This window comes from Oreochromis aureus, linkage group 23, assembly GCF_013358895.1.
Source record: "Oreochromis aureus strain Israel breed Guangdong linkage group 23, ZZ_aureus, whole genome shotgun sequence".
In the NCBI taxonomy this organism is placed as follows: Eukaryota; Metazoa; Chordata; class Actinopteri; order Cichliformes; family Cichlidae; genus Oreochromis; species Oreochromis aureus.
The window spans coordinates 13,939,924-14,012,012 of NC_052963.1; the positions used below are offsets into that span (position 1 = coordinate 13,939,924).

The window sequence follows — 72,089 nt, forward strand, 5'->3', positions numbered from 1 at the left end:
AAGTTACCCAAGAAATTGCATTGAATTGCTGTGTAAATCCTAATTATTTCACCTGCCTGGTTTCCCCTCAGATATTCTGCTTTTTCCTTTTGGTAGATCAAACCAACTTGTGCCGCTTCGCGACATGTCTGTTTACCGCAACAATCAATACACTGATTAAGAACTTTGAAAGATGTATTGTTGTTTGGAGATGTGTATTATTAGTTATTACTATTAGTGCATGCTAGGGATTGTTATTGAAAATTGTTCAGTTCTGTTTTCTAGTTTGATGACCACCTTTACCCCAAGATATCATTTTAAAAAGTTTTGTCTTCAGATCCTTAAAGTCTATAAAATGCCTGTTTATTTTTCAATCAAATCAGCTTACCATGGTTGATTCTGTTCATCTGGACGTAGCGTTTTCAGTGGGAGAAATGTTTCATCACTCATCCAAGTGACTTCTTCAGACTCAGCTGACTGCAGGTTTCCCCAATCTTATGAACTGTACATTTGCACAGTGACTGAAACTATAGCACCACTGACAAACAATGGCCTGTGAGGTCAGTTTCTTGATCATTAATATGTCTCCATGGTTACATCATATTGTACATTATTCGCTTTGTAAACAGCTTCCAAAGATACCGCCGTAGAATAGAACAGAATTCAACTTTATTGTCATTGCACATGTCACAAACACAAGGCAATGAAATGCAGTTTGCATCCATCCAGAACTGCTTTAGCTCTCTGCAGCCTGCAGGTCTTTTATAGCTGTTGATCACAAACACACACGTATAAAGCACTTGCCTCACCATTGAAATGCAACTTTGCTTAAACCTTTATAGTATTTGATAGAAAATAGAAAATAAAGCAATCAGAGGTTTAATGATGAAAACTCGGGGAGGGGGGGGATCAGGTGGGTGATGTGTGTGTGAATGTGTGTGTGAATGGGTGGATGACTGAATGTGTAAAGCGCTTTGGGGTCCTTAGGGACTAGTAAAGCACTATACAAATGCAGGCCATTTACCATGATACAGTCAAAGATAGACTTAAATATACACAGCCATCTTTTCATTTTCACACAATAATCCTAGTAAACCAACTGAAAGGCACACATGGAGAGCAAAGTGCTTAAAAGCAGTGTAAAAGACGTGGTCTGAGTCTGTGTGAGTGGCCTTAGTGGCTCAGATTGGTGAGGTGGGTAGGTAGGGGTGGGGTGTGGGGGGATAGTGTTTGTTAACAGTCCAAATGACCCAGGGGAAAAAACTGTTAGTAAGTCTTGAGGTGTGGGACCTTATCGACCTGAGGGAGTGAGTGAGGGCAGCGGGTCAAACAAGTGGTGGGTGGGTTTCAAAGGTGTTACCTGTGATGGCCCTGGTTTTCCTGAGACAGGAGGATCTGGCAGTGGTGATCATCTCCAGGGTCGGCAGAGGGCAGCCAATGATGTTTTGGGTGCACAGCCTTCCTGTTCTCAGTAGTGGCCCTTGCCTACCAAACACCCAGGAAGTAGGAGAGCACGTTCTCCACTGAGGAGAGAAGGCCAGCAGCAGCTTCTGGTCCAGGTTATTCTTCCTCAGGATAAGTGCAGCTGCTGCTGGGCCTTTTTTTTACTAGGGTGTTGGTGTTGTGGGTCCTGGTGAAATTGCAGAGATGTGGGTACCCAAAAGAGAGACTGATTATAAATGGAGAATGTGCGGAATCTGAGGGAATAAGAGGCGAGTCGACTGTCTGTCCCTCCTGAAGCTCATTATGAGTTCTTTTGTTTTAAGAACGTTCAGTTTCAGATTCTCTAGCTCTGTCCTGTACGCTGTTGTTGAGAGTAATAGACTGCTTGGCATACATCAGAGTTAAAGAGAATATGGGATTGCTTGCAATATTACAATATGACGGTTAATGGGTGTAAGAATACCTGGAATGGGAACAAAGAACTGGGGGTGCAAGGCAGGAGGACAACCAACCCCCACCCCCGGGTGTTTTAGTGTACAGTCATTGGTGTACAGTAGGGGGCTGAGAATGCAGCCCCAGCCCTGCTGGGGAGATGTGGGACCCAAGTCAAACTGATTGAGGCCGGTTTGTGAGGACATCCAGGCAGAGCAAGTGGCAGGGGGGATCTGAAAGTGGTCCAGTTTGGTGGTGAGGATGTCTGGTATAATGGTGTTTAACGCTGAGCTGTCCACGAAGAGCATCCTCACCTAGCTCGTCTTCTTGGTAAAGGAGCAGCCAAAAGTAGTTTATTTAGTACTTATGTACTATGTGTATTATAAAGGAATTGTTTTGATTCAATCACAATAATGTATTAATAGTTGTGACTGTAGGTAGGCTACAGCTACATGGACTACAGCTGTGTGTTAAAATAATGTGAAAGGTGATGTATGATGAATGTTAGATCCAGCTTGCTTGTAATATGCTAGCTAAAATGATTTATCATCTGATAAATGAGAGTAAATGTATGAACATCTGGAATCACAGGACTCTTAAAGGTCTCAGAAATCTGCTGTGTTCTGGGAATCTGGGAAATAATACTGATAGTAAGGCACACAGACTCGTTGCTGGTGAGGCAGTAACATAACTGTATAAGAAATTTTTTTTATTTATATATTATTGACATTATTTTATTGCATAATGCTGGTTTTTAGCATATCTGCCTCATACCCTATTCCAGAGGTTCCCAAAGTGGGGGGCACAGGGCCATTGCAGGGGCGGCGCGGTATGAATGTAAAAAACCCCCAAAAAGAACGCTTGGACACTGCTAAAATAATTGACAGGTTTTTGACGGGGCTCCCACACAAGCGCAAAGCAGGAGATGAAGCATCGCCAAATATGCTTCCAAACCAACTTCCTCCTAAGCCAAAGATGAGAAAGTATGATGAAGCATGCCTTGCCTTTGGCTTCACCTGCACAAGTGCTGAGGAAGGTCTCCCCGACAGAATTTGTTTCGTGCTGGGCTCTCCAAATCACGGACACACTACCCGACCTTCTTGATTTTTAGTTCACAAACACTTCTTGTAATGACTAAGTACTCCTGACATGTTGGAGATGTTAGCTCTTTATACAGTAAAGTTACAGTGGGATACAAATAATATCAGGCTGATCCTGCCACGATTTATTCCCCCTATCCAAATCATGATAAACAGTATCACACAGTTGTTTATGTTTTTGAACCCATTTTGCACAGAGAGACATTTTTTGAAAACTGTATTGATAGCAATGTTGAATATTATTACACAGGAGAAAAACAACTACACATAAAATAATTACACCGTGACGCCTCTGCCTTTCTAAATGGAGGGACAGTAACTGCGTGTGTATATGTAAGCGTGTAAAAACTGCAGATAGACAGTTTAACAGTAACAGTATTTTGTCTCTATCCGCCATTGTAGAAATGCATCTCATGTAAACAATAACGTGGTGCACAGCATGATGTGGAAAAAGCCACATACCTACGTGTTCCTCATCCACACGTAAATGCAAAAATGGAGTTTTAAAAAAATCTCTGTTTCGTGTGGACGAAAGGTCCAAACGCATAGAAAAAGCTGCGTTTGGGTGTGGTTGTGTTTGTGCGGGGGGGGGGGGGTTAGGGTTTCCATTAGCACTTAACTCCTCGACACGTCAAATGCTCAACAGACTGGAAATTCAGCAGTGCCCTATTCAAGCAGTTCAAGCAGTTAGACAGATGGTGGGGGTCTGGTAAGGAAATGGGGAAACTCACACAGGAAACCTGGCATCAGTGAAGACTCCACACATTAGTCTAATGTTCTTCTCTTCACTAAGAGGTAACAAGGGAGTGTGAACTCTTTCCTTGGGAAGACCAAAGGTGTGAAAACAGCTGTGTACTTTTGTTTCTGTAGAAAGTATTTACAGCCAGAGCTCTGCCGGTCATTTGCCGCACGATGGCTGCTCTCACCAAGGTTTTGCTGTTTTTTATTAAAGGATGTTAGCCACCTCTCACTGGTTGTCTGCAGGCTTTATTCAATGAAAACTTCCACAACAATAAGAAATCAGTTATAATAATTTATTCAACAAAAGTCAGTAACTTAAAAGGCTGGAGTTGTTAAGAAAAACAGAGATAAACCCAAACAAAACCCTGGAATTCCAAAAAATTAAAAAGTTTTTATTATTTATACAAAAAAACAAAACAAACATATGTAGTTTACTAATAATGTGGTTGTTTTCACTCCCTTCTTGAATTTCTATGAATTGCAGACTTTAAGACTTTCTGTCAATTAATCTTATAGTTTCTGAAATTCCTAATTATAAAATTCTGAATACTGCTAAGGAAGCTTAAGAAAATATATGTGTGGCACAGGCAAGACAAAAAGCATTATTTACAAGAGTCTTTGTGACTTTTCTCTTCACATTTCAACACCAGATAAAAAATAGTGACAAATAAAGAGACGATTTTCTGCAGCATTAAATTGGATGAAAGAATTTTATTTTGCTTTATTTCATGTGATCATCTCAAATCCTTAGAATTCCTCTTCATGTTTGTGAGAAGACAGTCACATGATTATCAACACATTTTAAGAAATTCTTTTGAACATGTAGTTAAGACAACCCAGCAGCTTTAAACTGGAATCAACTGCTGAGTCTTCTCCTAAACGATACCAGCCTCAAGGTGTACAGGTAGAATCTTATTCTTGGATTTGTCTTTTTCACATTTTATCATCTTTTTCTCATTAGGTTTTTCTTTTGTGTATGAACAAGGTTTCTTTATATCTTTTATCACACAGTCAAAACAATTATATGGTAAGTTAACAAATTTCTTGTCAGAATTAGCTTTACACATGTCCTGAATTTTTTGCTCGTCACTTTCGTTAATAAAAGTATTCTTTTCCTTGCACTTTCCTGGAGTGTTCTTTTTTGAATTTTCCAGTGCATTGACAGCTCTCATCAAAGTAGCACAACCTTTGTTATTCTTTGCCTTCACAAGCGTGTGTTTCACTATGAAGTCGTCGTAAGTTTGTGAGAACACAGCAGTGGAGAGCAGCAGCAGCAGCAAACAGGTGCACTGAACCATCATGACTCCCTGGTGAAGAAAAGCAGAACATTTAAATTAGTCTGATTTTTTTTTTATGTGCATTTTTAGTACACAAATCTAGTACAATAGCATCTAAATTGTGTGAAACCTATAACTGGTCATAAAATGAGATCAGATCTTCATCTGACACCTTAAGTTCTTAAGCAAATTACCCTTTAAAATTGTAAATCAGTTACATAAATGCAGTGTTTCAGTGTTTTCAGGAAACAAATTGACTATGAAGCTGTCCTGAGAGAAGGTTGAACTAGATGCCAGTGTAATTAAATGAATGAAAGACCCAGGAATTTAAAGCATTTTTAATTTGCAGTCATATAAGTTACAGTTTTGCTATTATGTAAATAGACCTCACCAAATGTTTGTTCATATACAAATTCCTGCATAGTGTTCATTTTTCCTTCATTCAAATCAGTGAAGAGAGGCATACATCCTTGAGAACCATGTCCTTAATCACACTGTGCTGCTAATGTTATATTAGAATTGAAATGATACGGCATCTCCAAATGTTCTTCTCTTTGCCTTCATGGTGAGTCTAGGAGACTGAATATAAAACATATTATACTTGCTATGGAGTGACAGATAATCTTTATCATTACGTAATATATTTTTGTGTTGTTCCACAGGACTTGTAGAGCTCAGTCTCACAGCTGTATATCTGATCAACATCTGGATTGCAGAACTGAACTACAATTCAGTTTTTTATTCAATATAAACACCAAATATGTTACACAACTATACAGCAGAACCTGTCATGTTTCTTATTTCAAACCCTTTGTATAACTCAATTCAACCATAGTGCAAAAAGACCAGTACAGACACTTACTCTAGCCTGTTTGTAATGTAACATAAATCTGCTTAAAGAGAGAGGAGACGCAGGCTGCAGAGACCTGGTAAATTGAGTCTGTTTTTTTCTAATTTCTAATTTTAGCATAGACGACTTTGACTCATTGACATCAGTTCACAGTCAGTTTGTCAGGTCATTCTGAAACAACAAAAGGTTTTATATAAAATTTTCACACATTCTATTTTGGTTTCAGTTTATTTATTTAATCAGTTATTCATTTATTTTACAAAGCAGCCATCTTGGTCATATGACATGGTAATATCAAAGAATTTAACCCACAAGCTAGCAAGAATGAGTAAAAAACCAAACATCTTTGGATGTTTTGGTCCAATGAGGAGACAGAAAAAGAGAGTTTGACTTCCAAGACAAAGAAAGCTGCATTTAATAGACAATATCAGCGTTTGTTCTTAAAATACAGGTTTATCGCTACAGGTGATTCTCATGCACCAAGCCTGCTCTGCATAATATGTGGTGACAGTTTAGTAAATGAGGCTATGAAGCCTTCAAAACTGCTTCTGCATATGGAGACCAAGCACCCTGCAGTAAAGGCAAGACTTTGGAGTTTTTTGAAAGGAGAAAACAGGAACAAGATGGACAGAAACAATTGCTAATGGCCACCGCTTCAACAAATGTCATCATACCTAGTGGCTAACTGCATTGCTAAGGCAAAGAAACCTTTTACTGTTTCTGATTCTGCCACTAAGGACATTTCCATGAACTTCTAGGAGAGGCTACTGTTAAAAAGATAGCACATGTTCCTCTTTTGGCTAGCACCGTCTCTAGGCAAATTGGGGATATAGCAGACAACAATGAGACAGTTGTTGAAGTGGATTAATAAGTCACCGTGGTATACAATTCAAATAGATGAGTCTATTGATCCTGACAACACCACTGGCGCAAAACTATTAAAATCTCTGAATGATTACATGTCAGGAAAACTGAATTAGTCCTTTTGTGTCAACATATGCATGGATGGAGCTGCTGTCGTGACTGGAGGGATTTCTGGTTTAATTGCTCAGGTTAAGGAGGTTGCACCTGAATGTGAGCCTATGCACTGTGTCATTCACTGGGAAATGTTAGCTAGCTGAAAACTTTAGCTGAACTTAACAACATATTGAACAATGTCATTAAAGTAATTAATTACATCAAAGCAAATGCCCTAAACTTGCTCTGTTCGAGCAGCTTTGTGATATCATGAATGCAGAGCACAAACGCCTTCTCTTACACACAAGTAAGATGGCTATATAAAAGGAGATTGTTCACCAGAGTTTTTGAGTTACGAGAGCTGCTGTGGAGACTTCTTTCAGGTAAAAAAAGCTACAACTGGCAGCACATTTCAGTGATATGGACTGGGTTGCAAAGCTCGCTTACTTGTGCAACATATTCAATCAGTTGGCATATAAAGTAGCTACATTCAAAGCTGAGCTTGAATTATGGGGACACAGGGTGTAAAAAAGGGATGCTTGACACGTTTCAAGCATTAGCAGGAGTTTGAGGGAGTCAAAAGTTCAGTCAAAACTGTTCAGTTTCATTGTGAAAAAAAATTGAAGATCACTGCAATCTTTGTGTTAAATTAGCAATAACTTTTTATGACTGACACAGCTTTTGAAATGCAAAAGCTTCCAAATTACCTTGATTTGTAACTTGACTGATGAGTGATTGGTTGTCTAATTTGCAGAGGTTCAGCCACAAGTTGGTCGTTTGCAATACCAGTCGGTGATGGTGTCTTCAGCAAGTGAAATTCTCTAAAGCTGGAGAATGGTGAGAGTAAATTCATTATGTAGTATCAAGATAACAGTCTTTTCAGTTTTAATGAAAATAGTAATAAGTTCTTCTCAGCAGAAACCCATGAAGACAGTGTTGTATGAGATGCATGTAGCTGATGCAAGATTTGAATACTCGCAGACTCCACTTCATGCTATACATACAATACCTCAATATTATTTGAACTTATAACACCAGTATGAACTGGCTAACTTACTGCAAACAATACACCTGATTTCTTTTCTTTAGTGCACATCTACTTTGCAATATTCTGGTCAAATGTACTCTAATGCACTATGTTGGACTGGTGGAGGGCAGCTGTGGTGTTCATGGTCAATGTAACAGGGTAACAAACAGTTTAAATTTAAGCAGAAGAGTGACTTACTAAGCCTTTGCAGTAGCTTTATGCTGTCTAAGGTTAGCTCATGTAACATCTGCTTGTATCTTGTTAAATCCAGCTAAATAAATCCATAAAGAGCAGTGAATCTTAAAGCTGATCATGGCTTGTGCACGAAGAAATCTACTGGAGTTCACAATAGAAATTCTTTCCAAGTGATTCTTTTCCCAACCCTGCACCACCACAACCCATCTTTGGATTGAAATAATTTGCAGTCAGTGCTTGTGTGTTTTATTACACACAAGGAAAACATTATACAAAAGCAAATAGTTGTAGAGTAAAAACGTTAAAATATAACAAGTCTAAAGACTGACCTGTCTGCAGCTGAGAATCACCAACAAGTCCAAAAAGAAAAGGACAACAAAGCAAAGGCACAAAAGTGAAAAAGAACACAGATTTCTGTCAGTCAGCCCTTTTTATACTAAACTCTTTGTACTGCCTTAGTCATAAATAGCTTTGGTGCACATAGCAACAGCTTAGCAACTACATTTCCTGCCCGCTTCATGTGTTTGAGCCCATATAAGGGGAAAAAAACAACAACATACAGTGTTACAGAGACATGAATGTAAACACAGGCAGTACACTTAATTCCTCAAAGTACTTCCTGACACAAACAAATATGTTCACACAACATTCTGTCTACAGCTTTACAAACATTTGGTTTAATACTTAATAGCAAAAAAGTCATAACTTACTGTGCAACATGTTCACATATGAACTGATAGATTACAAACAACAAAGAAAAAACAAATCTTACATGAACTTGATAACTTAAAAATATGCTTTGTAAGTAAATTATTTAAAATTCTATTGTAAGGTTTTTTTGTTCATTTGTTTAAGAAGTGCATTTAAAAAAGTTTGGAGTCATTGAAGATTATTATTTTTTGACTTTTTTACTGTACATCCACTTGTTTATGTTTTTATAACATTAATTGTTGCAGCCAGCGTTTGAATAGTACTGATAATGAAACTATAATATGCTCTTGTGGACTTCGAATATGCCCACCTTCCACAGGAGGCGCCATAAAGGTTGGGCACAATGTGAAGCAGTCAGGAAGGGAGGCCCTGGTAGACCTATTCCAAGTTATCTAGGCTGGCCATCGTGACATGGTGGTGGTCCACAAAACCCTGGTTCATCTGGGTTTGTTGAAGGCATTAGGTTAGGCAATTAGGTGTGTGCATGGAGAGGTTCACAAATATCCGATAGTGCAAGAGGAAATAAAATATAAGGGAAAAACACATCGAGTTAAGGCTGCAGTGACTTCCTGCTTAGTAGATGCCTCAATTCTTGCGACAAATTGGTCCATGTTTAATAATTTGGTAGGAGAATGTTTGGGAATGCTTTCATGACAGATGGAGACATTTAGTGCCTGTGCTGTGCTCAGTGGTGGTGGTGGTGGTCATCAGACGTTGCTTCTGGGGAGGACAAATCAGTGACCCCGCTGGTCCCAGTCATTCCCACCATGGAAGATTTACCACAGCAACACTCTCATGACAACACTCTGGAATAGATAATGGCCTGATTCAACTGACTGGGTATCCAAGAGGATCTGTGGTGGTACTGTGAATTCTGCTCGGAGTGCCAGTTAATATAGCAGCTGGATATTTCAAAGCGTGTTCATCCCATTATTTTTAATTGAGGTTCTGTTTGAGCGCATCAGCATGGGCCATTTCACTAGAGTGCATGGGATATCGCTTTGTTTTATTTCTGGTGGATTATTCAATTCATTTTACTGAAACAATGCCACCATGCAGCATTTCTTCAAAAAATGTGCTGTTTCAGGTCATCTGCTGATCCTGAAAGAGATATTGACTGGCCCGGGCACCTCATGCATGTCTCGCACATTAAAAGAGCTATACAAATTATTGGGCCTTTAGTCGGTTTGGACCAGCATCTATCACTAAAGCTAATAATGGCCTGGTGTATTTAGTTGTCCTGTGGTCATGTGAGTCAGCAGCACTAAACAGAGCTTTGTAGGGTGCAGAAAGTGAGAAAGTGGAGGCAGAGGTACCTTACAGCTATAAATGAAAAAAACATGACTATATATTAAAAACTAAAGAAAAAAGAAAACGATTACAGGGGAACTAAAACCTGAATCCCATAAAAGTTGGAATGTTCTTTAAATTTGAACAAAATTAAAGTTAAAAGACTTTCAAATCACACAAGTCAATATTTTCAAAACAGAACACAAATAAAATCACAAATGTTGAAACTGGGAAATCGTACACCTTCATCCACTAAACAAGTTCATTTCAAATTTGATGCCTGCTACAGTTCCCAAAAAAGTTGGAATGGGGGCAACAAATGGCTGAAAAAGCAAGAAAGTTTAAAAAGATTCAGCTGGGAGAACTTCTAGCAAGTAATTAATATCAAGTCTGCAACATGATTAGGCCAATTCAGGACCCGGAGAAGAGTCTGGTTGCTAAATTGGCCTGTCTGCAGTCCAGATCTTTCACCTACAGAGAACATTTGGCACATCAAACTACTTCAAAGACAATCATGAACTCTTCAGCAGCTGGAAAGGTATATCTCCAAAACTCTAGAAACTCATAACTTGGATGCCCAGATGTCTTTGAACTGTTTTGAAAAGATGAGGAGATGCTACACCATTGCAAACATGCCCCTGTGCTAGCTGTTTTGGACCTGTAGCAAACATCACATTTGAAATGAGCTGAGCTGGTGAATAAAATTGTAAAACCAACTTTTTCTATCCATGAAGCCAGATAACAAATACCAATTAGTTAACACACACTAATGTCTAAAAGACTTGGATGATGTGTAATTTTCAGCTTCAAAATTCAGATAAAACTGAGGTTATTGTACTCGGCCCTGAAAATCTTAGAAATATGGTATCTAACCAGATTCTTACTCTGGATGGCATTACCTTGGCCTCCAGTAACACTGTGACGAACCTTGGAGTCATTTTTGACCAGGACATGTCCTTCAATGCACATATTAAACAAATATGTGGGACTGCTTTCTTCCATTTGCGCAACATCTCTAAAGTTAGAAAAATTCTGTCTTTGAGTGATGCTGAAAAACTAGTTCATGTATTTATTACTTCTAAGCTGAACTCATTTAATCTGTTTTTATCAGGGTGTTATTATCAGGATGGCCAAAACCTCCCTGAAAAGCTTTAAGTTAATCCAAAATGCAGCAGCAAGAGTACTGAGAGGGACTAGAAAGAGCATATTTCTCCTATATTGGAACTGAATTTAAAGTTCTGTTCCTGACATACAAGGTCTTGAATAATCAGACCCCATCTAAACCTTATACTATCAACCCATTAGTACATTTTGCTCTCAGACTGTGGGCTTACTTGTGGAGTATTTAGAAGTAGAATGGGAGGCAGAGCCTTCAGTTTTCAGGAACCTCTTCTATGGAAGCAGCTTCCAGTTTGGATTTGGGAGACAGACACTATCTCTGCTTTTGAGAATAGATTTAAAACCTTCCTATTTGCTAAATCGTATAGTTAGGGCTGGATCAGGTGACCCTGAATCCTCCCTTAGTTATGGTTCATATGATTGTTGGAGTTCTCTGTTTTCTTCGTATCATTGTAGGGTCTTTACCCAACAATATGAAACGCCTTGCGGCAACTGTTGTCGGTGCTATATAAATAAAACCGAATTAATCATAGTTTAGTATCAAGTCAGTTAAATCTGGGATATTGATCTGATCAGTTAAGTAACAGAAGGGGTTGTTCATCAGTTTCAGCTGCTTTGGTGTTAATGACATTAACAGGTGCACTAGAGGGGAAACAATTGGACGGCCCCCAAAACAGAAAATAATTTTACAGGTGGAGCCAAAAGACATTTTTCCCTTCTCATCTTTTCTGAATGTTTTTTTTTAACCTATCCTTTCTGGCTGTTGTAGCAAGCAGAGTCATGGTCTGAAAGCTTTGTTGTGCCAAACACACTTGCTTTGCCAAGAGGAGCACTATAGAGCGTCTGTAGGCTCATCTTGTTAATCTTTTTGATTTGTTTATGAATTTTACATAATTCTATTTTATTAGTCTACCTTTTATTAGATTATTTAAATTGGCCTACCTTAGTTGACATAACCCAACACTGACCATAAGGATCAGTATAATGCAGGGCTTTACAATAAATTCACCACAATACTGCAAGCTAACCTCTTATCCCACAAACTACAGAGTATTTTCATGTAACATTTAAATAACACAAAGTTAGTGTACTTTGTTTTAACCTCTCTTCTTCCTTTCCTGTCCTGTCTTTCTTATCTTGCTCCAACTCTCAGTGAAGTTGGCTCACTTTCTTTTCTCTCCCTTTTAAATACAGCAGCTGATCCTTTAGCTAGCAACACACTGTGAGACAAACTGCACACAAACAGTTTGTGTTTGTTGATGCTTGTTGAGCTGCATTTGAAATTACCTGACAGTGAAAAAATGTTACTTCCTTTAAAGTTGCTCCTGTTCTGTAACACTAGATAAATATTTTAAAGTACCAAGGCCACAACTTACGGACTGCACTCATTCCAGCCGACTTTGAACCAAAAGCAATGAGCCTGTTTTTAAAAGGTAAGGTGTATAAAGTACAGATATTTGTGCTAAAATGTAGGATGTAAAAGTAAAAAGTTGTCAGAAAAATAAATATTCAAGTTAAGTACAGATACCTGAAAATTCTACTTAAGTAGAGTAACGAAGTATTTAGCTGTTGACCCACATGAAGAAAGGCATGGGTCATTACCACCAGAGGTTTTGGGTGACAGAAACTACTGTCTATTATCTCTACTATTACTACTGTCACACTATGTCATAGGTCATATTGACGTCATCTGATGCAAGACGTGCCTGAGAACGATCTCAAAACTGGATTGTAGATGGCAGACAGTTGGTGTCATAAGCTGCCATCTCTGTTCAAAGATGGTTGTTCACAGTGGACATAGATGGCCTCTTTCACTCCTCTTTTAAAACATCTTTTTGGTCCAAAATTGATCTTCTTGAAAGAGTGACCTTTCACCTTTTGTATAGCTGAGTCATGCCCTGTCGAGGGGGCTCTTCAATGTTTTTCAATGTCTTTTATGAAGTAATTGTTTAGTTTCTGCACTTCTACAGTGGGTAAACCAGACAACCTGCCTGTAATGAGGAACACCTTTTTTCTCTAACATGTTTACTGTAAGAATGTAAGAATAGACAGTTTGGGTCACTTCCACCAACTAATAGACTTTTCCTTTCAGCTGTTGAACAAGATTATGAATGTGGTCGTTTTTAAAGGTTTACCTTATCTATACCAGGCCTCTGCAGTCAGTTCCTCTACTCTGTTTGAAGCCTACATCTCAGTCAGGATTTGAATACAAAGGAACAGTGGTCATCCGTCATAAAGCTGAAAGGTTCAGAAGTCTCTCACTCCCATCCAGCTGGTGCAACATCAGATTCACACCAGCATCATCTTTCTTGGTGAAGGCCTGTGTGTGTGTTAAAAAATCAGGACACAGAGAGTCGATATCCTGTATCACACTATGTGATCACGACAACCTTAAGCAAGGATGTTTTTTAAATATAAAATCAGAATATATGAAGTCTTAAAAGTTACGTTGTTATTTCACATCCTAGTTACATGCATTCATACATTACTGTTGGGTTGGTGTTGATTTATAAATGTAGACAAACACCACAAATGTAATTCTTCAGTAAAGATATTTGATAGCCACACTGAATCTGCATCTCAGACCCTGCACACTTGCAAATCTTGTTAAAACAAACTCATCATAACTAATTTCTGCTTAGTGAGCGCTATCCATTTTACACATCCACATTATGTTAGCTATATAAAATTATGAGTTTGATTACTTCATTACTTATGAAGTTTGTTAATGATGGACTAAAACCAAAGCTGCGCTGATGTGATGTACTGATGTTAAATCCTTTAGAGATTAAAATCCTAATCCCAAACTTTCAAAGATAACTTTTGTCTTTACTCGCATTGTTTCTTAATAATAATTTAATAATTTAATTCATTTCCTTCCCATCCAGTTAGGATATGCAAATACAACATTGTATAGAGATCTGGAGTTTCATAAAACGGGGAACAACCACTCTGGTCCAAGAAAGGTGGTGTGCTCAAACTTCAGGGGGATCCCACTCCTCAGCCTCCACAGGAAGTTCTATGACAGCGTACTGGAGAGGAGAGTCCATCTGTTAGTTTGACCTCAGATCTAGGATGTGCATCACTAAAACAGAACTACAATTATCATCCAAAATTATAGCTACAAACTCTATATACACCCACTTTATTTCTATTTTAAAAATACTTTAAAGAAACTGTTAAAAGTTTGAGCTGAAATATGCTGGAACACCTTTTTTACTGTAAAACCTGCTATGAAAAACAAACTGCATCTACATGCTGTTGTGGTCGTTTCTCGTCATATTTACACATTTATGTTTTCTAATCACAAACAGAGAAGTGGTAGGCTACAGTTTCTTAGAACTGGTGCACAAGTGACTCACAGCTAACCGCCCAAATTATTCATGCCCCCTTCCTGTTTGTATGTTTTCTAGAACAGTATCCACCCTTAACCTAATCTTTCTGCTCAAAAGTGATGCAAACAGTTGAGGCCAAAGTTATTAGCCCCACAGGAATTATGGAACATTTTGCTAAACTTCTTCCCAATGTTTGAAGCTTGATATAATCAAACATTCACCAGTGGTATTTAGTAGCTTTTTGTACATTTTGTAATATAAAATACATTTTTAGGCTTGCTTTATATCAAATATAACAAAAAATGGGGCGGTCAAAAATATTAACCCAATGTGAATGTTTGCTTTCAAAACACCTAGAGTGATTAACCAATCAGCTTTGAAACCACGCCTGTGCAGTCAATTGTCTTCCTAACAACATTCAGTCAGCATAAAAAGATTCCAAGGAACAGGGCACTTGAACACATGAGAGGAACTACTGTTACTGACCATGCCAAAGACAAAGGAAATCAATCTGGAGCTCAGAAAGAAGATAGTAGAGGCTCATGAGAAGGGGGGAAGTAAGAAATAAGCGCAAGATTTAAGTTAGCAGGGCATGATTGTGGATGGCGTGCAGGTGCGTCCGCCTTCCCTGAACGGCACCCAGGCCACACCCTGCCAAAGGGGCTAATATAATATATATATATATATATATATATATATATATATATATATATATATATATATATATATATATATATATATATATATATATATATATATATATTTATATACAGTGGCTTGCAAAAGTATTCGCCCCCTTGAACTTTCCCACATTTTGTCACATTACAGCCACAAACATGAATCAATTTTATTGGAATTCCACGTGGAGGACCAACACAAAGTGGTGTACACGTGAGAAGTGGAACGAAAATCATACATGATTCCAAACATTTTTTACAAATAAATAACTGAAAAGTGGGGTGTGCGTAATTATTCAGCCCCCTTTGGTCTGAGTGCAGTCAGTTGCCCATAGACATTGCCTGATGAGTGCTAATGACTAAATAGAGTGCACCTGTGTGTAATCTAATGTCAGTACAAATACAGCTGCTCTGTGACGGTCTAAGAGGTTGTCTAAGAGAATGTTGGGAGCAACAACACAATGAAGTCCAAAGAACACACCAGACAGGTCAGGGATAAAGTTATTGAGAAATTTAAAGCAGGCTTAGGCTACAAAAAGATTTCCCAAGCCTTGAACATCCCACGAAGGACTGTTCAGGCGATCATTCAGAAATGGAAGGAGTATGGCACAACTGTAAACCTACCAAGACAAGGCCGTCCACCTAAACTCACAGGCCGAACAAGGAGAGTACTGATCAGAAATGCAGCCAAGAGGCCCATGGTGACTCTGGACGAGCTGCAGAGATCTACAGCTCAGGTGGGGGAATCTGTCCATAGGACAACTATTAGTCGTGCACTGCACAAAGTTGGCCTTTATGGAAGAGTGGCAAGAAGAAAGCCATTGTTAACAGAAAACCATAAGAAGTCCCATTTGCAGTTTGCCACAAGCCATGTGGGGGACACAGCAAACATGTGGAAGAAGGTGCTCTGGTCAGATGAGACCAAAAAGGAACTTTTTGGCCAAAATGCAAAACGCTATGTGTGGCGGAAAACTAACACTGCACATCACTCTGAACACACCATCCCCACTGTCAAATATGGTGGTGGCAGCATCATGCTCTGGGGTGCTTCTCTTCAGCAGGGACAGGAAGCTGGTCAGAGTTGATGGCAAGATGGATGGAGCCAAATACAGGGCAATCTTGGAAGAAAACCTCTTGGAGTCTGCAAAAGACTTGAGACTGGGGTGGAGGTTCACCTTCCAGCAGGACAACGACCCTAAACATAAAGCCAGGGCAACAATGGAATGGTTTAAAACAAAACATATCCATGTGTTAGAATGGCCCAGTCAAAGTCCAGATCTAAATCCAATCGAGAATCTGTGGCAAGATCTGAAAACTGCTGTTCACAAACGCTGTCCATCTAATCTGACTGAGCTGGAGCTGTTTTGCAAAGAAGAATGGGCAAGGATTTCAGTCTGTAGATGTGCAAAGCTGGTAGAGACATACCCTAAAAGACTGGCAGCTGTAATTGCAGCAAAAGGTGGTTCTACAAAGTATTGACTCAGGGGGCTGAATACTTACGCACACCCCACTTTTCAGTTATTTATTTGTAAAAAATGTTTGGAATCACGTATGATTTTCATTCCACTTCTCACGTGTACACCACTTTGTATTGGTCTTTCACGTGGAATTCCAATAAAATTGATTCATGCTTGTAGCTGTAATGTGACAAAATGTGGGAAAGTTCAAGGGGGCCAAATACTTTTGCAAGCCACTGTATATGTATATATATATGAATACCAAGGAGATGCTCTGTCCCCACTGCTGTTCTGCATAGGCAGTCATAGTCTTGTCATTGACAAGACTGGCTACAGATACCGACTACGGAATGGAGCAGTTGTCAGCCACCTCCTGTACATGGATGACATCAAGCTGTATGCCAAGAGTGAGCGAGACATCGATTCACTGATCCACACTACCAGGATATACAGCAATGACATCGCAATGTCATTCGGACTGGAGAAGTGTAGTCGGATAATAACAAAGAGAGGGAAGGTAGTCAGAACTGAGGGGATCGAACTACCAGAAGGCAACATTGCAGACATAGAGGACAGCTACAAGTTCCTGGGGATCCCGCAGGCGAATGGGAACCATGAAGAGGCCGCTAGGAAAGCTGCAACCACCAAATACCTGCAGAGGGTCAGACAAGTCCTGAGGAGTCAGCTGAAGTGTAGAACAAGATCTGGGCCATCAACACCTACGCCCTGCCCGTGATCAGGTACCCTGCTGGGGTAATAGGCTGGCCAAAGGAGGAGATAGAAGCCACTGACATAAAGACAAGAAAGCTCCTTACCATGCATGGAGGGTTTCACCCCAAGTCCAGCACCTTGAGGCTGTACGCTAAGCGGAAGGAAGGAGGCCGGGGACTGGTGAGTGTCAGCACCACAGTCCAGGATGAGACAACGAACATCCAAGAATACACTGGGAAGATGGCCCCAACTGACAGCGTGCTCAGTGAATACCTCAGGCAGCAGAAACCCAAGAAAGAGGAGGAAGGCGAGGAACCATCATGGAAGGACAGGCCCCTGCACGGTATGTACCACCGGCAGATAGAGGAGGTGGCTGATATCCAGAAATCCTACCAGTGGCTGGACAAAGCTGGACTGAAAGACAGCACAGAGGCACTAATCATGGCAGCACAGGAACAAGCTCTGAGTACAAGATCCATAGAGGCTGGGGTCTATCACACCAGGCAAGACCCCAGGTGCAAGATGTGTAAAGATGCCCCTGAGACAATCCAACACATAACAGCAGGGTGCAAGATGCTAGCAGGCAAGGCATACATGGAACGCCATAACCAAGTGGCCGGCATAGTGTACAGGAACATCTGTGCCGAGTATAACCTGGAAGTCCCGAGGTCAAAATGGGAGATGCCCCCAAGGGTGATGGAGAATGACCGAGCTAAGATCCTGTGGGACTTCCAGATACAGACGGACAAAATGGTGGTGGCTAACCAACCGGACATAGTGGTGGTAGACAAACACAAGAAGACAGTTGTAGTGATCGATGTAGCGGTCCCGAATGACAGCAACATCAGGAAGAAGGAACACGAGAAGCTCGACAAATACCAAGGGCTCAGAGAAGAGCTCAAGAAGATGTGGAGGGTGAAGGTGACGGTGGTCCCCGTGGTAATCGGAGCACTAGGTGCAGTGACCCCCAAGCTAGTGGGTGGCTCCAGCGGATCCCGGAAACAACATTGGAGATCTCTGTCCAGAAAAGCGCAGTCCTGGGAACAGCTAAGATACTGCGCAGGACCCTCAAACTCCCAGGCCTCTGGTAGAGGACCCGAGCTTGAAGGATTGACCGCCCGCAGGGGTGAGTGGGGAAATTTATTTTTATATACATATACAGTGGCTTGCAAAAGTATTCGGCCCCCTTGAACTTTTCCACATTTTGTCACATTACAGCCACAAACATGAATCAATTTTATTGGAATTCCACGTGAAAGACCAATACAAAGTGGTGTACACATGAGAAGTGGAACAAAAATCATACATGATTCCAAACATTTTTTACAAATAAATAACTGAAAAGTGGGGTGTGCATAAGTATTCAGCCCCCTGAGTCAATACTTTGTAGAACCACCTTTTGCTGCAATTACAGCTGCCAGTCTTTTAAACTCACAGGCTGAACAAGGAGAGCGCTGATCAGAAATGCAGCCAAGAGGCCCATGGTGACTCTGGACGAGCTGCAGAGATCTACAGCTCAGGTGGGGGAATCTGTCCACAGGACAACTATTAGTCGTGCACTGCACAAAGTTGGCCTTTATGGAAGAGTGGCAAGAAGAAAGCCATTGTTAACAGAAAACCATAAGAAGTCCCGTTTGCAGTTTGCCACAAGCCATGTGGGGGACACAGCAAACATGTGGAAGAAGGTGCTCTGGTCAGATGAGACCAAAATGGAACTTTTTGGCCAAAATGCAAAACGCTATGTGTGGCGGAAAACTAACACTGCACATCACTCTGAACACACCATCCCCACTGTCAAATATGGTGGTGGCAGCATCATGCTCTGGGGGTCATCAACTCTGGTCAGAGTTGATGGGAAGATGGATGGAGCCAAATACAGGGCAATCTTGGAAGAAAACCTCTTGGAGTCTGCAAAAGACTTGAGACTGGGGTGGAGGTTCACCTTCCAGCAGGACAACGACCCTAAACATAAAGCCAGGGCAACAATGGAATGGTTTAAAACAAAACATATCCATGTGTTAGAATGGCCCAGTCAAAGTCCAGATCTAAATCCAATCGAGAATCTGTGGCAAGATCTGAAAACTGCTGTTCACAAACGCTGTCCATCTAATCTGACTGAGCTGGAGCTGTTTTGCAAAGAAGAATGGGCAAGGATTTCAGTCTGTAGATGTGCAAAGCTGGTAGAGACATACCCTAAAAGACTGGCAGCTGTAACTGCAGCAAAAGGTGGTTCTACAAAGTATTGACTCAGGGGGCTGAATAATTACGCACACCCCACTTTTCAGTTATTTATTTGTAAAAAATGTTTGGAATCATGTATGATTTTCATTCCACTTCTCACGTGTACACCACTTTGTATTGGTCTTTCACGTGGAATTCCAATAAAATTGATTCATGCTTGTAGCTGTAATGTGACAAAATGTGGGAAAGTTCAAGGGGGCCAAATACTTTTGCAAGCCACTGTATATATATACATGTAAATATATGTATATTTATATATATATATATATACATATTTCTTATTGATATATAGCCATTCTAATTAAAAGATGCTCAAGTGTGCACCAATGCACTCAAATGCAGGCTTTTGAACCGTATGTTAATAAGTACATGAAGTGTGCTGAAAAAACTCTATCCAGAATTTGTGGATCTACTGATTTGTTTTTCATGTGGCACCTTTTCTTTCACGAACTGCAGATGATAAAATCCTCTTTATTTGAGAAAGTATCCTTAAACTATTGTTGTTCATACTTACTGATTTCCCTTTCTACTTCTTTACTATTTGAACAAGAAAAGTATTGTAGATTTAAAGACACATCTTAATTGAAGCAAAGGTGAAAATTTGGGATGAATTTTATGTGACTGTTCATATTAAATCCAACAAAGAGTGAAAATCCAAAAGCTGCTGCAATCCTTTGTATTAATGATCTCTGTGTGTGTGTGTGTGTGTGTGCATGCTCGCAGAAGGAAGGTCATGACAGGAGCTTTTTTGAATGCATTTCCAATTAGCTTTTTTACAAGAAGTGTAGTTCATACGTTGGAATAAATGTCTTCTTCTTGATACTTTATAAATATGAAACTCAAAAGATTTTGAGTTCATGCATATTGTGAAACAAGAATCTAAATCTTTGTGTCACAATGATTTCTATAAAAACATGTTGTTTATGGGGATAATGTGACAAATCTTTTGTGGTCCCTATTAATGATCAATGATAATTGAAGAGGAAGCTTGAACCCTGGCTCTGGAGATTTTCATGACAAGTGACAGCACAGACTATAAGAGAGCACGTTTTTTCATCATAAAGATTGTGATGTGAAGCATCAGCAGTACGTTAAAGTGTCACTTCAGTAATGCTGCTGGGAGAAAAAAGTGTTGACTCGTGTTTTTTAATAGATGACTTAAAGCCCTGATGTCAGGGCTTTATTTCAAGTTTAAAGAATATAACAACTGGTAAGATAATGAGTTTTACTTCTCACTGCCCATGTTATGTTGTAGTATCCATTTATCATGTATGCTACTTTGCTCTGTGGGTTGTAAAATGTTTCATTGTAATCATGAAATAAACCAGACTTTCACTGTCTACATCTTTTACTGTTTTTCTGCTTTGTTCACTCCAAGTTGGACAAAATCCACCGAGACCTGGAGTTAACTCACTAACAACGTGGATTTAGCTGCTTTTTTCCCTAAACACAATCAGTTGACTGAGAGGAATGCCTGTAGTCCTCCACTTTGGTCATTGTGAACGTTGAAGGAGATTTGTTCCATAGACACCTTATACTTGTGTTTCCTTCACTTACATCCAACACTACTATGTTCTATTTAAATCCAGCTTCCTTTTATAGTTTGCAGTGTAATTTGTTAAACCGTTGCTCAACGAGCCAGAAGTGCAAGTCACTCTTTACTGACACATTGTAGATGAGTTTACTGCTGAACGACACAGCTAACAGTCTCACACATTCTTCAGATTTTGAAGTTTTGTGTGTAATGGTTTAGTCTCTCACACCTTCAAATCAAATCAAATCAAAATTTATTTATATAGCACATATTAAAAACAACAAAGTTGACCATAGTGCTTCACAGTCAGTAAAAGCATGAGACAATTAAAACAAAACAATAAGAAAACAGGGCAGGAAACAAAAGGTGACAACACAACAAGCCAGATAACAGCCAACTAGTTAGAATCGAAAGCCAAAGTAAAAAGAGAGGTTTTAAGACGTGATTTGAAAGACTGGATAGACTCAGTGGTACGAATATGAACAGGGAGGTTATTCCAGAGTCTAGGTGCTACGCTGCAAAGGCCCGGTCACCTCTCGACTTCAGTCGAGACCTAGGTTGTGCTAGGAGCATGTGATTGGACGATCTAAGTGCTCTACTGGGCTTGTACAAGTGGAGGAGTTCGGAAAGATAGCTGGGCACTAAATTATTTAAAACTTTTAAAAGTGAACAAAAGAATTTTAAAATCTATACGATATTTAACAGGGAGCCAATGTAAGTTGGCTAAAATTGGAGTGATATGTTCATAGATTCTAGCACCTGTTAAGAGACGCGCAGCTGCATTCTGAACTAACTGAAGCCGGTAAACAGAAGAGTGCTGGAGGCCCAAGTAGAGGGAGTTACAGTAGTCCAGTCTTGATGTGATAAATGTGTGTATAAGCTTTTCAAGGTCCTTTAGAGGAAGGAACGACTTTGCTTTGGATATCTGACATAACTGGTAAAAGCTGTTTTTTACCAGTGGAGACCTGTTTCTCAAGTTTAAAAGAGCTATCCAGGAACACTCCGAGGTTTCTTACAGTGAGCGAGAGATGGCTAGCAAGAGGACCTAGGGCATCAGCTAACTGGTCTGGCAGAATGTGACTATCAAAAACTATGATTTCGGTCTTATTCTCGTTCAGTGTAAGAAAATAATGTGATAACCAAATTTTAACTTCATGCAGACAGTTGAGCAGAGGTTGCAAAGAAGCAGACACATTGGATTTCAAAAGTGAGTAAATCTGGATATCATCGGCATAACAGTGAAAGGAGATGTTATATTTTTTTAAACATGAATCCCAACGGCATCACACTGAAAAAAAGGGATTGGCCAACTCTTGGATTTACGTAAGCATCTTGCGTGTATTTAACATAAGTGCCTCATGCTTTAAAGTTAAGTGTAACTATATAGTGTAGAAACTACATGATATGCAGAGAGGCTAGATTAAATTGTTCATATCATGTTCGAGTGAAGTAAGTCAATAACTTTCAGTCTCGTGCGCTTTGGATCGTGGTTTCAGGAAGGCATCCATCTCAGTCAAATCGAGCAGCCGCTTCTACTTTTTTTTGGTATACCAAAAAAAGTAAATTGGGTGGTTGTTACATTAAAAAAGTCTAACTTGTAATTTAAACACAATAATTTCATGTTTCTATGAATGTAATTAAATCATGAAGGATCTGTACAAAATTCAACAACTTAATTTGTCCTTTTGAGATGACATGATACAATCTAGTAAGAGTGGTTAGTTGCTGAACTCATGAAATTCACAAGATCGCACGAGATGTCAAACTGCAGGAAAATCACTGGAGTTATAAGAGGCAGACAACTACACACACACCACGTGTATGCTGTTGCTATTTATTGTGGTTTAACCTGTCAAGGACAAAAACGTACAAAAAAATTCTGCATCAAGCCTTGAAATCATAGCTTTCCTACTTTTGTTAAGTCTGGGTTGGTGGCATGGTGGTTAGTGCTGTTGCTTCACAGTAAGAAGATCCTGGGTTCAAATACACAATCTGGCTAGTTTGCACTGGTTTCTCTCTGGGTATTCTGGTTTCCTCCCACAGTTAAAAGTCATACAGTTGTTGGAGTCAGGTTAATTGGTGATTCTAAATTACCTGTCAATGTAAGTGCAAATGGTTGTTTGTGATAGACTGTGAGCTGTCCAGGGTGTACCCTGCTGTGTAACCTATCACTTCAGGGTTATTTCCCCCCTACAACCAGGAGGATGGTAGTTGTTTAGATCCATTCAATTTTCATGGTAACCAGACTCCAGACTTTGTTGAACATTATGTAATATGAAGACAACATGTAGTATTTAAGTGACCAAGTAGTATTGGGGTAAAAGTTATTGAATAGTGTTGAAATAAAATGACAAAATTGTGAAGGATTAAAATATTCCAAGAGCTCAACTTACTTCATCTAAACATGTTTCAATTGCGTTTTATGAACACAAAATGCACATGTTTATTGAATATGAAAAAGTTGTGTTGATTGAACTCAATTGTTTAAGTTTCTACCAAAGCAAAACATTTGTGTGCAACCAATGTCCACTATTGAATCAAGTAAATCCAACATGGCCTTTTTTTCAGTGCATGTACAAAGAGAAAAGAGCAGGACCAAGCACGGACCTTTGAGGCACACCACAATAAATAGGGGCAGAGGCCGAGGAGTGTTGCCCCATAGCAACAGAGAACGACCTCTCTGAGAGGTAAGATTTAAACCAGGATAAAACCGTACCTTTGAGACCAACAACATGTTCCAATCTTGATAGAAGAATGTTGTGGTTAACCGTGTCAAAAGCAGCAGTCAAGTCTAGTAAAACTAAAACCACGGAATAGCCAGAGTCAATGGTTAAAAGAAGATCATTAAAAACTCTAAGTAAGGCTGTCTCTGTGCTGTGGCGAGGTTTAAAACCAGACTGAAACTTTTCGTTAATACCATTTGCATCTAAAAAGGTCTGAAGTTGTTTTAGAACTACCTTTTCCAATATTTTGGATATAAAAGGGAGTTTGGAGATCGGCCTGTAGTTAGTGAGAGCATTAGGGTCAAGGTTTTTATTTTTCATAATAGGTTGCACAACAGCATGCTTAAAGACAGACGGTACACAACCTGATGACAATGATGCATTCAGTAGAAGTAAGATACAAGGATCTATAGTATGTAAAGCTTCCTTAAAGAAACGAGAAGGAAGAATATCGTGCGGGGAACGAGAGATTTTAAGATGATCAATTATATCTTTTAAAGCAGAATAAGACACTGGCTCAAACTGTTGAAAGACAGTCAAGCATTCAGAGACTGGAACTGGGTCTAAAACTGATGATGAATGAGATGGATGAGAAGCCCATAAAGCTGAGATTTTTTCAGAGAAATACTTTAAGAATTTATCACAAAAAGCAGGGGAGGGATCCCTACAAGTGATAGTGCAAGGGTTTATCACAGAGTTAAAAATATTAAAAAGGGCTCGAGGGTTGTGGGTATTAGTCATAATAACACCTTACCCTTTTCTCCCCAGTATCACAACAGTATGATTCCCAAAGTACGGCTCAATAAACAAACAAAGACTCTAAAGTCAGAACAGAAAGATACAGTTGGAATATTAAAGATTCATTATTGTGTTTTTATGATGCGTAGTAAACTACCCCCTCTTCTTCTTCTCTGTCTTGTTGCTGTTGTTGTGTTGTGTGTGTCTGTGTCTGTGTGTGTCTTAGAAGTAAAATTATACATTAACCATACTTACAAAAAACATTTTGAATTTCATTTAGAACTGAGATTCTAAGTTATAAGCAGAAATCTTATGCTCAGCCAGAAGCATGTTTCCCCACTTTCACAATGCTAAGGTGTCAAATCCACGACCTCAACAGATGGTTTGTTACACAGGGGTCAGAAGGGCAAGTCTCCCTTTACTGACACAGCCTCGTGCACTCTAAGATTTTTGAAGTTTTTGTGTACAATGGTTTACCCACAGACGTAACTTCCCTTTTTTGATATAGATCACTCCATCTGCATATTTCTTAAGAAATTAAGCATGCTGCATCTTTATTAAGCTTTTATTTATAAATGCCTACACAATGATAGACACTATGTGCTCTGTGACATTATGGTCTTCTACTTCTGCTTCCATTGGTTTGCATTTTAAACGCTCAACCTTTTAGGTTGTTATGAACGGCTTATATTTCTAACATTTTTTTTGTAATTTTCTGTATGATAGAATGACTTAAGATACGAGATATTTAAACAGTTATAAAGGACAGTTTGATGACCCATACTACTTTATGTGGCTCAAATATTTTAAGGATAATGTTTCTTAATGTAAAAGTGCAAAGAACTTTTGCAGAGGATACAACATTTTGGATACAGTTACCCCAGAACTTGTTGAACCTCCTCAGATCCTGTACTGTTATATCTATGAATGTAAGGTAAAACTTTCCACAGTACTCCCACTTAAGTAAGTAACCAAACACATAAATTCGCCCTTGCCAATAATCGACTGTTCCTTGAAAAAAGTAGCACAAACAGACGACTGACTCAGCAATGACCCAAGGCCGATATTCAAGCAGAAAAAAGTATTTTTTTTGTGCCTTTACAGATTAAAAAAAAAATATGTTCAATAATTCAACAAGACCCGCGCCTTCAACGCACATTCAAATTTTGGAACAGCCTCAACCATTGTTACCATTGTTTAATGGTTTCTAGCTGCTCTCAAAAGTCATTCCTGCTCTTTAATCATTTGCTGTTTTAGCTTTTTGGTAGTCGTTGAAATGGTTTTATGAGCTTTTAGTTGAGATTATCACATTTCTGTGGAAACCACACATGTCTATATTTAAATTACAGATCTGGAGGTACATGCCCCAGTACCAGTGGCATTGGGGTTCAATCAATCGAAACGCATTGTGGGAGATGTAGCTTACAGTCAACATGCGCTTTTAAGCAGCATACAGTGAACTTATTTTAAAACAATCTGGCACAATCTGGGGCCACAAAATGATATGGCAGGCCACATTATGTTTTTATTGACATATTACTTTGTAAAAAGCGTGTTGCTGCAGAATGTAGCTGTATAATCATAAATTAATGTTTTTATCTATAACATATCAAATTAATGTTAAAAAGTGTAGCTGGTCATTTACTGCAGGACACTATTATGGAGTGTGACAGAGAACAGTCGACTAAGACCATGATGAATGTTTCTACATCATCTGTAAAAGGCCTTTTATGCAGCACGTGTCTTGCTTACGGCCATACCATCCTGAACACGCCTGATTTTGTCTAATATCGGAAGCTAAGCAGGGTTGGGCCTGGGCAGTATTTGGATGGGAGACTGCCTGGGAATACCAAGTGCTCTAACTTTCTTTTTGAACTTCTACACACAAACTGCAGAGGACGCTGCTGCTCACTCATGGAAAACAGCATTAAATATATGTATACATATATATATATATATTAGGGATGGGTATGGAAACCCGGTTCTTGTTGAGAACCGGTTCCCACTGTTGCAATTCCTTGGAATTGTTTGCCATTTTTGCAAACGATTCCCTTATCGAGTTCAGTCGCCCCGAATGACGTCACCACGTTGCGGAGCATCATTTACCTGGCAGGGCGCCTAAGCGGCTCAAACGCTCAAAAGTTTGGTTATACTTTACGAGAACGGATGACAACAGGGCAACTTCCAATACTTGCAAAGTAGATATTTCATTTAAAGGAGGAAACACTACGAATATGCAAAAGCATTTGCTCACAAAACACACGATAGCCTTAAATGAATGTCGTGTTTTTAATTCCGCTCCGGACTCGTGAATCTCAACCCAGCAGCAGCGGTAACGTTTGCGCGTCCTCTCCCGTTAATGCGGCAGGTAAATAATCAACTAAGAGTGCATATTATGTTAGCGCGATCTGCCTTATTACAAAACCTGCCATTACTGTGCGTTTAGGTGACCATGATGAGACAGACAGAGTCTGGCTGGCTCAGATGCTGGCAGTTCTCGCTGCAGTCTACCGTTAGCGTCTCCTTTCAGGCCAGGATAGACGAATGTCACCGAGCAGTGACTAAGTTTGTGGTAAAAGGCTTGCACCGATTTTCGGTAAGTGAATGTGTTTAATTGTAGGCAGGGACATTACTGGATATTCTTGTGTAATTGCTACAGAATAATTTATGTTATACTTTGTTATTGCTACAGAAGAATATTTATTTTATTATTTTACATTTACAATTTTTTTTCCTGGGTACCCTGTGACACCCCATTGAAGAGCCGTAGGCTGTGGATCTCTTAAGAGCTCACTGTTGGGTTTGTAAGGCCATGTTACTCCTAAATTTCTATCTTGAGCAGACATGTCTGTGTGAGAGTTATTCAGGTTCAGTAAGAAGGTAATATGTCTGCAGAGTTTGTAATTCTTGTGAAGATATTGCTTGTACAATAATGAAAATCCTTCTTCTTCAGGAGAGTGTCTTTATATATTTGGTCATTTTGGGGCGATCCTTTATTTAGTAGTAAACCTAGTCGGGGATATATATCAGTTTACTTTCAGATATCAGCATTGTGATACCTGTGGATGAATGAATTTTTTTTTTGAAAGACTGGCTCATGTAAAATATCTGAAAGTATGACAAAGCTCTCCTGCCACACTTTATGTACACCTGAGCTTCACCATGAAGGCCTGTCTTTATTCACTTTATTCACCGAAATCCAGTTTTATAATGAATTCACAGTAATCACTGACACCTTCAGAGCATTACATTAATTAAAGACATCTTCTACACCTTCTCTTCCAGATGACCAACACATACTTCAACCACTGCAGGTTAACCAGCCACTCATCAGTAAAGCAAAAACTAAATTCACATGACTATAATTTTAAGAAGTATTAAATTATTCCAAGATTATTAAACAGTGAATCCAAACAACATCAAGTTAGTGTCGCTTTTATTAACGATCCTTCTTCATGAACACAAAGCTCCTCTGAGCAGATCCAAACAAGGCAAGAAAACTGTATGTTTCTTAGGCTATGTTCACACTGCAGGTCTTAATGCTCAATTCTGATTTTTTGATTAAATCTGATTTTTTTGTCTGCTTGTTCACACTAAAAATAAAATTTGACAGCAAACACGCAAAAGAAGATGTCACACACAACGCGCTCTGTTTAGACCCAGACCAAACAGTATTGTTTGACTGTTTCGGACTTTACGTTTCCCAATTTTGCTTTAAGTTGCAAAGTTATTTTGTTATTTACATATGGCCTAATAATTATCCTTATTGCTGTTTTAGAGAGGAGCGGTGTTTCAAAGGATAGTTGCAGGGTTTTGTCAGAATCTGCAGATTATCCAACGTTGTCTTCCAAGGAGTTTCACTAACATCTACACTGGATGGCCAGGAAGCGTTCATGATGTCTTCTCGGGCGCTTTTCCGGCGCTGATAATTGGCGTCTGTCTTGTGTCAGTGACGTAAAAGATGGATTTAATGCGACATGACCATTCAAACAGCAGTCGCTTTCTAAAACATCAGATGTGTATCGGATTCAGTTCCACATACGAAAGTGACCCAGATCGGATTTGAAAATATCGGATTTGTGCTGTTCACACTGTCATACCATGATTGGATATGGGTCGCATAGCGTCAAAAAAGTCGGATTTGATGCGCTTTCGCCTGCAGTGTGAAAGTAGCCTTAGACCAGGGGTGGCCAACCCGCGGCTTTCGAGCCGCATGCGGCTCTTTGCCTGGTTTCATGCGGCTCTTACGTTCATATCAAAGTTTGTGTTTGTGTTTTGGGGTTTTTTGTGTTGTTGTTTTAAAATGTGCGCGTTCGCTTCGCTTGAGTTCAATACGGTATTTTCATCAAATGTGCATGTGTGTGAGATGAAAATACCGCAAAGTTTCCCAGTAGGAGCAAGTTCGCCCTCAAAATGGCAGGGAAAAAATGCACAGCAAAAAGAAAATGTGAAGATGAACACAGGACGTTTTTAACAGAGTGGGAGAGTTTATATTTTTTTGTTGAACGCAATGGCAAGCCATTCTGCCTTATATGTCAGACGTCATTAGCGCATTTCAAAGCTTCAAATCTTCAGCGCCACTTCAGCTCACTCCATGCTAACATCGACCAGGAATTTCCAAAAGGGACTGAACTTTGCAAGCATGAGTTGGCCACTTTGAAAAGTCAGGCAGAAAAGCAGATACAGTTTTTCCAAAAATTTACGAAGCGGTCAGAGACCATAACGCTCGCATCCTATCAGCTGGCTTGGAACATTGCACGGGCTAAAAAGCCATACAATGAAGGGGAGTTTGTTAAAAAATGAAAACGACAAACTAAAACGCATGGTATCAGACGTCCAACTGTCCCGCCACACTGTTGAACACAGAATATCGGACATTAACACGGCTATTGAATCACAATTGCACTCTGACCTTCAAGCATGTGAGTATTTTAGTGTCGCATTGGATGAGAGTTGTGATATACAAGACAAGCCTCAGTTGGCAATATTTGCACGGTCTGTGTCAAACGATTGTGTGATCAAAGAAGAACTCCTGGATATTGTGCCATTAAAAGACAGAACCCGTGGCATAGATGTGAAAGAAACCATGATGGCTGCATTTGTTATATGGCTGCCGTGAAACTGTTTATGGAAGAGAAGGACAAGGACTATCCCGAGCTCTCGGACATCAAGTGGATTATGGATCTGGCCTTTTTGGTCGACATGCTGTGTCACTTGGACAGACTGAACCTGACCCTGCAGGGTAAGTTAAAAATGCTTCCTGACCTGGTGCAAAGTGTGTTTGCGTTTGTCAACAAACTGAAGCTGTTCAAGACACATATTCAAAAGGGAGATTTAACGCATTTTCCCACTCTGCTAAAAGCCAGCGGGCAAGTCGCCAGCGCTACCCTGAGTAAGCAAAGAGCCAGATATGCAACGCTGATTGAAAACTTGCACGAAAGCTTTGTGACCCGGTTCCATGACCTACAATTGAAAAGGCCACAGATTACGTTCCTCGTCGACCCATTTAATGCAGAGACCGGCTGTTTGAAAGTCCCGCTAGTCACAGATGAAGCTGCGGCTGAGTTGGAGATGATCGATCTTTGTGAGGAGGACCAATTGAAACCTGCTTTAAGGGAAGGGACCATTGAGTTCTGGAAAAGTGTGCCAATGAAAAAATACCCCAATGTCAAACGGGCTGCGCTTAAGATACTGACAATGTTTGGGTCAACATACGTCTGCAAGTCTGTGTTTTCTACCCTAAAACGTGAGAAATCAAAGCATCGATCTGTTCTGACTGACACTCATGTGAAAGAATTGCTTCGAGTGGCAACAACGGAATACAAGCCAGATTTGAAGAGGATTGTTCAAGGCAAGGAATGCCAGAAGTCCCACTAAACAACATGCATTGTAAAAGAAAAATGCTATTGTAGATTATTATATTTTTCTTTGTGGACTTGGTTGAACTGAGAGTTTGTGTGTGTGAGACAGTGCACACAATGTTCATTGTTGAAAATGACTGGCCTGTGGTTTTAGTACTGTAGGAGTCCATTTCTGTCATTATCATGTTGGTGTGTGACATTTACAATAAATCTGGCTGAGCAGAGATGTGTGTATTTTTTGTGCGTGTGTGTGTGAGAGAGAGAGGGAGGAAAGGATGGGTGATGTTCATGTGTGCCCATGCCTATAGATGTGGCTCTTTGCGGTAACACAGTAAAAAAAAGTGGCTCTTGGTCTCTGACTGGTTGGCCACCCCTGCCTTAGACACTGTGTCTGTTCATCTCTCTCCTCAGATTTTAAAACTGTGTTTGTCTGTCACAAAGCAATAAGTCACTGGTGCAACATCTAAGAAGCCTGGATATTACTGTGTCATATGAGGTCATTCAAAAAATCAAATCACTCCAATCAAACCAGTAAAAGTAATTATTTAGCCATGAGAGTTTTCTGCAGAAAAAGCTGCTTGCATAAACTCATTGTACTTTGGCAATATTTGTCTAATAATATAAATATTAGTGCTAACACTATGGAGGACCATAAGAGCCACGCGCATCGAAATAAAGAATTCTGTGCTTAAATAATGAATTGTAGAATAAATTCTGCATTTGTAAATTCATTTTTGAATTCCAATTTAATAAACTGATTTTTAAAATGCTTTTTAAAAACTTCATTTCAAAACCCTTTTTCAAATTGCACTTTAATAAAGTGATTTTCAAAATGCTTTTTAAAATGGTGATTCTACTTCTCATTTCAAAATCCATTTCCCTTTCCTGTTCGCTCAGGGATTAATTTTTGGACTTCATTTTAAAAATCCTGCTGCTATTGAAATTAGCCACACCGTGGGAATGTATGGGGCTCTCTGATTGGTTGGACAGACACAGGCCGTCTGCTTGGATTTTTCTAGCTCATAGCTTTGCCCTGCTAAGAAGCGTGTGTGCTTGTACAAAGGCCGTTCAGCCTCGGGATTTAGGATTTTAAATTCTGTGATATATACAGTAAATGATTTTCACAGCGGTCTTAAAGTAGTTAAATCACTGCTGATAGTCTGGTTGTTTATATTTTCACGTTTTTGTGTCTGTAGGGCTGTTTGATGACGATTTGGACTCCTCTGGGAGATGAGGACACACCCACATCTGTTCAATACTGCAGCCATGGATGGTGTTACGGCTCTGAGTCAGCTTTGGGCATCAGACGCACACACTGGAAAACCAGCACCTGGACTTCATGCAGGAGAGACGGCCTCAGTGATGATGGACTCTGCATCCTCTACTTTACCTCCTAATCTCTTTCTCCTTTAACACACAATTAAAATCATTCCAAAAGCGTGTAAACTTACTGAGGAAGTCTCTAACTTGTATACATTTGTACTTTTACTTGCTTTAGGAGTTATATTTAAGAAGAGTAAAGTTATTCACAAAAAGTCTTTATTCTTCTGTATTTATTCTTTTGTATTATGTACCACAGTCATACTGAACTTTACAGACCTGGTGAATTGGAAAAAAATCATCTATCTATCTATATATGTATGTATATGTATATATGTGCATATGTATATATGTGTATGTGTATATATATATGTATGTATATGTTTATATATATATGAATGAATCATTCAGCTTCAGCAGTATTTCTATTCATCTTATGAATTCCAGTTGTATAAAAGGCTCTGAGATTTTATGGCTATGTTCCACAATATTGTGTGGGGTGGAGTCGCAGGAAATTACGTAGGCAGAAGTTTGGGGTACAGCGCTGCTACTCCAGAAGGGGAGAGTGTCTTTCCGTTTTAGTTCTGTTTTACCTCGTCACGTAAGCTGTGTTCCTGGTTGCCATCCTTTCTGCCCTTTCTGTGTTAGGAGCCAGAGATGTAACATTGGTATTATTCGAGTCATATGTTATGTTATGTATATATTCAGATGGATGTGTTGGTTTATTTCATTTAATATTTTATGTTTATCTTAGTGGAGCTGTTGCTGTAAATATTTATATACTCATGGCAATTTGTTTGTTACTATAGACTGCTGTCAACACTGAGCATCTAGGTGGCAATAAAACAGCTGGCGGTGAAAATCCAGCAAAGTGGAAGCCTCTTGTCCTCCTTCCTGTATCCTGACCAATACACCATCTTGTTAGCTGCTGAACCTAAAAGAACTAGCCCTCACCGAATACTCCTAAACACCAGTCTAAAGTCAATTCACTGTTTGAGTTTTGGTCTTAAACTCCAGAGAATACCACCTGGTTCAACAATCTTTTATCTGATGATTGGCAAAACAGTTTTCTTCTGAGAGATGCTCCTGAGGCTGAAATTGAGCCCAAGAAGAAACAACAAAAGTTTAGTTCCTCTGGATTCTCCATGGAAAATTGTTTTATCACTCACTCAGGTGACTTCTCCAGTGTCACAGATGAGTGATGAATGTATCTCCCACTGGAAACCATTGTGTCCAGTTAAAGTCAATCAACTTTTTTAAGGAGAGTTGTTAGATGCTGTGCTCATGAGGACAATGGGTTTTAACTTGCAGCACAACACAAAGCTGCCATACTGGATCAATGATCAAAACACTTAATTGAGCAGAATTAAGTCAAAATGTAATATCCTCATATGACACATCACACATGACCCAGCATTGTTCTAAGAATGCAAACTTTCTTATTGGACGTTTCCACAGCTGCCAGAAAGGGACAGATTTCTGGCTGGTCTTAATGAGTGGTCGTTGCTCTCTCGTTTTCTCTGGAATTGCTGCACAGAGGATGTAACACCCATGATAAGCGCTGAGGTGTGTGTCCTTGTCAGGAATTAGCCATCCTCAGCTTTCAGGTTAGGAAAAGTGGAACCAGAAGATATTCAAATGCATCTCCTCACAGCTGCTGATGAATTCTACAAAAAACGAAGTTTGTTAAAAACATCTGCAGGTGAATCACCACTGATTTATCAGTGCCATCCATTTACTCAAAAATTACTGACAAGTGGACAACTAGAATATATAGTTTATAGTTTCAACAATGTACTGTAAGAAATGGAACTATATATGACAAATGTGGTGTGATGCTTGTGGAATTTTTAACAAGGACCCTACAAAACTTTACAGTACTCATGCTGCCCAACTTTTGACAGCTAGGTTTGCAGTTCCTGCTTTAAATGCATTCACTGTTAAGATTAAGAAATCTAAGTGATAAGAGGCCAGAAATGTTTGAACTAGCTTATGAACCTACATCACTGAGGCCGTCTCTCCTGCATGAAGTCCAGGTGCTGGTTTTCCAGTGTGTGCGTCTGATGGCACAAAGCTGACTCAGAGCCGTAACACCATCAATGGCTGCAGTATGGAACAGATGTGGGTGTGTCCTCATCTCTCAGAGGAGTCCAAATCATCATCAAACAGCCCTACAGACAGAAAAACATGAAAATATAAACAACCAGACTATCAGCAGTGATTTAACTACTTTACGTCCTCTGTGAAAATCATTTACAGTGTATATCACAGAATTTAAGGTCCGTAAAATCACAGCGCATACAGAGAAAAGTATTAAACTGAATCAATTTCAGCTTTTGTTTTTCATGATGTATATTGTATTAATAATTAAATTTCCCTTCTGTTTTTCTTTTCCTTCCTCTCTTTCTTTCTCCCTTTCCTATCCCCCAGTCATGTCTGTCCCATCTGTAACAACTGAAAATAAAGTAAATAATAACAACAAAGTTTGATCAAATGGACCAATACGGCAATGCCATGATGATCCATTTGGCAAAATAAATCCATTTGGTATCCTTGTTGGTCTTCAGACAACAATTCTGACGGCTAAAGAACCAAATGGGACAGGCAAAAAAAAAAAAAAAAAAAAATTAAATTTCATTATCTGTGTCTTTACCACACAGGTGTAGATACTGTAGGTTCAGTGACTGCTTAAATTGCACTGATTAGAATATACTGGACATTCAAAGCTAAGATTCAGCGCACTGTGTTAGAGGCTGGGATTTGATGAATTCATCATATATACAACCTTTGATCATCATTTATGTCCAGTTGAGAATGAATCTGTGCTCTCACATATTAAATGAACTGAATGAGAGAACTGACAGCTGTTATTTTAATCAGCCTGTCTCAGTTGTTTTAACTCTAAGTATCACAAAGTAATGTGGTAACATCTGGCCTGATGAGTTTACTGTCAGCATTTTAATCGCTAGTTTAAAGGCTGTAGGTTGCAGCCATTGCTCTAACACTATAAATGTAACAGGGCTCAGTGCTGGTTCTAACAGTCTGAGCTGCTTCCAGCTTTATTTGTGAAGAGCACAGCAGCTTACAAAACACGTAGCAAGCTCGTACAGCTGCGACGTAAAATTTTCATAAGCTAACATGACCTTAAAATAACAGGGTGCGGTGATGCTAGTGTTAGCCAGGTTAGCACGTTACCTTCAACAGGTGGTCAGACTGAGTAAACAGGCACTCAGTCAGAGGTTGGGCTCTCCGTTTCGCTGCAGGGTCCCTTCATTCTTCACATATCTGTGTTGAGCCGAGTGTAAATCCCGACGCTGAACGGCCTTTGTACAAGCACACACGCTTCTTAGTAGGGTGAAGCTATGAGCTAGTAAAATCCAGGCAGACAGCTTATGTGTGTCCAACCAATCAGAGAGCTCCTTACATCGCACGGTGTGGCTAATTTGAATAGCAGCAGGATTTTTAAAATGAAGTTGTTAATCCAACAACTAATCCAGCAGCTAATCCAAAAATTAATCCCTGAGCGAACAGGCAAGGGAAATGGATTTTGAAATGAGGAGTGGAATCGCCATTTTAAAAAGCATTTTGAAAATCACTTTATTAAAGTGCAATTCGAAAAAGGATTTGAAATGAAGGTTATTAAATTGGAATTCAAAAAAGGTTTTTGAAATGAAGTTTTTAAAAAGCATTTTAAAAATCAGTTTATTAAATTGGAATTCAAAAATGAATTTACAAATGGAGAATTTATTCTACAATTCATTATTTTAAGCACAGAATTCTTTATTCCGATGCGTATGGCTCTTGTGGTCCTCCATATAACACAGCTTTAAGTTTAAGTTTGAACCTGTTTTGCTTCAAAGAGCTGGCTAAATGATAAGGCACCTCTCTATAGATGAAGTTTAACAGCCTTGCAAACAGCTACACAAAGTGAATTTCCATATAAGACAGGAAAGAAAGAATAGGGTGTTACATGGATGGTGCACTCTGACAAACAAATTACTGCTTTTATTAAATTACAAATCTCGCAGTCTTGTTCACGAGTGACGTGAGAAGGGAAACGGGAGTTCACAGATGGATTGATGCTGCGGGTGCAGACGCAGACTGGAGACACTGTATAGATCTGTCGTGGTGAAGAGAGAGCTGAAAGTAAAAGAGAAGCTCTCGCTTTAACAGTCGATCTACGTCCTTACCTTCAGCCATGGTAACAAGGCTTGGGTAGTGACCTCTCTGTCAGAGGGAGGTGTGGCCTTCTCTGCTTAGGCTGCTGCCCCAGTGACCTGGCCACGGATAAGCGAAAGAAAATGGATGGAAGAATTAAATTACAAAACGAATTATTCTGAGTAATTCTTTTCCCCTCGTTGCACCACTTTCACTTACACTTCTCCTACCTGCCAAATGCCACTTTAACCTTTTGGATGTATTTGATATTCACTCCAATACTATAGCTTTAACTGCACTTAATTCTTATTCCACAATGCGTTTATGTTTCCCATTTTCAGTCACCACTCGAGTTTCAAAGCAGGAGAATCTTCAATAAAACCAAGACTGAAAAAATGTGAAAAAAAGCTTTTGTGAAACTTCTGAAGATGACATACATGTCAAGATTACTGAAAGGAAGTGTAATGCAGAAATGTCATGGAAGAAAATCTATAATGTTATAAGAATATCAATATATCCGTATATACTGAAGACTTCATAATCTACCAGATATGGACAACATTACATGACTTGATCTTGATTTTGTTATCTTTAAAATTATGGATATTTTACATATTAACTTGCATAGTGCAAGCTTTAATCGATTTCTGCTTAGATATAAATTCATTCAAACTGGTCAGATATGAAGATGCTGACCTTTCCTCTGGCAAATATATGAACTCACTGCAAACAATCTGACTTTTCAGAGAGTTTCCTACATTGAAGATCTTCCTCATTCAACCAACTCCTGCCAACAACTGTGGGTGTTCAAGGCAACCAATCACTCTTTGGCTAACTGAAAAAAAGAAGACGAGGTGAGACATCTTTGCTAGTTATTGTCTGGAGCAAAAGTATCATCTAATTTGTAGTTTTAAATATCTATTGTATTTTTTACTTTAATAGTTAAGCATGATTAACATTTAGGAAACACAAATAAACAAGTTAATAAATTAAATGAAATAATATCGCCAAAAATTGATTCTGTTCATTCGGACGTAGAGTTTACAGTGGGAGAAACGTTTTGCCACTCATTTAAGTGACTTCTTCAGTCTCAGCTGACTGCAGGTTTCCCCAATCTTATAAACAGTACATTTGCATAATGACTGAAAGCAGCCCACTGAAGGAACAATGGGCTGGGAGGTCAGTTCCTTCATCATGATTCTGCTAATTCTCATGACCATTGATTAATAACCACTGATCAATGGTCATGAGTACCATTCACAGAGAGTTGGGGAATGGCTGCAATCACAGCATTGTAAGATGGTAAAAGATGTACCCTTAGGCCCCCTCCTCGATTCAGAGATGGTCTTTCCCTTTTCACGTAAATGGCCTCCTTGACTCCGCGCTCAAACCAGCGTTCCTCCCTGTCCAGGATGTGTATATCCTCATCGTTGAAAGAGTGTCCACTGGCCTGTAGGTGTGACTAGACTGCAGAGTCCTGGCCTGACGAGGTGGCTCTTCTAGGTTGTGCCATCCTCTTCGCCAGAGGTCGTTTGGTTTCCCCAATGTATAAAACCTGGCAATCCTCCTGGCACTTAACAGCGTACACTATGCTACTCTGTTTGTGTCGGGGGACCCGATCCATGGGGTGGACCAATTTTTGGCGTGTTTTGGGGTTTAACAGCCACAGAGACCCGGTGTCACGGTTCTGGGTCCGTTGGACCCAGTATTTTGAGTTTGTTATATTTTGGTTTACTTTTGCATTATGGATTGTTTCTTATGTTTCTCTGACACTTTGTGTTTCAGTTATCTTGGTGTTTTGGATTTTCTCATTTTGTGGTGATGGTGGTGATGATGATTATTGTTATTGAGTTCCATGTTTCTGTTTATTGGTATTTAGGATTTGTGTTCTCATGTTTTGTGTGGGTTTAGTTCCATGTGTCATTTTCTGTCTGTCTCTCAGTGTCAGGTCTGCGTCTTGGTGTTGTGTTCTCATTTCCTGTTTTATTGTGAAGGTCCGCGTCTCATGTGAGTGTGTTCAGTTTTACCCCTGTCTCGTCTTGTTGATTATTCCCAGCTGTGTTCCCCACCTGTGTGTAATCTCCTTGTGTTTCTCTGTGTGTATTTAAGTCGCGTCTTCTGTGTTTGTAGTTGCTGGTCCGTCTGTGTATCCACCCTGCGTCATCTGTGTGTCTCCCTGCTGTCTCCCTGCTGTCTCCCTGCTGTCTCCCTGCTGTCTCCCTGCTGTCTCCCTGCTGTCTACCTGCTGTCTACCGTCATCCACCTCTGCTCGCCGTCTTTCATGTTCATGTTCAGGTTCCTCCTCCGTAGTTTAGTTGTTTCCAGTATAGTTTAGTTTGTCTCCGTTTGCCATGTTTTCCCCGTGCCGTGTATTCCAATAAACCACCTTCTCACCTTTACAAAGTGCCTGCATTTGGATCCTACTTCGTTATCTCTACACGGCTCATCTCACTCGCCGTGACAGTACGGACCAGCCAGCCATGGATCCAGCGGCATTCACCCCACCCACGGAGCTTCGAGGGCTTATAACGGACTCAGCTACAAAATTAATCAATCTGTGGCTAAAGCATGAGGGAGAAGCGTTTCTCTATGCTGTGGAGGACAAGCTACAACAGCTTATTTCCGGTTACCCCTGGTTATTGGACTCACTGCACCCGCTCGTACAGGATTTTCTTCGTCACGAGCTTCACCTTCACTCTCCCGCCGCTACCGCTCGCCCACTCGCTTCAATGGAGGACGTGCCGTCCGACCCGCCGGACGAGGAGTTTCCCGGCCCGTCGGAGCGGTCTCCAAGGAGGAAGCGACGTTCGCGCCGCCGGCGCGGCACTCCACAGCCGGATGTCGGGACATGTAAGCAGCCGGCTGTGGTGAGTAAAAGGGACACTTTTTCTGCTGCGTCACACTCTGTGACTGTTGTTTCTGGGGCAATTTTTTGTGTTTCGACTGAGGATAACAATGATTGCTCAATCTCACCTATGGCCGCAGTTTCTAAGACTGCCTGTTCTGAACCCTCGTTCCGAGTTTATGACCGTGTCCGCTCCGTTGTCCCATCCTCACTTCCATCCCAGTTAAATGCCCGGCCTGTAACACTGCCCGCAGTTCAGTCAGCAGCCCAGCTGCCCGCAGTTCAGTCAGCAGCCCAGCTGCCCGCAGTTCAGTCAGCAGCCCAGCTGCCCGCAGTTCAGTCAGCAGCCCAGCTGCCCGCAGTTCAGTCAGCAGCCCAGCTGCCCGCAGTTCAGTCAGCAGCCCAGCTGCCCGCAGTTCAGTCAGCAGCCCAGCTGCCCGCAGTTCAGTCAGCAGCCCAGCTGCCCGCAGTTCAGTCAGCAGCCCAGCTGCCCGCAGTTCAGTTAGCCATTCCATCACCTGTTACGCCTCCACTCCGATCATCTCCGTCCCCTGTAGGTCAATCCTTGGCCTCGCTACCTGCTGTCCAGTGGCCGCTAGCTCAGCTGTCTGCCCACTCATTCATTCAGCCGCCATCCTCACTGTTTTATTCCGAGCAGGGAACACACTTCACCACAACATCTGCTGGTTCTCTTAAGCTGGCCACCTCAGAGACGGTTACTTCCTCTAGGGCCTCCCCAGAGGCTGGGTGTCGCTCACCAGCTGACTCTGGACCCCTAGAGGTCAAGACGCCAGCGCCAGCAGTTTCACCGGGGAACTCACCAGAGCAGTCTCGGCTCTCAGCACCCCCTGAGAGCTCAAGTGAGTTCACCCGTCCGCCTCCGTCCTCTGCTGAGTGTATTGGGGAACACTTTCAGCCCTCTGAGGACTGCATCCCACTGTTGCTGCCTGAGTCTAGCCGCTGTGCTGCTCAGTTCCAGCCAGTGTCCACGTCGGCAGAGGTCTGCGTACCTGCTGCCTCAGTGTCTGTTTCCACTGGAGGGCCCGAGGAGCCCGTCCAGTCTCAAGCCACGTTAGCTGGGGGTTCAGGTGAACCCAGCCAGCATCCTGCCTCGTCAGCTGGAGGGCCTGAGGAGCCCAGCCAGCTTCAAGTGTCGTCAGCTGGGGGTTCGGGAGAACCCAGCCAGCTTCAAGTGTCGTCAGCTGGGGGTTCGGGAGAACCCAGCCAGCTTCAAGTGTCGTCAGCTGGGGGTTCAGGTGAACCCAGCCAGCCTCAAGTCACGTCTGCTGGAGGGCCCGAGTCGCCCGTCCGGCCTCAAGTCACGTCTGCTGGAGGGTCCGAGTCGCCCGTCCGGCTTCAAGTCACATCAGCTGGAGGGTCCGAGTCGCCCGTCCAGCCCCATGATTCGTCAGCTGGAGGTTCAGGAGAACCTAGCCAGTTTCCGGCCTCGTCGGCTGGAGGGCCCGAGGAGCCCGTCCAGCCAGCCGCAGCGTCATCCACGCCTGGTCCGGCCCCCGTGTCTTCATCCACGCCCGCAGCCGCAGCTTCATCCACGCCTGCAGCCGCAGCTTCATCATCGCCTGCAGCATCATCGCCTGCAGCCGTCTCGCTGCCGTCAGGTTCCGCAGCCGTCTCGCTGCCGTCAGGTTCCGCTTCTGCTCTGCCTTCGCCTGGTCCTGCCTCGTCAGACTCGTCCATTATCACCTCCGGAACTGTTTGCCCGTCGCCGCCGCTGCCGTGTGCACGGTCGGCCTCCGGAACTGTTTGTCCGTCGCCGCCGTTGCCGTGTGCATGGCCGGCCCCCTGACCTGTTTTGGCCTCTGTATGGCCGACCTCCGGGTCGACCCCCTGAACTGTTCATGGACTCTTGTTGAGCTCTAGTTTGGTTTTGGTTTTGATTTGTTTTCCTGTGTTCTTGAACTGTTTTCGTGTTTTTGGACTGCTTTGGATTCTTGTGCTCCTTGTTTTTTGTTTCGGACCCTCCGTCCTTGACCCCCTCCGCCCGCCCTGGTCTGGTGCTCTGTTTTGCTGTTCTGTTTTTTTTGTTTGGGGCTGTCGGGAGCCACCCCTTAGAGGGGGGGTACTGTCACGGTTCTGGGTCCGTTGGACCCAGTATTTTGAGTTTATTATATTTTGGTTTACTTTTGCATTATGGATTGTTTCTTATGTTTCTCTGACACTTTGTGTTTCAGTTATCTTGGTGTTTTGGATTTTCTCATTTTGTGGTGATGGTGGTGATGATGATTATTGTTATTGAGTTCCATGTTTCTGTTTATTGGTATTTAGGATTTGTGTTCTCATGTTTTGTGTGGGTTTAGTTCCATGTGTCATTTTCTGTCTGTCTCTCAGTGTCAGGTCTGCGTCTTGGTGTTGTGTTCTCATTTCCTGTTTTATTGTGAAGGTCCGCGTCTCATGTGAGTGTGTTCAGTTTTACCCCTGTCTCGTCTTGTTGATTATTCCCAGCTGTGTTCCCCACCTGTGTGTAATCTCCTTGTGTTTCTCTGTGTGTATTTAAGTCGCGTCTTCTGTGTTTGTAGTTGCTGGTCCGTCTGTGTATCCACCCTGCGTCATCTGTGTGTCTCCCTGCTGTCTCCCTGCTGTCTCCCTGCTGTCTCCCTGCTGTCTACCTGCTGTCTCCCTGCTGTCTCCCTGCTGTCTCCCTGCTGTCTCCCTGCTGTCTCCCTGCTGTCTCCCTGCTGTCTCCCTGCTGTCTCCCTGCTGTCTCCCTGCTGTCTACCTGCTGTCTACCTGCTGTCTACCTGCTGTCTACCTGCTGTCTACCGTCATCCACCTCTGCTCGCCGTCTTTCATGTTCATGTTCAGGTTCCTCCTCCGTAGTTTAGTTGTTTCCAGTATAGTTTAGTTTGTCTCCGTTTGCCATGTTTTCCCTGTGCCGTGTATTCCAATAAACCACCTTCTCACCTTTACAAAGTGCCTGCATTTGGATCCTACTTCGTTATCTCTACACGGCTCATCTCACTCGCCGTGACACCCGGTGTTTAGAAAAAAATGCGTCTCTACTGCTCTGATACTCCTGACACATACAGGATCACTGCAGGTTTTCGCTTAGGCGGCGGTTGTCCTTCTCTCCCGGATCGGCTGGAGCTTTCTTTTGGCAATTTGTACATGGAAGAAGTGGAAAAGAGGGCATTGCTATCCTACCATGGAACACCACCATGTGGATGACGCCTGGGTGAAAACCAAATCTCAGGACGTACCACATTTCACAGACCACATTAACTTGCTGGACCGAAACATCAAATTCACCAGGGAGAGTATGAAAAGTGGCAGGTTAGCCTTCTTAGACTGTGAGATTTCCATCAGTAATGGGGGACGTCTAAAAGCTGATGTGTACCGGAAACCTACGCATACGGATCAGTACTTAAGGTTTGACTCTCATCATCCACTGGAGCACAAACTGGGTGTCATCAGGACGATACAACACAGTGCGAACACCAACCCCACTGACACAGCGGCCAGGGAGGCAGAAGAACAGCACATAAAGAAGGCCCTGAGTAAATGTGGTTATCCCAGCTGGACATTTTGTCCAAAGAAGCACATTAAAAACTATATGAAACTTGGCTTTTATCAAGCATGTAATGACTTTATTTAATTAAGGTAGTCTTAGGTAGTCAGACTGAAGTTGATAGCATTTTGCAGATCTGTTTTCCTCGCTGTCTGACCCCATCAGTCTCATAAAGCATCATTTCTTATGCACCCTGGCGTGACAGTGGTTTCATGGCGCTACAGGTTACCTGAGCACATCAGACAGAAACTGTCGAAGTGCGAGGTCAGTTATAGTACGGTTGAAAACGACTGCTCGGCCATCCAGTGGGTGGTCGACCCCTCGTGCACAGCTCAGGAGTCGCTGACAGTCCCCTCTGAGGCCTTCCCCAAACTGCAGCCTAAATTCATGCTCAAGCCATCTGCCATTATCTACTAGAAATGCTGTCAAACCTAAAATGTCTCAGCTGGTGAAATTGCAATATAAACTGCTTTGAGGCAACTGTAGTTGTGAATTGAATTGAACAAGTAAAATTGGGATAATACCTTTACTTAAATTCATTATTAGTTCAACATTGACAAATAGTAGTTGACTAATATCAGGAGCCAAACAGAAAAAGAAAACTAAAAACAAACTAAACTAGTATTTCAGATGCTGAAAATAAACAATTACAGTTGTTTAAATTTTCTGTCAGCGAGTTAGGTCTGATACATGTAGTCAACCTAACGAATCAATATTACATGTATAAAGTACAGAACTGAAAATAAAACTAAAATATAAAAATGAACTGGTTCTTATATAAAACTTTTCTACTCTCTACAACTTGCCTCATTCAAGCAAGCACTTTTTTCTATGCTTTTTCTCTGTAAGTGCTTCTAACATTAATACACATTCATCCTCCCGATGGATGCATCGGAGAGCAACTTGGGGTTAGTATCTTACCCAAGGATATTTGGCATGCAGATTGGAGCAGATGGGGATTGAACCAGCAACTTTCTGATTAGTAGGTTTCCTGCTCTACCTGAGCTACAGATCCCAATTTGTGGTGCTTTGGAAACAACATGTTCTCATCCCAACACGTAACGATGCTATGTGACAAATCATCGGTATGTGTTTGGAGGCATGAGAGCCGTTTGGAATGAATCTATACACGTAAATGTGTTTTTTATTCTGATCATGAATCGCTTTGTAAAACACTACCTGATAAGGTTACGGTTAAACTTATGGTTAGAGTTAATGTTAGGGATAGGGCTGGAATGGACAGCTGGAGCCTCTGCTCCAAGTGTGTGTTACTGTCGCGAGCGGCATTCTGTTGTATTCAAATCTGGAGCGTCTCATAAGGATGCTGAAGGGTACCTTTCACGTTACTATGAAATACCTCAGGCCGTGACAAATTGTCTGTATGTTACGCGTTGGGAATAAGAACTGAGGGCAGCTGTATTTGGGCCTTTATTGGCTACAGAGATTCATAAGAGGTAGGGGTAAGGAAATGTGGCTTCCAGTAATTGTCCTGAACGTACACATGCGAAAACTTCTAAATCAGAAAAGAAGCATGAAAGTAATCTTAAAATGTGTATTGTGCATGTTACTCTGCTACAACTGGGATCATGTACCGCATAAAAAGACCAGATAGTCTATGTGATGTGGATGCTAGAGCTAAAGCCATGGTCAATATTTTACCATATAGTATTTTACTTTTGTTTTGCTTCAGCCAAACATAGAAAGAAAATAACAAACATTTTCTAATACATATGTCTTATGAGATTCCTTATGATCAAACTGAGACAAGACCACAGTCTGTGAGGACCTGAAGGCCCGAATCACAATAAGATGCTAGCACAAAACAAGTAATAAAAAGACAACATATGTTGATCAAATAGCGCTGCAGTCATTGTCTTCATACTGGTAGTGATGATGCAGTTCTGATAAATGCCTGTAACAGAAAGATTAACCATATATCGTGCTCAGTGGTGAAACTGCTTTGTAAGTTCCTTACAAACCATTTTATACTGATTAAAAAACAGAAATGAGAATGCTATATCTGAGCAGAGATAACCAACAGACAGCTGTGAAAGTAAGATATTCAAAGTCACTGAGCCAAAGACGCAGCTACAGAACTCATGACTCAAGACTCTGCAAAATATATCCTTTCAAGAAACAAAGTTAAAAATGAGTTTATTGTTCATTATGATTGTGAGCAGATATAATCTGACCAGTTTTTACATTTAGATCTTACATGATGTGTAAAGGATCACTCAGGCAGACAGAAGTCAGCATCGAGGCCTGTACTAATGTTTACTGAACTTATTTACAGTGAATCAACAATCCAAACACAATGACTGACACTAGTGACGGTCCTGATTCCACAGGGCAGTGACAGATCCAAACCACTTCACAGAGTCTTTAGAATTAATCCTGAACAGCTCACCACTTTCCAACATTGGCTTCTCCACAGGAATCTGCACACAGGAAAATAACTAATGATGGGACATACTGAACATTTGTGGAGAAACCCAGTACGTTTTTTATGAAGGACGTATCAAGGCTTGCTTATTTAAGAGCGAGTAATGTCTCTGACAAGAAAATTATTAGTCTTGCTGTTTCAGAAAGTGATTTGGGTGCTGGTGTGATTAATGACCATATATATACCATATAATATCTATGGCATAGGATACCTGCAAAATTTGCCTGCTCATGTTGGAGACTCACCTGTTTCACCTCTTTCTTTGTGTGTGCCAAGCAACTGGGGTACAACAACACCTAATCTATATAATCTAAGCAGAGGTGCATCTATCCAAATCTTTACAGGCTTTCTGTGGGAAGTGTTGGGGAGTAACAGAATACATGTACCGGCGTTACGTATTTAAAATACAAAATATGAGTAACTGTATTCCGTTACAGTTACCGTTTAAAAAGGTGGTATTCTGAATACAGTTACTTTGTTGAAATAAAGGGATTACACGGTGGTTTCATATGTTAGGCTATGAGCTCTCTATTTTTTGGTAATTCCACCCAAACAAAACTCACAATAAGAGCCTCTAATGCCTGGGTCTCAATCTCGCAGCCCATGTCACATCTACTTGGGGCTCGCATAATGACGTGAAGAAATATTCTTAAAAATTATTATTCAAAAAATTATTTAATATGAAGGCAATAGGCAAAGTGTTACAGGCATAGCCCTAAAGAATGTAGCCTCAGCCTTTCAATGCCTCTCTCTGTCTCTCGCTAGCAAAGTTGACCCAGACAGCTACGAGCCCGACGTATTAGCCAGAGGTCCCTTTACTACGGTTCGGAGCCGTGAACCCTTTTTATATACGTGTGTAATAGTTTTCTATATGAGATCGCTGCAAAAAGTGCAGCCATACCTAATGTCCACCCTACTGTTACTCATTTTACATTAGTATTTAACAATCTAGTTGGTATTGGTATGGCGAATAACCTTCAGTAAAAGTAATAAATCACACAGCAAAAGCACATTCATGTAGTTGTAAAAAGCACGATAATATATTAAGTAATCCAAAGCATTCAGAATATGTTACTCTCTGAGTAATATGACAGAATATGTTACAAAATACATTTTGGGGCATGTATTCTGTAATCTGTAGTGGAATACATTTTACAAGTAACCTTCCCAACACTGTCTGTGGGATACCCTTAAACCCCTGCCTTCTTAGTACCATGTGAAAGGGTTTTCTCCAGAGATGGAGAGTTATTACCCACAATAGAAGCCAGCTGAGTCCACTTATCAATACAGTTCTCTTATTGATTCTTATTGGGTTCTTATTGGCTCCACTTCCACAATCTCTAAGCAGCATATCGAAGGCATTACATTCTTGCAGATTAATTGCATGCTGTGGGTCAAATGTTTGTGCATGTTGGAGGCATCGCCCCTTCTTGTAGAGATCAGTGCTGGCGTTGTTAGTCACAAATGTAATGCATTACACATGTTACACAGGACACTGTTCTTAAAAGTATTGCAATGCATTACTTACTCATTAAATTACTTAAACTGATTACATTACTTTCGTGTTACTCTGTAAAATAGCTGAAACACATTGCCACATAATAACCAGTTAACAGCATAAACCTTAGGAAACAGTCCCACACACAAACACAAATCCCGATCCTAATGAGGACACACGTATGAACTTTCTCTTAGTATTTAGGTATGAACACAAAGCAAAAATGAAAACCAGCCTTTGAAGTGATCATCACAGCGATTCTACCCTGGAGGCTTCAAGCCTGATTGTTCATCCTGATTGTTTGGCCTGCAAATATGCAAGAAAACATTTTTTTTTTTTCATAAAACAACAGAAAAGCCAGCTGTGAGTGACAAACTACATTTGCGTGATGCTGTGGTCATGTGGCATTAAGTTTCTGAAACACAAACAGAGAAGTGGTACATTTTCTTAGAACTGGTGCACTGGTGATGGAGGTGATGATTTAAATGATTATATAAGGCGGTGCTGCTGAAATGTATAAAAATCAAAGTGGCAAGAACCAAGTGTTCTTTGTTCCAGTTTGACTGACTTGAACGTAACAGCGTGTCTCAGCTACACTCTGCTCATCTCGAGTCTTCGCTCCTCATTTGGTAAGAATGTTTTGTTTGTATAATAAAAATATTTAATTCTCAACAGGCTCATGTTCTACACCTCCAAGGAAGTATAACAACCCTCGCTCCTTCCACACTTTATCTACTTTTACAATCCAGACATGGGCTTAAAAACATGCTGACATTATCTGGGTTCTGTGAGCAAATCCTGCATAAGCTACATGCATGTACAGTTAGAGACCAGTCTTTATGTTAGATAATCTTTAATTTTCATTTACACTGACTATCAGATGTTGCCTATTCCATCATGTAATTGATTTATTGTAATCATTCGCCAGCTTCAGAGCATTTCACCTGCTGTTCCAGACGACTGACTTGTGCCTGAACCGCTGCAGGTCAACCAACCAACCAACCAACCAACCCCTCATCAGTGAAACAAAAATAAGGTAAGTGTCCAGATTTGGTTTCATAAATTACTCTTTTAACAGATACATTTAGGAAGAATGCTGTGCTGGATGTCTTTTAGTGCAGGAAAGGTGATGAGTTTCTCGAACTGAGTTTTATTCTTTTTAGATGTGCAATACATCATTATTAATACACACCAAGCCAAACTATATGAGAGGAAAGCTCTCTGGTATTTACATTTAAGATGATTTCATGTCCGAGCTGACGTTTTAGTTCTTGAACATTGTTTCATTGGGTAATGTAAAAGTTTCAGGCTGACAATCAGTGTGTGAAAAGACAAAATCTAAATTCAAATGAGGCTCACTGTAAGACATTTAGATTCAACAGCAATTTGTGGTTATATTAAGCAATAACTAAGATTATTAAACAATGAAGCCAATAAACAAAGTTGGATGGACATCAGTGCAATTACACACAAGGCAAGCAGAAACTACTGAAATAAATAAAATAAACACACACACACCTGTATCGCAGACAGAGCTGCAGTCTCCAATAATATTGAAATTACAGCAGCTTTCAGTGACAATAGGTGACTGCGGCCACACGATGGCAGTAATGTAAAGGATGGATGGACATAATATTTAACAGCAACATCTGCGACAAAAGGAGAGAGACGGCTTTACTTTGGTACGTTTTAATTTGTGGACGCCACTGAGGAAGAAATAAATGAGAACAATAAAAATGCCCTGTGTGCAGGGAGTCAAAAAAACTGCACTTTTAAAATGTTGTAATGTAATATTCTTATATAAACATAAGCTGTATCAAAAAATTTTAAAGCTTCCTTTTGTGTTTTTAAGACAGAAGCTCATATCTATGTTTTTGATAATGATGACCAACGACACTAAACTACCTTTAGTTGAGCGAATTCAATGTTACATAAAACTATGCTAACATTTACACTGATTATCACTGTACTAACTGATTAGCATATCAGAAAGAAAATAGACATCTCACAGACACAGACAGTTTTCCTGTTAATGTTTCCCCTGCTGTGTTTTGTACCAGCTCTTTTAATTTAGTTATCAAACCCTTCATATTTTTGTCTGGTCATGCAGTCTTTCATTTAATTATATTAATTAATAGGTCATTATTAACCATATCATACTTTTCTCTGTCCTCTTGAACCCCCAAAACAACATCTGACAATCCATTTTGTTTTGTTACTTCTGATCTGTCAGTCTCAGAAAGAATGGAGATAGCAAACACAGTCTCTCCTTTCTGAAAACTATTTTCCTTTCTCTTCACCAGAGGATCATGCAGGTTCAGTTTGTCTGTTTGCTGCTGGGTAGTGATGTGCCCTGTGTGTCGAAGCTTCGAATCGTGTGTCGGGTAATCTCGGGGGAGTTTTTGTGAAGCGCGTATCGAGGCTTGCTTTGATTATGTATGCAGTGACGTTCGAGGCCTCGCCGGCAGTCCGTACCACATGACTGATTCAGGAACTGGCTCGCCGGTTCGCGCTAGATTCGAAATAAAATGGGCAGCAAAACACAGCTGATTTCCCCATCACACTGTTGTGGAATTGGATTCAGGGGCGGATCTAGAGAAATTTTCTTAGGGTGGCATGAGGGTGGCAAAGAAATCAAATGGGGTGGCAAAATCAAAGCCTTTTTTTTCAAACACATATGCAGGTGGTTACATATGGTTAAAATAATTCGAATGCAGTAAGTATACATGTTTTTCATATAAATAAAGTCTATAACTTAATTATTGTCTGTAGCCCACATAATTACACACTTTAGTTACATAAAACATGTGAGTTTTGATCTTATGTACTGTATAGCCTGTATAATAAATAAATATGTAGCCCAATAAGTATAAAATCCAGAAAACTACACAACATGGGGCGGTTCATTTACAAACACAAGTCTAATGTAAGTTTCACACTGTTTTTTGTTAGAAAACAATCACATTGTTACAGCTTAAATTACACAAAATGTCAGAAATCTGCACTGTCATGAACATAAATTTAAACCTAATTTTTCATGATTTGTTGGATTAACCCACTGAGGTCTGAAATACAACCGGCCATTTTTGACTCCGTTTGAGTTTACGTTTGTACTTCACCCTCAAATTGTTTCATTTTATTGTTTTCCCCTTGCCTTGTTTGGTATCATTCTTTTCAGCTCAACTGAATTTAGTTGTTTTTTTCACTGACATACTGCATTAGTATTACTGATCTGAAATCACACAAAGAACTTAAAATCCTAGTAGTATTTTTTTACTGTAAAAAAACCCCACAGACATGTTGAGTAAATTTTTATAACTTGAAATGCAAATATAAAATGTACATTTTGTAAACATATACAACTATTTATCTAAAAATGCAGCCAATACACCTGCCGTTTTTTTCATTTTGTACAACCATTTAAAAATATTACTAAATGAGAGAACAATCAGGTTTCGCAATAAGATGCCCCACAAATGATGTGTGCCAGTAAATAAAAAGTTTGTCCCCCAAAAGACATTAGAACAGCACAGGGATAAACCTGCAGGCCTGACAACAGGAGGTGTATCACTCCGCTGGGTTTCTACTTGGTGACAGTGTTTACACTGCAATGTGCCTTTGTGACATTCGTTAGTGCCCTCACTGACACACAAAACAAAACGACTACACAACAGAACAACTACACAAGACAACACAACACACTAACTATACACTCCACACTAAACGTCACAAATCTCCCACATCAAAAAACTCTCTTGCTCTCCCTCTCTCTCTCACTCGCTCGCTCGCTCTGTCTCGCTGCCGTTATCGTCACTCCCAAAACTCTCCCCTCTTCCTAAACAACCAAATCCCACGTGTTGACTTTTTTTTTTTAATTGGTCGACATGGTACATTTTTCCACCGATAGGAAAGAGGTGGCTTTTTTTCCTTTCTTTACTGTTTTCGCGCTGTCCTTAGAAAACGCTTAAAACACACACACAAAAAAACGTGACGACAGTATTTAGAAAAAAGCGTGGCTTATATATATTATCATAACTCTGGATTTACTGGCCTGTAATTAAAATTTAAAAACTTTGAAGTCCGAACTTTCAATGTGGGCTGAAATAGAGACTCAGCGTGGCTTCAGCTTGTTGTTATGTCAGCTTAAACCAGTCATGTGATTTGGAGGTGCAGCGTGTCCGTGGACCACAGAGGCTTAATAACACTCACCTTCTTTCCATTTCCAGAGTATAACATCCAACCACCTGTGTAAAATTCGAAATTCCCATGGTGTTGTTCAAAATGTGCTCTGGCACAATAATAAACATGACTTGCTACTGAAAACAAGAAAAAAGTCGGTCCTGCTATGGGCTGGACCATTTGTTAATGGTGGAGGGGGGGAACACTATGCAATATATTCAGTTTTAGCATTTATATTCACTGTTGACTGTAACTACGCTCAAACTGTTAATGCTATCTTATTTTAATAAACAACACTGTCATATGCAAAACTGGGGTGGCACTTGGGGTGGCAAGGAATCATTTTAGGGTGGCACTTGCCACCCCATGCCACCCTTCTAGATCCGCCCCTGCATGAGGGTGGCAAAGAAATCAAATGGGGTGGCAAAATCAAAGCCTTTTCCCCCCCCAAACACATATGCAGGTGGTTACATATGGTTAAAATGATTCAAATGCAGTAAGTATACATGTTTTTCATATAAATATAGTCTATAACTTAATTATTGTCTGTAGCCCACATAATTACACACTTTAGTTACATAAAACATGTGAGTTTTGATGTTATGTACTGTATAGCCTGTATAATAAATAAATATGTAGCCCAATAAGTATAAACTCCAGAAAACTACACAACATGGGGCGGTTCATTTACAAACACAAGTCTAACTTAAGTTTCACACTGTTTTTTGTTAGAAAACAATCAGATTGTTACAGCTTAAATTACACAAAATGTCAGAAATCTGCACTGTCATGAACAAAAATTTAAACCTAATTTTTCATGATTTGTTGGATCAACCCTCTGAGGTCTGAAATACAACCGGCCATTTTTGACTCCTTTTGAGTTTACGTTTGTATTTCACCCTCAAATTGTTTCATTTTATTGTTTTCCCCTTGCCTTGTTTGGTATCATTCTTTTCAGCTCAACTGAATTTAGTTGTTTTTCTTCACTGACATACTGCATTAGTGTTACTGATCTGAAATCACACAAAGAACTTAAAATCTTAGTAGTATTTTTACTGTAAAAAACCCCACAGACATGTTGAGTAAATATAAATTGTACATTTTGTAAACATATACAACTATTTGTCTAAAAATGCAGCCAATACACCTGCCGTTTTTTCATTTTGTACAACCATTATATTAAATAACATTAAATATTAGTAAAATATTACTAAAACTAAAATGAGAGAAAAATCAGGTTTCGCAATAAGATGCCCCACAAATGATGTGTGCCAGTAAAAAAAAAAAAGTTTGTCCACCAAAAGACAGAGGAGAACGTCACAGGGATAAACCTGCAGGCCTGACAACAGCAGGTGTATCACTCCGCTGGTTTTCTACTTAGTGACAGTGTTTACGTTGCAAATGTGCCTAAGGCTACGTTCACACTGCAGGTCTTAATGTTCAATTCCGATTTTTTGATCAAATCCGATTTTTTTGTCTGCTTGTTCACACTACACATAAAATGCGACTTCAAACGCGCTCTAGTGTGAACGCTCAAAGCGGCCCGCATGCGCAAAAGAAGATGTCACACACAACTCGCTGTTTAGACCCAGAGCAAACAATATTGTTTGACTGATTGCCCTTAATATAAAGACTTCGGACTTTATGTTTCCAAATTTTTGCTTTAAGTTATTTTGTTATTTACATAATAATGCAAATAACCTAATAATGATCCTTTTTGCTGTTTTAGAGGAGCGGTGCTTCAAAGGACAGTTGCAGATTTCTGTCAGAATCTGCAGAAAAAACAGTAAAAATAAAATGTTCACATTTCTCCAACGTGGTCTTCCTAACAGTTTCACCGGATGGCAAGAAATCGTTCGCGATGTCCTATCGGGCGCTTCTCCGGCGCTGATAATTGGCGTCTGTCTTGTGTCAGTGACGTAAAAGACGGATTTAATGCGACATGACCGTTCAAACAGCAGTCGCTTTCTGACAGAAATCTGCAACTATCCTTTGAAGCACCGCTCCTCTAAAACAGCAAAAAGGATCATTATTAGATTATTTGCATTATTATGTAAATAACAAAATAACTTAAAGCAAAAATCTGGAAACATAAAGTCCGAAGTCTTTATATTAAAGGCCATCAGTCAAACAATATTGTTTGCTCTGGGTCTAAACAGAGCGAGTTGTGTGTGACATCTTCTTTTGCGCATGCGGGCCGCTTTGAGCGTTCACACTGGAGAGCGTTTGATGTCGCATTTTATTTGTAGTGTGAACAAGCAGACAAAAAAATCGGATTTGATCAAAAAATCGGAATTGAGCATTAAGACCTGCAGTGTGAACGTAGCCTTAGTGACATTCATTAGTGCCCTCACTGACACACAAAACAAAACGACTACACAACAGAACAACTACACAAGACAACACAACACACTAAGTATACACTCCACACTAAACGTCACAAATCTCCCACATCTAAAAACTCCCTCTCTCTCTCTCTCACTCGCTTGCTCTGTCTCGCTGCAGTTACCGTCACTCCCAAAACTCTCCCTTCTTCCTAAACAACCAAATCCCACATGTTGACTTTTTTTTTTAATTGGTCGACATGGTACATTTTTCCACCGATAGGAAAGAGGTGGCTTCTTTTCTTTCTCTACTGTTTTCGCGCTGTCCTTACAAAATGCTTAAAACACGCACACAAACGTGAGGACAGTATTTAGAAAAAAGCGTGGCTTATATATATTATCATAACTCTGGATTTACTGGCCTGTAATTAAAATTTAAAAACTTTGAACTCCGAACTTTCAATATGGGCTGAAATAGAGACTCAGCGTGGCTGCAGCTTGTTGCTATGTCAGCTTAAAACAGTCATGTGATTTGGAGGTGCAGCATGTCCGTGGACCCCAGAGGGTTAACACTCACCTTCCTTCCATTTCCAGAGTGTAACATCCAACCAAATGTGTAAAATTCGAAATTCCCATGGTGTTGTTCAAAATGTGCTCTGGCACAATAATAAACATGACTTGCTACTGAAAACAAGAAAAAAGCCGGTAGCGCTATGGGCTGAACCATTTGTTAATGGTGGAGGGGGGGAACACTATGCAATATATTCAGTTTTAGGATTTATATTCACTGTTGACTGTAACTACGCTCAAACTGTTAATGCTATCTTATTTTAATAAACAACACTATCACATGCAAGACTGGGGTGGCACTTGGGGTGGCAAGGGATCGTTTTAGGGTGGCACTTGCCACCCCATGCCACCCTTCTAGATCCGCCCCTGATTGGATTATGTAGTGCTACATAGTTACTTGAGCATTTCTTCTTGGGTGGAGCCAGCAAAGAAGAGATTTTTTTTTCTCTTCTAATAAAGTATGCACACAGTAATAAATATCACAAATGATAAGTACCATAATATAAATAAACAACACTACAGATCCTATAACCTGATTTATGTCTTTTAGTTTATTAAAAAGTGAAGCGCCACACAGTTTGTGTCATTATCCAGATGTACATAAGCATGATTACACAGTTATAGGGGCGGGTTTTGATGATCGATTAAAATCGATTCTAGCTTGGAAAACGTGATATTGATTAATTAAAATCCTGAATCGATTTTTAATATAAATTTATTTTGCCCAAAACGCCAGAATCTCAGGTTAAACCTCACAAAATTTCAACAACCACAAAACAGCTAAAACAGTAAATGAGAGCAGGTACACGGATTCTGCACAAAGATGTAAACACAAAGCGCGGATCAGAATTAGTGAGATGTCGCCTTTCTCACCAGACAGCACGGTCGGGGCTGAAAGCCGACAGCTCACTGATTCTGATCCATCAGCGGCTCCGCGCTTCGTGTTTACGGCATTTTTGCGCTGATTCTGAAGCTGTGGGTTTTATCTCTCTCCAAACAATATTGACCGAACCAGCAGCAAAAGAAGATCCAAACTACGCTTCACAAACATCGTCATGCATTCACTCTGACTTTTGCTGTTTTGCTTCCACCACGAAAAAAATCACACTTCATACACAGCTTTCTCTCTCTCTCTCTCTCACACACACACACACACACACACACACACACACACACACACATACACACACAGTGTACTTCAAGAACAGTTTGCCGTCTAAAAATCTGTTTTCTGCATTATTCGCTTGCTTGTTACGCACGTCTTTCGTTGTTTGCAGCGCTGTCGGCCGCTGTTTTTTTCCTTTTACTTACTTCCGAAAAGAAAACCTAATTTCTGCCGTTCAATAGGCTACTGAACAAATGTAAACTTTTTAAAATTATGCAAAATTTCAAAACGCTTTGCTGTGTCTCTAAAACCCAGGTATTATAGGAAAAGCCATAAAGCCTTTGAATGAAGAAAAAAGGCTGTTTTGACAGTGATGTAGGTAGGGCTGCCACAAGCGATTATTTTGATAGTCGGCTAGTCACCGATTATTTTTGTGATTAGTCGACTAATCAGATCATGCATCCATTGGATGTAAAACGTACAGCTTATTGCACCAGCAGCATCTGCTCTTGTATAACTATCATTAGCTTACAGCTTTATGGGGTGGCTGTAGCTCAGGAGGTAGAGCAGGTCACCTATTAATCGGAAGGTTGGTGGTTCGATCCTTGGCTCCTCCAGTCTGCATGTCAAGTATCCTTGGGCAAGATACTAACCCCAAGTTGCTCTCCGATGCATCCATCGGAGTATGAATGTGTGTGAATGTAGTTAGAAAAGCACTAAGTACAGATAAAGTGCTTGTATGAATGGGTGTGATTGGGTGAATGCGATATGTTGTATAGAGCGCTTTGAGTACTCCGGGAGAGTAGAAAAGCGCTATATAAGAATCAGTCCATTTATGTGTCTAAGGTATGTGCTAACTAAAAATAAAGAGAAGATGATATTTTATTAAATTTTACTGAAATCTGCAGATTGTTTAGGTGAAGTTTAATAAACTCAGCCGTCTGCTCCTTGCTACCTAAAATATAACAGGACACCGGAGTATATTCTCGAGCATCTCACACTTCTGATAATCAGTTGTCTGCCTGACGTTTATTCAGCTGTGTAAAAGCTATAACTTTAATCTCAGCCAAACTGATTTACTCAGGAACAAATAAAATACTAAAAAAAGACAAACAATGTCATTTTTAAGTTATCTAAGTGACTTATATATCATGTTTAACCTGAGTAGCAAAAGATGGTGGTGGGTTTGAAAATTATTTGCCGGGAGTCCGGTGTTCTCACGGGCTCTAGTGACCCTCGAGTTCCCGGCTAGCTATTGAGCTGGTGGGTAACAGACGTCTCCGAAAACGTCGTAGCGCTTTTTGAAAATATGTGGTGTCTTGATAAACTGAGCAGATATTTGAGGTTTACACAGCTTCAGTGATTCAGATAATTATTTAATAAAAGCGAGACATTTTAAATGAGAATAAGAAAGAAAAGTATATCTTTGTGCCCCCCTTTCCCTGTTAATGCTCTACCTGGCCCCCCGCCAAAACTTTGCTAGACCCGCCCCTGCACAGTTACCAGCTGTCAAAGGATCCTGGTGTTATTCGTCTCCCAGAAACAGTTTATAACTTCAACTCATCCATGTAACCTAAACCTGTTTCTCCATCTGTTCAGCTCTGATGATTCAGTAAGGACATCTCCTGGTTTCATCTTCATGTTTCCCTCTCACCACATATCCAAACCGATATCGTGACCAGCAGCTTTTACAGCTGTGGCTCCAGCAAACATCAGCTGATACTAGAAATTAATATTAAGTAAATTCTAACAACAGCTGATCAAGCTTAAACGTGTTGCTGTTGTTTAGCGCGACATCCGCTGGTTTCCTCTTTCTGGCGCAAAGTGAGCGATAAACAAGCTGATCATTGATCAGTTTCATGATTGGAGTAGCAACAGGAGAGGGAGGAGGAGAAAATGAGAGAAGAAGAGGCAGCAGACAGCGTAAAGATACAGAATAACTCCAGCTTTATGTCTTTTTCCATTCTAGCTGAAGTACGGGACAAACTGTGTTCCTTCTCAGCTCAATACGAAACGCGTAATATTTTCTCTAAATACGGGACGATTTCGTTTTTTACGGGACGGTTGGCAACTCTAATAACAAACCTTATGAAAAAAATAAAGTTCACTATCAGTAACATCATAGCACCCAATCAGCTGTACAGAAACTGCGTCATGCTAGCTAGTACGCAGTACGAGTTATTGTAACTGACTGTAAAAAGTCAGCACAACGAAAATAAACTCCACCTAAACTTGGTTTATATCTGACCCAGATAGACTGCAGGTCATAACTTCTTACCTGAAGTTCAGTTCACCTGACACTCGGACCGGCGGCTGCCTCGGGTCTCTCCTTCTCCTGCCTCCCCTTTCCCTCATCAACCTGCTGGCCTCTGTGGAAGCTCCGCCACAGCCACCACCAAACAACTAAGTTATTTTTACACATCTGTCAGCATCTGGCCAATACACCACCTTTCATTGTTTATACCGTTACTAAAAAAAAAAAAAAAAAAAAAAATCATCGGCCCATAAAAACAAAAAATCACCATCGGGCATACCAGGCATGCCCGGTGGCCAGTCCAGCTATGGTCCCAAGTCTCATTTAAAACTGCTATTGAATGAATTAGCTAAATATAAAAAAAAAAAAAAAAAAAGATCTTTTACTCCATTTAAGCACGAAAACCAATTTTGTGGATTTCCAGAAGTGGATTTCACTTGAGCCTACTGTTGCAGCAAGCACACTCAAAGGAAATCAGTCTCTCCTTTCTGAAACTACATTATTTGTGCTGTTTAATAAGAACACTATTTTCCTTTTTCTTCACCAGAGGATCATGAAGATTCAATTTGCCTGTTTGCTGCTGGGCCTGCTTTCTGCTGTGGAGCTCTCTGTAAGCCAGGACTTCTATAAAAGACATGTCATTAGAAAGATGCAGCCAGGCCAGTGTATTGAGAAGATCAATCAGAGAGGAATCGGAGTTGTAGATGGTAAATGTAAAACAATAAACACATTTATTTTGACCAAAAAAGCAGGAGTCAATCGCATCTGTGCAGGTCACACTGGACAACGACAAGGTGGAAACTTTCAAGTTGTTGAATGCCGACATGATGGTAACAGTGTACCTCCTAATTGTATATTTTGGGGTGAACTACATAACAACAGAATGATTGATATACAGTGTGATCATGGATTGCCAGTCCACTTTAATACACCAAATAATGCGCAAAATGGTTAAACTGTTCTGAATTGTTGCTTAGTCCTTAGTTTGACGTTGACAGCCACCCTGGCTACAATCTCATGTTATTGCTTGTCATGATTTATTTTCTTTGCTTTAAAAAATAATGAATAGTGAAAATGCAATAAAGCATTTTGTCTGCACTCAGTTGTGTTACATGGATTTCCTGAACTCAACTTGCCTTCTTTCTACTGAAATCATAAAATAAACTTATTAACCAGCTTTCTGCCTCAGAGAATTTCTGTCACTGAAAATTTTACAAATTGTATTTTTCTACATAGATTCAAAGTAACGTCACATTTAGTTCAGTAACTTAAATAGTGAAAAAATGAAAACGTTTTCAATAATGAATGAATTTGCTTGGATTTTTTGGGGTAAATGCTGATGTTTCCTGTACCACCTGTAATAGCAATATAAGAGTTTCACTTTAAACCGCTCCTGCATGTCAGGGACAATAACTGAGAAAATTACGACTTAGTGGGCAGAGGACAGTTATCACTTTGCTGGATGCTCTAAAGTCACATGTTCTTCATTTACTGTATGTAGATTAACAGAAAATATACCTAGAGGGGAGAAGTAATCACAAGGGTGGCGAATTGGTATTTGTCCACTAAGACCTTTTGCTCAAATAAAGAGAATACCTCATTTTTTACCAAGTGGGCGGAGACAAAAGCAGTTGAGCTCAGGCTACAAGATTCAGACTTTTCAACTTAATTCTTAACAATAAAGAATTAAATAAAACAACAAATCTATTAGCGTTGGGTTTGTTTCTTTTTTTGTTTTGCTTTAACTCCTTCTTTTAACACAATGAGTTTTTACTGCTCTTAAACAATTCTCAAATCTCATATGTCTCATAACTTGATCTTTGAAACTCAATCACAGAATTTGAACGTTACAACATGCCATCAGTTTCTTGATATTTTAACCTGTTGCACTAAAACAAGACCCTGAGTGTGGTTACACAGTTTGCTCTGTGATTGCATCTTCTTGCTGCTATGACCTTCTGGTCTCACAGACTGTGGTGTCCTCTCAGTTTGCTCATTAAGAAGCTTACAAAGATTTCTTTTTCAGTCTGTAACACATAAATACTTTGAATGGCATGTTTTCTGTATTTTTAAGATTGCAGGCTATTGCAAGCTACTTGACTGCAACAAAAAATGAGAAATATTAAAAACTTGAAGTACCAGCTTTGGATTAAACATTCACACAACATGAACTTTCTTGCTTTTAATGCTGCAAATGACCATAGAAGCAACAGAGTAATTCAGCAAATGATGCCATTTTTAAAGACCTAACCATTTAGGCACCGTCTATTCTCTGGCATTGCTCTATATGCTTGAGCTACCAGTGAAAGAGAGTCAACCACTTTTCTCAGTTGTGTGTTTAGAATCATTAGGTCACCCACTATGTCTCTGGACTGTGCTAGTGATGCTCTGTGTTGTACTGCATACATTTTTGATGTTGATGGTCCCTTACTCATTTGACTCTGAGATTTAGAAAGATATACAAAAGAAATAAAAAGAGGCTGAAACACTCTGGGAGAGAGGTTACCCACTAAACCTTGGACGCCGGATAGGCCTTGAGATCAATTAAATATTGGGCCTGTTGGTCCATGAGGAGTTCTGGACATCTATACCCCGTCTAAAAGAGGTCCACAATTTGGACGCACAACCATGAACCAACTTGGACATAAATATGTTAAATGTTAAACATTTGAACTTTAATAATTTAAAAGAGAAATATCAACATTTTTTATATATATATTTTTGATATATATCAATACAGATTATTATTATGAATACAGAACACACAACATGGGATGAAGGAGACCATGACACAGACAAAGGAAAACACAGGGCTTAAGTAAACAGAGGGAGCAAAAGAAAAAAAAAGGATGCCAACATGGCCGCCAGGGTACAGCCACAGAGTCTAGCAGGTCCTGTGTGTTTGCCAAAAAAATATATCAGAAACCCTTGGATTTTGCATTGTTTGTTTGGTCTTTTCTTGTCTTTCTACCTCCACCCAGCCAAGAGGAGCCAACATCTTTTGTATGCAAGAATCCTGGATTGTGGGGCCATCCCCAGGTAAACGTGTTAAAACGGTATCTCGATCATTCCTGGGGGTTGTGAATCTCTTGGTGATAATACTTCTGCTGGCGATGCTGACGAAAAAACCCTGGACCTGTTTTAAGTCCTGTGCTACTGTTGCAGCAACTCCCTGGGCTAACACCACCACTGCTACCTGAGCTATAGCAGCTCCCTGGGCTAACACTAGTGATGTGTCTTGTGTGTCGAAGCTTCAAGCCGTGTGTCGGGTAATCTCGGGGGAGTTTTTGTGAAGCGCTTTGATTACGTATGCAGTGATGTTCGGGGCCTCGCGGGCAGTCCGTACTACGGGACTGATTCAGGAACTGGCTCGCCGGTTCGTGCCAGATTCGAAATAAAATGGGCAGCAAAACACAGCTGATTCCCCCATCACATTGTGTTGTGGAACTGGATTACGTATGTGTTACATAGTTACTTGAGCATTTCTTCTTCGATGGAACCAGCAAAGAAGAGAAGATTTACCCCTGTCTGGCAACATTTTGATCTCATCTCTCCTAACAAAGTATGCACACAGTAATAAATATCACAAATGATAAGTACCATAATATAAATAAACAACACTACAGATCCTATAATCTGATTTCTGTCTTTTCGTTTATTAAAAGGTGAAGCGCCACACACTAGGGATGGTTTTCTCCAGAGATGGAGAGGTTATTACCAAAAAGGAGAAGCCAGCTGAGTCCAAGCACAGTGGAAAAAATATTATTTCTAATTAAACTTTATTTTTATAGCACCAAATCACAAAAGTGTTTTATATTGTAAAATAAAACCCTACAATAATACAAGAAAAACAGAAGACCCCAACAATTATATGAACCCCTATGAGCAAGTAGGGTGACACACAAGTAGGTAGGGATGGTATTCTCAATATCACTTATCAATACAATTCTCTTATTGATTCTTATTGGGTTCTTATTGGCTCCACTTTGATATCCACCACAATCTCTATGCAGCATATCGAAGGCATTACATTCTTGCAGATTAATTGCATGCTGTGGGTCAAATGTTTGTGCATGTTGAAGGCATCACACCCTTCTTGTAGAGATTAGTGCTGGGGTTGTTAGTCAAAAAAGTAATGCATTACACAGAACACTGTTCTTAAAAGTATTGCAATGCATTATTTACTCATTACATTACTTAAACTGATTACATTACTTTTGTGTTACCCTGTAAAATAGCTGAAACACATTGTCACATATTAACCATTTAACAGTATAAACCTTAGGAAACAGTCCCACACACCAACACAAATCCCGATCCTAATGAGGACACACGTATGAACTTTCTCTTAGTATTTAGGTATGAACACAAAGCAAAAATGAAAACCAGCCTTTGAAGTGATCATCACAGCGATTCTACCCTGGAGGCTTCAAGCCTGATTGTTCAACCTGATTGTTTGGCCCACAAATAGGCAAGAAAACATTTTTTTTTTCATAAAACAACAGAAAAGCCAGCTGTGAGTGACAAACTACATTTGCGTGATGCTGTGGTCATGTGGCATTAAGTTTCTGAAACACAAACAGAGAAGTGGTACATTTTCTTAGAACTGGTGCACTGGTGATAGAGGTGATGATTTAAATGATTATATAAGGCGGTGCTGCTGAAATGTATAAAAATCAAAGTGGCAAGAACCAAGTGTTCTTTGTTCCAGTTTGACTGACTTGAACGTAACAGCGTGTCTCAGCTACACTCTGCTCATCTCGAGTCTTCGCTCCTCATTTGGTAAGAATGTTTTGTTTGTATAATAAAAATATTTAATTCTCAACAGGCTCATGTTCTACACCTCCAAGGAAGTAAAACAACCCTCGCTCCTTCCACACTTTATCTACTTTTACAATCCAGACATGGGCTTAAAAACATGCTGACATTATCTGGGTTCTGTGAGCAAATCCTGCATAAGCTACATGCATGTACAGTTAGAGACCAGTCTTTATGTTAGATAATCTTTAATTTTCATTTACACTGACTATCAGATGTTGCCTATTCAATCATGTAATTGATTTATTGTAATCATTCACCAGCTTCAGAGCATTTCACCTGCTGCTCCAGACAACCGACTTGTGCCTGAACTGCTGCAGGTCAACCAACCAACCAACCAACAACCACTCATTCACTCATCAGTGAAACAAAAATAAGGTAAGTGTCCGGATTTGGTCTGTGCTGGATGTCTTTTTTATTGCAGGTAAGGTCATGAGGTTCTTGAGTTGAGTTTTATTCTTGTTAGATGTGCAGTACAGCATTGTTATTACAGACCAAGCCAAACTACATGAGGAGATGTGAGGAAAGCTTCCGGCATTTACATTTATGATGATTTCACGTCCGAGTCGACGTTTAAGTTCTTGCAAATTGTTTCATTGTGTGATGTAAAGATTTCTGGCTGGCAATCAGTTTGTGAAAAGACAAAATCAAAATTCGAATGCGTCTCACTGTAAGACATTTAGATTCAACACCAATTTAAGACTCGGCCCCTTAGTTCCAGTAAAAGATACTCTTAATGCTTCTGCACACCAAAACACTTATGATAAGTTCATGCTCCATACTCTGTGGGAACAGTTTGGGGATGGCCCCTTCCTGTTCCAACATTACTGCACACCAGTACACAAAACAAGATCCATAAAGACATGGATGAGAGAGTTTGGCCTGCACAGAGTCCTGATCTCAACCTGACAGAACACCTTTGTGTTTAAATAGAGCAGAGACTGCAAGTTAATGTGCTAGATCAGTGGCTGACCTAATAAATTCCCCAATCACACACTCCTAAACCCTGTGGAAAGCATTTACAGGTAGGCTGACATCATATTTAATTTATTTATTTATTTAGGACAGTGCATGTTAATGAACATAAATGTAAAAAAATTACATGAATGTAAACATACCAGATTATAGCCAAGGGCTAATTTCCATCTGTTGTCCTTAAACATAAAAAAAATAGACATAATAATTCATAAAAATTCATAATTCATTCATAATAAAACTCCATCACCAAACTCACACATACACACCATTCTGTTCCCAAATAAAACATTAAAACTATACAACTTATACATGATCATGGATTAAGAATAGGATGTAATTCAAGTTTATATGTGTGTGAAAGCAGAGAAACGAAATCCTTTGGCAATATAGTGTATGTAACAGTAGAATATGAATGAGAAGTCCCCGAGCACCCAAAGACAAAAGCAATGTAACTAAGCAATCATTCAGCAGCTGATCCAATGCTTCTTGCTGGGCTTGAAGCCAGAATAGGAGCAGGCTCAACAGTAGAGGGCTGGGTGATAGTTGAAGGCTCTGCTTCCCATTCTACTTTAGGAACCACAAGTTAGCATGTAGACTGTGGATACAGCACTCTGTTGGGATAACATTTAATTATGAACCAACTAAGATGAGCTAATATGGGAGAAATATGATCTGTCTTTGTTTACTCCTCTCACTGTTGAGTTTTTGATTGATTGAAGACTTTTCACTGAGTTTTTTTTTTAACTTAACAAAAACACACAATACTATAGTGCAGCTTAGAAGTGAAGATGAACGAATGTTTTAACCTTACTCTGAGACAGGATGCTTCTGAGTTGGCAATACTGCACATTTATTGAGGTTTTTTTAATGCATGAGTTATCCTACTAAAAAGTTACTAAGCAACACAACCCAGAGCACTCAAATATATTTCATATTTGTTGCAATAATTTGTGCTTTTTCTGGATAAAATTCTCAATCAGAATATTGTTTCTGTTTTTTCTTCACCAGGTAATAATGAGGATCCTGTTTATCTGTTTGCTGCTCGTGGCCACTGAGAGTTCAAAGCTTGAAGAAGACCGCTATGGCAAGTTTAGAAGACAGCATGCAGACCCCAGCATGACTGCAAAGGATTGTGATAGCGTTATAAAAAGTAAACAGATCTACAATCTTGACAGCAGCTGTAAAGCTACCAACACGTTCATCCTTGATAATCCAACTGAGGTCAAAACCATTTGTGTTGAGGGAAAATTTGATGAAAAACTTCAAATGACAAAAAGTCACAAGAAGTTCACAGTTGTTAAATGTGTACTAAAGAATGAGGGAACCAGAAAACCCAGATGTCAGTATGATGGAAACCGCCTCACTAACAGATATGTTGCAGTTGCTTGTGAAGATAAATTACCTGTACACTTTGCAAGAGACATTCTAGTCTTAGACGGCTAACAACTAGATTAAGTATATATGTTCAGGAAATCCCCTAATATTTTTTTTTTCTCTTTGGTGGAAACAAAATATTGCTCTAAAGACTGTTAACCTGTAGCTAAACACAATGAATTTGAATCTCTCTAAAACTGCAAAGTAATCACAGAACATCGAACGATTCCTGAAGCTCATGTTGCTTTGAGTTTGTGGTCCAAGGCTTTAACATGTCGTAACAGTAACATGCTGCCACACGCTCCACCTGTTCAGTGATTCTGTCATCATTAGAGCCGCCTGTGCAGTGCCAAAGGTAACTGTGTTTCTGTGATACTTTTACAGTCTGGGGGATGTCAATGACTAGTCTCATATTCACACACATTTCACTGAACACACATGGGCTGTTTCTCTGTCAGTCACAGCAGGGGGAAGACTGTCGCTTTTTTGTCTTTTTAGCTTTGATTGTGTCATTTCTTTTGGAGCTTTGTAAACAAACTGAACACAGGTTAGCCACTTTTTAATTTCTTTCTTTGTTTTTAGCAGCACTCCAGGGCTGTGCGCTGCTCAGCAATTTAGTTTTTCAAAACATGTTTCTTGTGTTTGTGTCACGGTTCTGGGTCGGTGTGACCCAGTATTTTGAGTTGTTATGTTTTGGTTTTGAATGATGGATTTTTCCCTGTAATACTGGTGGTGGTGGTGATGATTATTAGGATGATAGATTATTATTAGAGTTCCGTGTTTCTGTTTGTTCATGTTTAAGGATTTGTTCTTCGGTCGTGTCTGCTTAGTATAGGTCTAGTTCCATGTGTCATTTTCTGTCTCTCTCTCAGTGTCGAGTTGGCGTCTTTGTGTGATGGTTTCCTGTTTCCTGTTTTATTGTGAAGGTCTGCGTCTCATGTGAGTGTGTTCAGTTTTACCTGTCTCGTCTTGTTAATTACTCCCAGCTGTGTCCACCACCTGTGTGTAATCTCCCTGTGTTTCTCTGTGTGTATTTAAGTCACGTCTTTAGTTGTTGTAGTGGCTGGTCTGTCTGTGAATCTACCCTGCTTCATCTGTGTATCCACCATGTCTCACTCGTGTGTTCTCCCTGCTGTTATCTTCATGTTCAGGTTCGTGTTCTTGTTCGGGCTCAGTAGTTTAGTTATCCCAGTATAGTTTAGTTCTCCATTTACCGTTTGTCCATCTATACTTTTGCGTTTAATAAACCACCCTCACACCTTCACTACTGCCTGCGATTGGATCCTCCTTTATTTCCACACGGCTCATCTCACTCGCCGTGACAGTTTGAGCAATAAAAAAAGTTACTAAAACAACATTTGGTTACATGTCATTTTCCTTGACCCTACCTGAGCTGGTATATAATAGCCATCTTTGTATTTTATTTTATTTGATCTCTGAGCTCAAAACTCCACACTTCATTTGTCAGTAATGTGAATGGAAGCTGAATATTTGTGGTGCAGAAGATTATTTTATATAATGAAACATGATGAATTAAAGGAAATATTTCAATGCTGATGCTTTTTTAAACTTAATCAAACTTGATTTTTAAGTGTGCATGTAAAGAGAAACCAGGACTTTAATGTATTGCATTATATACTAAAGTATTTGTTTGAGTTGGCGCGTGGTAGTTTGTGTACAGCTGTTCTCAGTGTTTTCTCTCTGGGTTCAATGCACACATATTGCTTGAATTTATAACATTATCAAAAAAATAATAAATTAACATAATAAAATCATATCAATGCATTTTTCTCCTTTAGTCCATCATCAACAATTTAAAAAATGGTACTGCCTTTGTTGGATATTTGTCTTCATATCAAAATATTGTTTAAGGCACAATCAATTATTCACAGAACAACTACTATTGAATATTAGCTTTACAGTGTGAATATTATAGATCTCTTTTTGTATCCAAATAAATGCTGTGCTCAGGTTTGCCTCCATAAAGTTCTACTATAATACCATATTTTTGGACTATAAGGTGCACTTAAAATCCTTTAACTTTCTCAAAAAATCAACAGTGTGCTTTATACTCCCGAGCATCTTATGGTCCGACAAATACGGTAAGTAACAGACATGTAATGTTAAATGACACAAAAGTTACTTGATTCTTCCATTTATGTCTTCATCGTCTGTCATCTGTCTGCCAGAGGTGGCAAAGGTACAGACGTTCTGTACTTAAGTATAAGTAGAGATATTAGTGTTAAAAAAATACTCCAGTAAAGGCTGAAGTACTGATTCAACTTCTTTACTTGAGTAAAATTAAAAAAGCACAGGCTCTGAAATAAATTCAAGAAAGAAAGTAAAATGAAGCTCTTTGGAGGACATTACTGATTTTATGCTAAGCAAACTGAACCTTGTGCTATATTAACATAATAAAATAATGTCAGTAGATGGGAATAAAAATTGAATTTCTTTGTCTAAGCTTTAATTCTAATACATGTATTCAGCTTGAATCAGTTATGTAGAACATGAGCAGAGAAGTTCAAGATTTCTGATGGACAGTGCCACCTCACACACACACACACACACACACACACACACACACACACACACACACACACACACACACACACACACACACACACACACACACACACACCGATGATGGCCCTGATTGAATGAATAACTAAGTGTCTCTAACCATCAGATTTCAAGCAATTAAAACACAGGAAGTTATTGTTTTGTATGTGCCATTATGACTGATTCATCCTCAGGTATCACAATGCTGATATCTGAAAGTAAACTCTGATATATATCCCCGACTAGGATTACCACTAAATTAGTTAATATTTCTGTTCCAGTGCTCTGAACTTTATTATATAAACTCTGGAAATATCAGGAAGGAAAGAGATGAAAATATGTTTCTTCTTTCAGCAAAAGGGCCTGCTTAAGTTTTATTAAATTCAAGCGAAAGGTGATACAAAAGTAAAACGGAAGTATAAACACAGATCTGTGCACATCTTGGGATCACCTCAAAATGACCAAATATATAACGACACTCTCCAGAAGCAGAAGAACTTTTTATTTTATTTATTGTACAACCATTACCTTCGCAAGAATTGCAAATTCTGCAGACATATTATTGGCTCACTGAACCCGAATAACTCTCACGCAGACGTGCCTGCTCCTTTGTTCAAACATGATGTTTTATTTTCTCTTCAAATCACATTAGTCATGTTTTTGGCTTCAGTTTGACCACTGAAGAACATACATGCTTTATCTTACATGAAAAAGCCTGTATTATGCCTGTGTCACTGTACCACGAAGACAATGACTGTAACACTGTGCTTGCAAAACAGAAGAAATAAGACGACCAGCAATTACATAAAAGTTGGTAAAAGACACTGAGTATCTGAAAGTTTTATGTTTGTGCATCTATAGATGAGAATTTGTTTGTGTGTAAAAAAGATTTGTTTTTGCAAAAAATAACACAAGTTACACATTTTTTTGTTAAGGTCTGTTTACAGAAAGCAAAACACTACGTTTAAAACTCTGCGTTTCCCAGCTTGTTCTTGAGTTTCAACTTGCAAGTACAAATTTATATCAGATTGTTCTTCCTTCAGCTGATTGGTCAATGTTCTGTTATTGACAGGGGCTGTCGAAGTGGCGCTATACTGAGTTTCATGTCCTCCATCATCGAATCATGTCTCCCCTTTTAAGGATGTTGCTGGGACCAGAGGGGAGAGCAGTGTGGCAGCTGGAAACAGAGTGTGGCAAAGCTTATAATCAATAAAACGCATAGCAACGTGCAACGCTGTGTGTGTGGGTCCTTATTCTTGTCACAGTTTTGTTTTGTTTTAGTTTTTGCCACAACAACAGAACGACTCCAGGTGTCCATAAGTTGCAGTTGTGGTACTTTGTCATCCAGCTAGAAATTTAAATCTTACATGTAAGTCCTCATGTTTTTAAATTGGACAATGAGTCCATACATGTGAAATTATTTTTTTTCATATTTTAAAATGTTCTGTAATGTTAGGGTTCCCACACCTGCTGAATCCGACTTTAACCCCTGACTGTACACATTTTCCTGTTTAGAGGCAAAGTCACCCTCTACAATGAAGGCAATAGAAGTTTTTTTTTTTTTTTTTACTTTTCCTTCTTTTTGGTCTGATTCAAGCTGAGGATAATTAGAATTTTTTTAAAAAAAGTTAAACTACAGTTTGTGGTCCCATCTACTGACATTATTTTATCATTATGTTAATATACTACAAGTTTCAGTTAGAAAAGAGAACCTAGCAGACAAGAAACTAAACTGGGATCACTTTTACCAACTTTTATGTATTTGCTGGTCGTCTTATTTCTTCTATTTTGCAAGCACAGAGTTGCAGTCACTGTCTTCGTGGTACAGTGACACAGGCATAATACAGGCTTTTTCATGTTAGATAAATCATGTATGTTCTTCAGTGGTCAAACTGATGCCAGAAAGATGACTAATGTGATTTCAAGAGAAGACGAAACATCATGTTTGAACAAAGATAAGCAGCAGACACGTCTGCGTGAGAGTTATTCAGTGAGCAGTGTTGGGGAGTAACGGAATACATGTACCGCCGTTACGTATTCAGAATACAAAATATGAGTAACTGTATTCCGTTACAGTTACCGTTTAAAAAGGTGGTATTCAGAATACAGTTACTTTGTTGAAATAAATGGAATACACGGCGGTACTTCCCTGTTTCATATTGTCGCGGGTCAGGATTGTTTGGGTTTGTTTGACAGCTACGTTCTGTTGTTCCAGGCGGCAGCGTTACGGTTGCCATGGTTACAGGGTGACGCGCTCTCTCTCTGCGTGTTTCCTGGGTGAGAGAGCGCTTTTTTGTTGTTGTTGTTGTGCTAAGCTAAAAGGCAGAATGCTACAGGCATAGCTCTAAAGCATGTAGCCTGATGGGCAGTGTAGTCCGTGCTGCAGGGAGAATGGACTGCCATACCCGTTATGTGTCTGTGAGCGAGGGAGGAGAGAAAGGAAAAGTCCGAGCTGTCACGGAGCAAAAACGGGAGCTGGAAGCATGTAAATATAATAATAACCACTGCAGCCAAGAAGAGTGCCTGAGGAGCCCATTTGTAAGTAAGCTATTAAGACTCAACTGTACACTGTGTTCGTGTTTTCCTCCGGAAAAAAATAAGTTCCGTTGGAGAAGCCTTTTCAACGCCTCTCTGTCTCCGCAAGCAAAGTTGACCCAGACAACAAAGTAAAGCTAGTTTTCGGCTACCAGCCCGACACGAACCCGACGTATTAGCCAGAGGTCCCTTTACTACGTTTCGGAGCCGCGGACCTTCAGTAACAGTAATAAATCACAGCAGTAGGACATTCATGTAGTTGTAAACAGCATGATAATATATTAAGTACTCCAAAGTATTCAGAATACGTTACTCTCATTGAGTAACGTAACGGAATACGTTACAGAATACATTTTGGGGCATGTATTCAGTATTCTGTAGTGGAATACATTTTAAAAGTAACCTTCCCAACACTGTCAGTGAGCCAATAATATGTCTGCAGAATTTGTAATTCCTGTGAAGATATTGGTTGTACAATAAGTAAAATCCTTTTAACTTCTTCTTCTGGAGAGTGTCTTTATATATTTGATCATTTTGGGGTGATCTTTTATTTAGTGATAATCCTTGTCAGGGATTTATATCAGAGTTTACTTTCAGATATGAGCATTCTGATACCTGAGGATGAATCTATCATAATGGCACATACAAAACAAAATTTTGTCATTATATGTAACAAGTTATATATATTTTATATATAACATATAATAACAAGAAAGAAAATTGTATATTTCTTAGACACTGTGTCTGTTAAGATCTAGCCTCAGATTTTAAAACTGTGCTTGTCCGTCACAAAGCAATAAGTCACAGGTGCATAAACTCACTGTAGTAGTTTGGCAATATTAGTACAATAAAATCAATGTTAGTGCTAACACCGCTTTGACTTATATGAAGATAATATTTACCTGTGACAGCTAACACACAAACACACACACAGTATTGGGACTGAAGGGGTGCTTCACTTTCAGTCACTCTCCAACAACCTGCAGTCTTTACATTGCATCATTAGAGCTGTCAGAACATCACAGTGTCAAAATATATGAGCTGATTTAAACTTAGCACATAGACACATAATCTCACAGCAGTAAGGACAGTACACACACAATAAGTGTGAAAAGTAGCTGTTAAATAAAGTCAGCACTAAAAGAATCCTCCAAATGTGCATCTGCGAGGCTTTCAAAATAAACATGCTTCCTTTTAGACTCAAGTTTTAGAGTTTCAGACCATTTAGAGCTCACTGTGTACAAGGTTTTAAGCACAGAAAGTCAACAGTGACAAATCTGAATCTCCTTTTAGTAGAACAGTATAAGATCATATAAGAAACTGTTGTGAAGTGAAAAGTGCAGCACAGTAAAAATAATAAATACAGTTCAAACTGTGAAGAAGGAAAAAAAATTCCAGACTATTTATTACAGATTTTGATTTTATTTTTAACCTATTAAAATATCAAAACTTCATTAGTTTCTATTCCAAAACTTTTTACACTGATGCTTTCAAAGGTTTTTTTTTAACATGTATTATATGAATCAGTCCAGTTTAAAATGACAGTTGGATATTGATCCTAAACCTCAGCACTTTGTAAAATTACAGCAACAGGCCTGAACCTGCTTTGTTTCAAAGAGCTGGCTAAATGATAAGGCCACTCTATATAAATGAAGTTTAACAATCTCCCAAACAGCTTCACAAAGTGAGTTTCCATTCAAGGCAGGAAAGAAAGAATAAGGTGTGACATGGAAGACACGTTCTGATAAACAAATAACTACTTTTGTTAAATTACAAATCTCTGAGTCTTGTTCACGAGTGATGAGAGAAGGAATCGGGAGATCGACAGACTGATTGGTGCTGCGGGTGCAGACATGGACTGGAGACACTGTACCGGTCCGTCGTGGTGATCTACATCCTTACCCTCACCAATAGTAACGAGCCTTGGGTAGTGACCTCTCTTTCACTCGGTAGTGATGGAGAAGGAGGTCTGGCCTTCTCTGCTTAGCCTGCTGCCCCTGCGACCCAGTCATGGATAAGCGAAAGAAAATGGATGGATTAAATTACAAAACAAATTATTGTGACGGAGTAATTCTTTTGCCCTCGTTGCACCACTTTCACTTACACTTACCTACCTGCTGAATGCCACTTTAACCTTTTGGACATATTTGATATTCACTGCAATATTATAGCTTTAGCTGCACTAAATTCTTAATCCAAAGTGCGTTTCTGTTTTCCTCTTTTAGTTTTCCAGTCGAGTTTCAACGCAGGAGAATCCTCAAATAAAACCAAGAGAAAAACAATGTGGGGAAAAAGCTTTTGTGAAATTTTTGAAGATTGCATATCTGTCATATCTGTCAAGATGACTGAAGGAAAGTGTAATGCAGAAATGTCACGTAAGAAAATCTAAAATAACTACAGTTATAAGGATATCAATATATCCGTATATACCAAGACTTCCAAATACGGACAGCATTACATGACTTGATCTTGATTTTGTGATCTCTTATAATATGGATATTTTTACATATTTACTTGCATAGCTCACATAGTGCAAGCTTTAACTGATTTCTGTTTAGACAGAATTCATTCAAACTGGTTTGGATATGAAGGTGCTGACCTTTCCTCTGGCAACTATATGAACTCACTGCAAACAATCTGACTTTTCAGAGAGTTTCCTACATTGAAGATCTTCCTCATTCAGCCAACTCCTGCCAACAACTGTGGGTGTTCAAGGCAACCAATCACTCTTTGGCTAACTGAAAAAAGAAGACAAGGTGAGACATCTTTGCTAGTTATTGTTTGGAGCATTAGCATCATCTAATTTGTAGTTTTAAATATGTATTGGAACTTTGCTTTAATAAGTAAGCATGTTTAACATTTAGGAAACAAAAATAAATAAGTTAATAAATTAATTTAAAAAATACTGATTCATATACTCACTCTGTTTATTTTCTTTGCTATAGAAATGAAAATGAAGTAAACATACAATGAAGACTCCCATTTTCCTGCTGGTGGCGCTCTCTGGCATTGTGCTCTGCATGGCTAACGGACGTGTTGGGAAATTCCAAAACCAGCATATCATCAGCACGATCCCACAAGGGGAATGTGATTATCTGATAGCAAACAGGAACATCAGACATAATAAAGGTAACTGTAAGTTCACAAATACCTTCATCATTAGTAGCTTTGATCAAGATTGAACAATTTGTGATCAAAAAAA

General features: G+C 39.8%; 2 long non-coding RNA genes and 1 pseudogene across 2 annotated transcripts; 2 read left to right on the forward strand and 1 right to left on the reverse strand.

Annotated features, from left to right (window-relative positions):
• Positions 1–4,386: 4,386 nt before the first annotated feature.
• On the reverse strand, positions 4,387–8,484 carry LOC116315297. Its single transcript, XR_004199091.2, has 3 exons — positions 8,331–8,484; positions 7,487–7,606; positions 4,387–5,002 (listed from the first exon to the last, which is right to left on the reverse strand). It is a non-coding gene; the product is annotated as an uncharacterized LOC116315297 (long non-coding RNA).
• A 17,799-nt stretch (positions 8,485–26,283) lies between these two features.
• On the forward strand, positions 26,284–26,402 carry LOC120436542 (annotated as a pseudogene).
• Positions 26,403–46,657: 20,255 nt separating this feature from the next.
• Positions 46,658–57,797, forward strand: LOC120436115. The gene is made up of 3 exons (XR_005610147.1): positions 46,658–46,817; positions 47,117–47,224; positions 57,168–57,797. It is a non-coding gene; the product is annotated as an uncharacterized LOC120436115 (long non-coding RNA).
• Positions 57,798–72,089: the final 14,292 nt, after the last annotated feature.